Source organism: Panthera pardus, unplaced genomic scaffold, assembly GCF_024362965.1.
Source record: "Panthera pardus isolate Hobbes unplaced genomic scaffold, ASM2436296v1 HiC_scaffold_13, whole genome shotgun sequence".
Classification (NCBI taxonomy): Eukaryota; Metazoa; Chordata; class Mammalia; order Carnivora; family Felidae; genus Panthera; species Panthera pardus.
In genome coordinates, this window is record NW_026526688.1 from 193,068,838 (window position 1) to 193,139,028 (window position 70,191).

Here is a 70,191-nt window from a genome sequence, read left to right on the forward strand (position 1 = left end):
TGCCAAGTAGCTTCACGGAACAAAGCTAACTGGTATCCATACCCTAGGAAGTCTCAGAAGGTCCAAAATACTAGGTCCAAGAAAGTCATGAAGCAAAAGTGGAATTTAAAGAAAAGGGCCTGGCACAAAAACAGACACTCAGATCAATGGAACAGAATAGAGAACCCAGAAACAGACCCACAAACATATGGCCAACTAATCTTTGACAAAGCAGGAAAAGAATATCCAATGGAAAAAAGACAGTCTCTTCAGCAAGTGGTGCTGGGAAAACTGGACAGCGACATGCAGAAAAATGAACCTGGACCACTTTCTTACCCCATACACAAAAACAAACTCAAAATGGATGAAAGACCTCAATGTAAGACAGGAAGCCATCAAAATCCTAGAGAAGAAAGGAGGAAAAAATCTCTTTGACCTTGCCTGCAGCAACATCTTACTCAACACGTCTCCAGAGGCAAGGGAAACAAAAGCAAAAATGAACTACTGGGACCTCATCAAACTAAAATCTTCTGCACAGCGAAGGAAACAATCAGCAAAATTAAAAGGCAACCGACAGAATGGGAGAAGATATTTGCAAATGACATATCAGATAAAGGGTTAGTATCCAAAATCTATAAAGAACTTATCAAACTCAACACCCAAACAACAAAGAATCCAGTGAAGAAATGGGCAAAAGACATGAATAGACACCAACCAACACATGAAAAGATGCTCAACAACACTCATCATCAGGGAAATACAAATCAAAACCACAATGAGATACCACCTCACATCTGCCAGAATGGCTAACATTAACAACTCAGGCAACAACAGATGTTGGCGAGGATGCGGAGAAAGAGGATCTCTTTTGCATTGTTGGTGGGAATGCAAGCTGGTGCAGCCACTCTGGAAAACAGTATGGAGGTTCCTCAAAAAACTAAAACTAGAACTATCCTACGACCCAGCAATTGCACTACTAGGTAATTCATCCAAGGGATACAGGTATGCTGTTTCAAAGGGGCACATGCACCCCAATGTTTATAGCAGCACTATCAACAATAGCCAAAGTATGAAAAGAGCCCAAATGTCCATCAATGGATGGATGGCTGAATGGATAAAGAAGATACACACACACACACACACACACACACACACACACACACACACAATGGAGTATTACTCGGCAATCAGAGTGAAATCTTGCCATTTGCAACTACGTGGATGAAACTAGAGGGTATTATACTAGGCGAAATTAGTCAATATCATATGACTTCACTCATGAGGACTTTAAGACACAAAAACAGATGAACACAAGGGAAGGGAAGCAAAAATAATATAAAAACAGGGATGGGGGGAAAATATAAGAGACTCATATATCGAGAACAAACAGAGGGTTACTGAAAGGGGTGTGGGAGGGGGGCTGGGCTAAATGGGTAAGGGGCATTAAGGAATCTACTCCTGAAATCATTGTTGCACTATATGCTAACTATCTTGGATGTAAACTAAAAAAATAAAATAAAATCTTAAAAAAGGAGAAAAAAAAAAAGAAAGAAAAGGGTCAAGGGGCACCTGGGTAACTCAGTCAGTTAAGTGTCCAACTTCTGCTCAGGTCATGATCTCAGTTCATAGGTTTGAGCCCCACATTGGGCTGTGTGTTGACAGCTCAGAGCCTGGAGCCTGCTTTGGATTCTGTCTCCCTCTCTCTCTGTCCCTCCCCTGCTGGCACTCTGCATGTCTCTCTCTCTCTCTCTCTCAAAAATAAACATTAAAAAAAAAAAAGGTCAACAAAAGAAAACAATAACTTATTCACTGGACATCTATTAAACATCTTTTAAGTGCTAAGCCCTAGGCCAGGGGCTGAAGATACAGCCATGAGCAGAGTTATTTCATCCCTGCCATGGCTGCTGTTGGTACCCACAACATGGTGGGCCAGTTGTTAAGGCTGGTGGCTTTCCTGCTTAAGCCATTGGGTGTCTGCTCTGATTGACCAGGCTGTACCACAATGGTTAAATATTTCTTAATGCCACCTCCAATTCCCACCTTTGTTTTTAACACACGTGTAATTACAAAGTGAAATAAGTAAGAAAAAAAAAAACTCTGAACCTGACCTCGATTGGGAGGATTGGTCAAGAAAACCATCACTGAGGGAGAGGCCCTTGAACTGAGATCCAGATGATGGGCTGGAGTTATTTGGTGGACACAGAAGGTGGAACAGAAGATTAGCACATCTGAACCCATAGGGAGTCAGACCATTTCGTGGATAGAGTTTGTTTGACTCCTCTCAGGCGAAATGGTGGAGAATTGAGAGCAGTGAAGCCTCTTCTGAGTTTGTTCGGGCATCAGCCCCTGCTACGGTCTGAATGTTTGTGTCCCCCCCAAATTCCCATGTTGCAATCCTATTGCCTGAAGTAACGGCATTAGTAGATGGGGCTTCTGGGAGGCCCCCAGGAAGGTGGAGCCCTCGTGAATGCAACTGGTGCATATGTAGGAGCTCCAGAAAGCTCCTTAGCACCCCACCATGTGAAGATGTAGCAGAAAGGCCTGAGCTTGTGGATCTGGAAAGAGGGTCCTCACTAGAACGCGACCACGATGGTGCCTTGGACTTACCAAGGACTTCCCAGCCTCCAGAACAATGAAAAAGAAACTTCTGCTCGTGGTAAGCTACCCAAGCCTGTTGTATTTTGTTATAGCAGCCCAAACAGACTATGACAGCACCTCTTCTGTGGGGCAGGAGGGACTGGTAGGATTCACATAACAAGAGGTGATGGCTCAAACCGCTAACTGCCGAAGCCTCAGTACTGCTGTGCATCACGGGGCTTAGAAAGAATGTGCACAACAAAGGGCCTCACGACCAGCAGAACAAGCCCAGACAAGCAGTCCATCCAGCTCTGTGCACACGGGCAAAAACTGCCATTTCATATGGGGGATGCCCCTCTTCACCAATGAAAAACCCTATAAGCTACGAAAATGTGGAGACATGGCTGAGCCAAGTCATCTCCTCCCTTCGCCCTTGGCTGGGAGACCTTTAATTAGAATTACAAGTTGATCAGTCAGGACTTGGAACAGAATCCACTCCGGCCAGTTTAAGCAGAGAGCAAGTATAGAATCTCCAGGAGAGCCAGGGGATGAAGCTTCCAGACTGTGCAACTCGGAACCAAGCCCCAATTAACCATGTCCGACCGCCCAGCAGAGATCCTGAGCCCACCACCGGCACAGTCACCTCGGACGGAAACAGCAGCATCACCATTAGGACCCCGCCCACCACTGTCCTTTCCTCTGGACAGTCTGACTCCTTGGCCGCAAGTCCCCGGAAAGGAAGCCTCAAGCACGTGCACCCAACTGGTGAGCTTTACATCAAGTATCGGCATCCTGGCTTCAAGGGCAAAGGGGGAAGCAGACGGCTAGCTTCTTTCTTGGAGACATAGGACTTAAAGGGTGAGAAGGCCCCCAGGCGTATTAAATGTGCTCCAAAGGAGCTAGACCTCACCCTTTATGCTGGAGGTCTGTAGTCAAGCCTGGAGGCATTGTTTTCCAAGAGGGGACAGAGCCAGAGCCTCCATTGTCCTGTTTCTTATCTATGAAACAGAGCCACCTAAGACAAAATAAAACCCCCTTTGTCTGGCAATACTTTACTTCCACTCAGGCCCGGCCACATGATTTGCAGGGCCCAGTGAAAAGCGCAAATGCTAGGTTCCTTGCTCAAAAATTTAAAATTTAAAAGACAGAAACAGAAGAGCATTAGACCAAGCTGGGCCCTTCTGAGGAGGAGTCCCTGGGCCCCTGCACAGATCACATGCCTTTGAGGCTGGTTCTGCTTCCTCCCTCCTCTGTGGCCGGTAGGATTGTATTGTTTGAACCCTTGTCTAATCTAGTGTTGCTAGACATAATGGGAAGAGAGGGGAACTCAAATGATATTCTTGATAACACAGTATCTAGTAAGGTCTGGAAACCTCTTAGAGTTCATTTTGGGAGTGTCACGCTGGAATCTACACAAGGAAGAAGAAATCATGAAACTCCAAGGCCTCAATGAGAAGAAAAGTTGCTCTGGCAAGCTTGTTCATCCTGCCTGATCTTGTAACAATGCCCTACTGCCTGTCATAGGATATGGGTTGTCACGGTGCAGGAACTGGGGCAGGATTTTGAAACACTCCAGAGATTTCCTTTCTTCCTTCTTGTCTTCCTTCTTTCCTTCCTTCCTTTCTCTCCCCCCACCCCACCTTCTTATATAAACCTTGGCCAAACGTTTGGCCAACCCCCTTTGAAGCTAAAGGAAGATATCCGTGGTCTGATATTGTATGCCGAAGGCTACAAGTGGCTAACCTTTATATAAAAATAAAAAACACCCCCAAATTCAATCACCCACACCAGGTTTCTCAAAAAACCCATGGGATCTCAGCTACTAAAATAGAAATCTGGGCACTGGGAATAGCCAGGCTCATATGCATGGAAAACTCTTGTTTCCATGTAACTGTAAGTCTAATTTCCACCTGCAATGCTCAGGCGGTTTGAGTAGGGATATGACAACATCAGCCCTTGGAAGTGAGATAGAAATTATGTTACCCTGACAGGTGTCGTTAAACATGCCAAGGCAAGCAAGAGAGGTGCCAGTATGGACAGGAGAGAAGTCCAGTTTGGGAGAAAGAGAGACTGTTTTGTGTCAAAGTGCAAGGGAAAAGCAAAAGCAAAGACGATACGTGGATAGCAAGGTTGGAAATCTACTGAGAAAGGAGTCCATTCAGATGGTTCTGAAACAGAATCTAGGGATCCTTAACATTTGTGGGATCTTATTTAGTACAGCAGATGGGCAAGCACTCCAACTCTAGTTGTAAAAACTCCTTTCCACTTACTAGCCTTGTGACCTTGAGGAAGTGTCAAGCCTCAGTTTTCTTGTCTGCAAAATGAGATAGTAATGATAACTATGTGAATGATTAAATCATTTATCAGGCATTTACAACAGTGCCTGGCTGATGATAAGAACTCATGAAATGCTAGCTATGGTCATGATGATGGTGATGATCATGAAGGTAGCTGATGACAGTGGTTAAGGAAGTTAGCTGGTCTCTCCTGCCAAATCACCAGCAATGGGCCAATGAGCCGGTGGATGCCACGAGGGAGGGGTAACGGTGGGAGAGAAGGAAACAGGAGAGAAAGGGATGGGAGACAGAGGGAACTAGTCAAGAGGCTTTGATGTCATTCCCAGGGAGAGAGATGAGGCCAGCCCAGGGCAGTCTGAGATGCTCTTTAGCTATTCATGGGGTTGTTATGTGTGTCTATGTTATACACAGTGATCATGAGGCTGTTCAGTTTTCCAACTGTATAGGGACTATTTGGTCAAGCGTCCACAAAAACTGAGGAGGGCCTCACCTAGAGATGAGGGGCACTGGGGTAAGAGAGAAAGAGCCCTGTGCTCAGGGTTACACATTTGAGGAACAGCTCTACCGCCCTCGGACAATCTTTTTTTCCCCCTTACAGGCCCTGCAGGAAGTGAAAGAGCTCCCGCTGCCTGTTTCTGGGTACCGGGGCATCAGAATCAGGGAGTTCTCATGTCTGAAACCCCCACACATGCTTTAGGTAAGAAAAGGAATAAGGAGAACAGAGAAGTGTCTGTGACAAGCTTTTGGTTTTATTTTTGTCTTCTGGAAATGTTTTGTGTCAAGACAAAGTACCACACACGTATGATACGTGCGTGTGTGGATATGTGTGTGGATTTCTCCTTTTCTGATTATAAAAGTAACACATATTCATTAGAGAACATCCGAAAAACACAAAAATGCCAAAGTCAAAAATAGGAATCACTGATAAGACCACCACCCAGAGATAATTGCTCTGCCTTTGAGTTTATTACTTTTTCTTTCATTCGTTTACAATATGCATATCATAATAGAATTTGTTAAATTTGTATTATATTTTAGAAGGTTTCATATCTCGCTTCTTGTACTTATTGTTGACATTTTTCTGTATCATTAAACGTTCTTTGAAAACATTTCAGTTACACACAGTGAAATTTACTCTTTTTGATGTACGGTTCTAAGTGTTGACAAAGACATAGATTCACTACCACAATCAAGATACAGAACAGTTTCTCACTCCCCCAAAATTCCCTCACACTACCCCTTTGTAGTTACCCCCTCCCCCTAGTCCTAACCCTTTGCTACCACTGATCTATTCTCCATTCCTACAGTGTTGCCTTTTCCAGAATGTCATATAAGTAGAATAATACAGTATGTCGCCTATTGGTCTGGCTTCTTGTATTAGCACATCTGAGTGTTACTCATGTAACATTTTCTTTCTGACTATATAGAGAGTGTTGCTGAGTATTGTATAGATGTACCACAGTGAGCCCATCCATTCACCAGCTGAAGGACATTTGGATTGGTAAACATGACTTTTACCAGTTGAACGCGATTCTAACCTACAGATATACCAAACCATATGAAAACAGTTCCCTATTATTGGACATTATGAGTTTCTCCTCCCCATTATACATAACCATTAAGTGAACACCTTTATTCATAAATCTTTGCACGTCAAATATATATACATTTATAGAGTGTATATATATCTTAAGCTATCAATAAGCAAGCAGTGTGCCCCACAGGGGATACAGGAAAATTCAGAAAAAATATAAAATCTAATTCTACTAGAATTTTCTAAAAATATTTTATTATGTAACAATAGTCTGGGTCCCAATGCTTTATACAATATGACACAAGAAACTAATAACTTGCTTTCATTCTAATGCAGCAATTTTAACCTGCTAAGTAGAACTAGACTAATTTCTTGTCTCTGAAATCCCGAGCTTGTGTATCATTGAAAACATTAACATTTTTTCCCAGAAGGAAGCTTCTTTAGACAGTGGAACCACCTGGTATGCACAGAACAAGACAGAGGAATGTGCAAGGGCGGGTTTCAGGGCTGGGGGATGGTAGGGCAGCACAGCTGGGCTTCCAGTCACGGTTGAATAACTGAAGCCAGAACCACTAAGAAAGGAATGAAGAGGCTGGCACCATGTTCTGCACAGAGGGGTGGGGCTTCTCTTCGAGTGGAGGTTACTGCTCTGTAAATTAAAAAGGAAAGAGAAAATTTCAGTATTGGTGTGCAACGCCTACTGTCAAAAATACACATGCATGCTGCAAAAAAAATTGAAATAGTGCAGAAAGTTAACAAGTGACGAGTAAAAGTGCCTTCGACTCCCCCATTCTTGCTTTCCACAGAGAATCATTGCTGACGGTTTGAACTGTCTTCCCAAGAACGTAACACGTATGCATGCATTACACATGTTCCCACACACACCTTCACACACCCTTTCATCTGAGTACAAATGCAACCTGTAATTTTTTTCCCCTAACATCATATTTTGGACATACTTTCATATTGTACATATGAGTTAATTCATTCTTCCTCATGGATGAATTCTTACTGTATGGATATACCATAAACCTAGCCAACTTCCCTACTGATCGACATTACATTGTCAGAGTTTAACTGGCGTGGAAAAACGTATCTTGACTTAAAGACACCAAGAGAGGACCCGGCCAAAAAAAATGGACTCTGGTCGGGGCTCCTGAGTGGCTCAGCTGGTTGAACATCAGTCTTCAGCTCAGGTCATGATGTCACAGTTCGAGGGTTTGAGCCCTGCGTCGAGCTCTACACAGAACCTGCTTGGGTTCTCTATCCCTCTCTTTCTGCCCCTCCCTTGCTCGCTCTCTCTCTCTCTCTCTCTCTCAAAAATAAATACATAAACAAAACATGGACTTGTCATAACAAATAGAGTCTGACCACTGACTGGATTTTTTAAAACAGAAATTACTGAATTTTTAAAAACCAATTCAAAGATACATCTTTTTAAATCATGAAACCATCGAATGTTGGCTTGGAAATTTATCCCATGGTTTGGGACTCCATCTGAGTGCTGGTCACCCCTCATTCACTAATGTTTATTACAGCATTATTTATAATAGCAAGATATGGAAGCAACCTATTGATGGATGAATGGATAAGGGAGATGTGGTATTCACACACACACACACACACACACACACACACACACAGGTGCTCATGCAGACACACACAGGAATACTACACAGCCACAAAAAGGATGAAATTTTTAGCATTTGCAACAACATAGATGGACCTAGAGGGTATTATGCTAAGTGAAATAATTCAGACTATGAAAGACAAAAAGCATATGATTCAGTTATATGTAAATCTAAAAGAAAAAAAAAAAACAAATGAATAAACAAACAAAAAGTAGAATCAGACCTGTAAATAGAGAACAAACTGATGGTTGCCAGAGGGGAGGAGAGTGGGAGAATGGGAAAAACAAAATGGATGAAGCGGAGTGGAAGATACAGACTTCCAGTTATGGAATGAATAAGTCACAAAGAAAAAAAAAAAGAAAGAAAGAAAGAAAAGCATAGAGAATTTAGTTAATGATACTGCGTTATATGCTAACAGATGGTAGTTATACTTGGGATGAGTATAGCATAATGTATAAGCCTGTCTAATCACTATATTGTACACCTGAAACTAATGTAACATTGTGTGTCAACTACACTCAAATAAAAAACAAATTAATAAAAATGGAATAAAGGAACCTCAAGCAGCCACAAGTTTGTACTAGGGCTCCCCCTGCTGGACATTTACTACAATTGCACTTTTGATTCAGTTCACGTTTCAGACTTGATTTACTCAAAAATTTTTTTTTCTTTACAATAATTAATGAATCCAAGGGTATACTTATTTTTATTCTTTTAGGAAAATAAAATATTACAGAACTAAACATAGTCATAATAAGAGTCTCCACCCTTTTTCAGTTCTCACTGCCTTTTATAGAAGTAACCACTGGTAGCAATTTGGAGCTCATTTCCTTAGACCGTTTCATCACTGACATCCATTATCGCGCACACCCAGAAACACGTAGTTTTCCTTTGCTTTTCACGACTGGCTTCATGTTCTAGGCATTGATTTGTCACAACTTAAACTTTTCCTGTCCACATGAGGTTGTGCTGAAGGGCAATTTTTATGCAAAGAAAAAACACTATTTGCAATTACTTTGGTTTTAAAAATTAATTCTAGCTATTAAGCTTATAAATTCAAACACCTTATTTCTCCAAACATTTTTCTAGTTGACTTACGTGTCATATTTTTCTGTTTAAAAACCTAGGCGGGGGGCGCCTGGTGGGCTCAGTACACAACTCTGGATGTCGAGGTCACGAGTTCAAGCCTCACATTGGGCCTAAAGCTTACTTTTAAAACAAAATAAAAAAACCTAGGGACCTCTGATAATAACTTTTTTTTTTAAGTAATCTTGGGGTGCCTGGGTGGCTCAGTCAGCTGGGCGTCTGACTTCAGCTCAGGTCATGATCTCATGGTGCATGGGTTCGAGCCCTGCATCAGGCTCTGTGTGGACAGCTCAGAGCCTGGAGCCTGCTCCGATTCTATGTCTCCCTCTCTCTCTGCCCCTCCCTTGCTCATTCTCTCTCTCTCTCTCTCTCTCAAAAATAAATAAATCATTAAATTTTTTTAATAAATTAATTAAAAAATAAAAAGTGATCTCTGTGCCCAACATGGGGCTTGAACTCACTATCCCAACATCCAAAGTCACATGCTCTACAGATTAAGCCAGCCAGGTGCCTCTGACAATAAGTTTTAAGGGGATTTCATACTTAATCAAATTTCCTTGAATAGTTTTAACTCAGGTTATTTTAGACTAAATTATTTTAAACTTATCTTTTTTAAATGTTACATTTTTTTAAATACTTCAAGTGACTTTAAACGAGCCACACCTTCTCAAACACTTGATTCTAGTAAATCTAATAAAGGTATAAAATTTCATCTTAATTCTCTTAAACATTCCAATTTTGGCTAAAAAGTAAAATCTCTTATAACTTTCAACATTAAAAAACCCAAGTCTACAATCAGCTATTTAATAGTTACATACATATTTGGAATCACAGGGCTATTTTTATATGCTAAATTCTCTAAAATGCTCCAAATTTAATTAAATACCAAAAAATGCAAGTTCTTCCTAAACTTACCACAAAACTATTTTTTTTAATGTTGATTTATCTTGGAGAGAGAAAGACAGAGCTCGAAGAAGGGAGGGGCAAAGAGAGAGGGAGACAGAATCCGAAGCAAGCTCCAGGCTCTGAGCTGTCAGCGCAGACCCTGACATGGGGCTCAAACCCATGAACCATGAGATCATGACCTGAGCCATAGTCGAATGTTCAACCAACCTAGCCACCCAGGCGCCCCAACTTTCCACAAAACTATTAATAATATGAGTTGGATTTATATTAACAGCTATATATTCCGTTTTAAACCTTTGTAGATTAAAAGTCCTTTGTTCCACTATTCCAAAGCAAGTTGAGCTTGGATTTCCCACTTCTGTGTCCTAGGGTATGTGGGGGGAGGGGAGACAATGCATTTTGGACAGAGAATTCCGACCAAGATGAGACTTTTGATGTTTCTCCTTGACCTCGATTGATACAAGGAGTCCTTATTTCAATAACATAAGTATGTCTGTTTTCTCATTTCCTCACCAATCCTGTATTGTCATTGTACTGAATTTTTGGCCAATACTGGAGTCTACAAGATTGTTTTCTACATATTTTTTCATGAGAAATTGTTCATGAGAATTTCTCCATATTGCTGTATGATTATCCTATCACTGTTTCCCCCACCCAGCTTTAGGGAGATATAATCTACATACAATGTCTACATTCTATTCCAGTAAATGTAACCCTTTGATGTAACCATTCACTTCTCATTGGATATCTACCTCTGATTCAGTATTATAAAGAATGCTTTGGTGAACATCTCTGAGCATAGAGGTTGTGCCCACATTCTGAATCGTTTCTTTAGAAGAGGGTACCAGAAGTACCCTAAGGTCTGACTTAAGGTCAGAGATTATGAATATTTTTATAATGCCTGATACATATTGTCAAATTTTTCTCCCAAAGCAATTTACAAACTTATAATGGCATCAAGCATTTAATAACATCTTTAAAATATTTTTTCCACTGTATGTCAAAGACATTGTGGTGAAAATTGCACCTCATGAAATCTGTATCTCATTTGGGGCACCTGGGTGGCTCAGTCGGTTGAGCATCCAACTTCAGCTCAGGTCATAATCTTGCCATTCAGTTCGTGAGTTGGAGCCCCACATCGGGCTCACTGCTCTTAGCACAGAATCCACTTAGGATCCTCTATCCCCTTCTCCCTCTACCCCTCCCCGACTTGTGCTCTCTCAAAACAAATAAACATTAAAAAAATTATATCTCATTACTACTACAAGGAGGAACTCATTCTCCGTATTTGCCATTTGGGGATCATCTCTTGCAAATTATCCATCAATATTCTTAGTGAAGTTGTTTAAAAAAGAGATCAGTAAAATTCCTTCCAGGGCAATGAGAGTGGAGGAAAATCTGGCAACGAGTGAAAGAGGGTTTGGGTTTTTTTTATTATTATTATTTTTTTTTAATTTACATCCAAGTTAGTTAGCATCTAGTGCAACAATGTTTTCAGGAGTAGATTCCTTAGTGCCCCTTACCCATTTAGCCCCTCCCCCCTCCCACCCCTCCAGTAACCCTCTGTTTGTTCTCCATATTTAAGTGTCTCTTATGTTTTGTCGCCCTCCCTGTTTTTATATTATTTTTGCTTCCCTTCCCTTATGATCATCTGTTTTGTACCTTAAAGTCCTTATATGAGTGAAGTCATATATTTGTCTTTCTCTGACTGACTGATTTTGCATAGCATAATACCCTCCAGTTTCATCCACGTAGTTGCAAATGGCAAGATTTCATTCTTTTTGATTGCCAAGTAATACTCCATTCTACAGATATACCACATCTTCTTTATCCATTCACCCATCGATGGACATTTGGGCTCTTTCCATACTTTGGCTATTGTTGATAGTGCTGCTATAAACATGGGGGTGCATGTGCCAAGAGGGTTTTATTCTTGACATTCAATGGAACTGGGGAAGAACTGTCATAAATAAATCTATTCAACAATCACTGAAAGAATGCCCAAACAAAGTAAAGAACAGATCAGGGACTATAAGCCCCTTCCTGGCGTGCCTGTGGCTCAGTTGGTTAAGCGTCTGACTTCGGCTCAGGTCATGATCTCATACTTTTGAGAGTTCAAGCCCCACATCAGGCTCTCCACTCAGCACAGAGCTCACTTTGGATCCTGTCTCTCTCTCTGCCCCTTCCCCCTCACTCTCTCTCTTAAAAATAAACATTTTTTAAAAAAATCCTTCCTTATCTGCTGTGATGTGAACCACAGGGACATTTTGAGGTAGTGTGGTTTGGTGGGAAAAACAAGGATTTGACACACGAACTTGCATTCTGTACGTGGCTCTAGCCAGTCCTGAATGACTCTAAGAGATCACTTAGCCCCCTCAGCATCACTGATGGGGATCAAATTGCCCACCTTCCAGGAACGTGATCAGGAGGCAAGATGATGACCCCAGACTGCCGCACTGGAAGCCCGACACACCCAAAGTCCTCAGAAAGGCCTGGGAGAGGTAAGGAGAGCCACCCTCAGTCACCCGACACATCCTGCAGCAGAGGAGGTAAACTGAGGCACGGGGTGCCAGGGTGGCACCACTTGCCTCTTTCAGGAATGGCAGTGGAGGGCCCAGTGGTTTTACAAAAAGAAACTTTACGTGATCTGTATCTGTATAAAGTTGACAGTCTGCTTAAGGAAACGGAGTAAAACCGTAAAGACCCGAGTTACACTGTAACGCTAAGGAGCCTACGCGGCCAGGCCTTTTGAAGTCCCCAGCAAACTGGGTTGCCCAGGCCACTAAATCCTCCCACAACCTTATTCCCCTTTTCTCCGCCTAAGTGAACCATCGGTTTCTGTTTCTTGCAATCGAAATCTGGAACTTACACATTTGCTACCACCAGGCATGTCTCCAACTTCCCTAGGGCATCTGTCATTCCTTTTGGCTACCTGGCCGGATTGAGACATTGTCTCAAACACGAGCTTCCACAAAGAGGAAACCAATCCCTTTCTTTCTTTTTCTTTCTTTCTTTCTTTCTCTCTTTCTCTCTTTCTTTCTCTTTCTTTCTTTCTTTCTTTCTCTTCTTTTTTTCCTTTCTCTTTTATTTCTTCTCTCCTTTCTTCCTCTTTCTTTCCTCTCTTTTCTTCCTTTCTCTCTCCCTTTTTCTTTCTCCCTCTCTTTCCTTTCTTTCTCTTTTCTTTCTTTCCCTTTCTTTCTTTCTCTCTCCCTTTCTTTTTTTCTTTCTCCCTCTCTTTTCTTTCTTTTTCTTTGTCTCTCCCTTTCTCTTTTTTTCTTTCTTTCTCCCTCTCTTTTCTTTCTTTCTTTCTCTCTCTCACTTTCTTTCTCTCCCTCTCTTTCTTTTATTTCTTTTCTTTCTTTCTCTTTTTCTTCCTCTACCCCCCCCCCCCCCCCCAAGTGCCTACCAGGTTGCAGGCTCCATACTAATCTCTTGGGAAACATCCATCAGTGAACAAAACAGGTAAAAGTCTCTGTCCTTCTGGGGCTTATGTGCTAACAGGTGGCAGATAGGCAGTAAAGAATAAACTTAGGCACCTGGGTGGCTCAGACGGTTAAGCATCCAACTTTAGCTCAGGTCATGGTCTCATCATTTGTGAGTTTGCACAGACAGTGTGGAGCCTGCCTGGGATTCTCTGTCTCTGCCTCTCCCCCACTTGCATGCACACATACTCTCTCTTGCTCTCTCTCTCCCTCTCAAAATAAGTAAACTTTAAGAAAAAAGTGTGTAAAAAAAAGAATAAACTTAATGAGCAAATAAGTCAGAAGCTGATAAACATCATAAAAAAGAGAAATAGAGCCACAGGAGGGGTTTCACAGAGCCAGTCCATGGTGCAGGCTGTAATTTAAAATACCGAGGTCAGGATAACTTCCTGGAGGTGAGATACAAGCTAATACAGCAGGTGAGAGAGTTAGCCCATTGACAGCTAGGGGAAGGACTTCCAGGCAGAGGGAACAGTGCAGGCAAAGGCCCCGGGGCAGGAATTCACCTGGGATGTTCCAGGAGGCCACTCTGAGGCACAGAAAGGAGAAGGGAGTAAGGAAGAAGCTGGAGAGAACTGGGCCAGAGCAGGCTGTTTGGCTCTTACTCTGAGCGATGTGGGAGTGACTGCAGAGTTGTGAGCCGACAAGTCCCATGACTGAATAGTTACAGAACTACACTCTATACTTTGTGAACTTCTGGAAGTTTCCCTAATAAATAATTAAAATGGCAGCTGGGCCTCAAACAGGCCATGAAGGATGGGACAAGGTGAAAGCAAGAAGGCTCATTAGGGCCCTCTAAGTAATCTAGCTGACTGCTGGCCGGGCTGGTTCTGGTAGGTGACTGCATACTCCATCAATCTGTAAGTTGAACCAGTGGAATTTTCTGGTAAAGCATGAGAGAAGGGAAGGAATCAAAGACGGCTCCAAGATTTCTGGAACAGGCATTTGGGGATTTGGGGAAAGTTGGGCATTGCCATCAGTTGAGACAAGGAAGACTCTGGGTAGACCAAGTTTAGAGGTGCCTTAGTTTCCTGTTGCCACTGCAATAAGTCAATCAGTGGCTTAAAACAACGCACATTTACTCTCTTACAGTTCTGAAGGTCGGAAGTCAGAAACCAGTCTCACCACACTAAAGTCAAGGTGTCAGTGGGGCTCCTTCGTTCCGGAGAGCCTCCTGAAGGAAGAATCGGTTTCCCTGCCCTTTTAAAGTACACCCTTCCAGGGGCGCCTGGGTGACTCAGTCAGTTAAGCATCTGACTTCAGCTCGGGTCATGATCTCACGGTTTGTGAGTTCAAGCCCCGCATCGGGTGAGCTGGAGCCCTGCCCCGCTTCAGGTGAGCCCCGCTTCAGGTAAGCCCCGCTTCTCTCTCCTCTCTCTCTGCCCCTTGCTCACTTGCACTCTCAATAAATAAATAAATAAATAAATAAATAAATAAATAAGGTGCACCAGTCCAATCTCTGCTTCCATGATCACACTGCCTGCTTGTGTTGTGCATCGAATCTCCCTCTGCCTCCCTCTCATAAGGACACTTGTGATTCTATTTAGGGTCCACCTGGATAACCAAGGATAGTCTCCCCATCTCAAGATCCTCAACGTAATCACATCTGAAAAGTCCCTTTGCCATACAAGGTGATAGTCACAGATTCCAAGGATGACAACTGGGTATCGTTAGGCGCCATGATTCGGCCTACCGGAGCAGGTAAACTCAGTTCGGTTTGGGATGTGTTGAGATTGAAATACCTATTAGACCATCCAAGTGGAAACACTGAGTAGACTGTTAAATATGCAAGTGTGGCGTTCCGTACAGGACCTAGACTAGAGACATTCATTCCGGAGGCACCAGCATATAGGTGAGATTTAAAGCCACGAGGCTGGATTTAAAGCAGATACTCACTTTCCCACCCTGCCCTGCAGTTAGCGCACAGACACATGACCAAACTCTGCCAACCAGCTGTCCCCACTGGAGCACAGTGGATTGAGACAGCAGGGCCCCCCAACGTCTAGTCTAGGGGCACCTGGGTGGCTCATTTGGCTAGCGTCTAACTCTTGATTTCGGCTCGGGGCGTGATCTCATGGTTCATGAGATCAAGCCCCACACTGGGTTCTGCTGAGTGCACTGGGATTCTCTCTCCCTCTCTCTCTGCCCCTCCCCCACTCACACTCTCTCTTTCTCTCAAAATAAATAAGCTTAAAAAGTAAACTATGCTAACCATGAGGATGCCTAAGGCACCAGCGCTCTGGGGCTGCAGTGGCAGAGATTGTGGAAGCACCCAGGTGTGAGCACAGGCACTCTCTGAGCTGTGGTACCCACACAGGCTCCCCTCTGGCAGTTCTGGGTCAGACTTCGGCCTGGACTCCGGTCCCGCTTCCCCGGCTCTCACAGGAAGATTCTGTGCGGTGCCTTAAAATCTTTGAATACATCCCATTTCTGCTGAACTACCTGGAACTGATGTGTGATGCTTGTAGACAAGAATTTCGACCGATGCCCTACCTACTTGAACTTGAGGAACCTGGGCCCTGTGCCCAGACCTGGCTCTTTAAGAGTCTTTCCAGTGTCCTGTCGAGAAAGGAGGTGGGGGGCTAATACACCTGTTGCTTTCTTCAATCTCCACGACAATCCTGTGAGGTGGTTTCCATTATTTTTCGTTTGGGGCCTGAGAAAACCGCCCACCTCAGGCTATGGGACTCCAAGCGCAGTGCTCTTACCGCCGCCCAAAGGCTCAGTGTCCACAGTCTGTGGGCAGGAAAGTTCCCGGTGAGAAGTTGGGGGGTGGTGTGTGTAGAAAGAGTGTGAAGGACCCGGAAGGCCAGACTAGAAGTCTGGATCGGTCACAGGAACCTTGAAGGTCTTTGAGCAGCGTGGACGGGACGGTGGGTGTCCTTTCCACGTGAAGCAAGTGAGGACCCAGGATCATAGGACATTCTTGCTCTTTCATGAGAGGATGAGAAAACTGCGTGCCTCCTCCGAGGGGTCAGCTCCAGGGTCACATGCTGTCATGGTGGGATCTGCTCGTTACTTCCCTCCCAGGAACAGTCCGGGGCGGACACGGCAGCTCCACGGTCGGGAGCGCCCAGCCTCCCCCATTGTGCGGCTCTGCGTGCCCAGCCGAGGACGGTCCCCACCGCGTGGCCCAGGTCCATCCACGGGGCGGCAGGAACGCACACAGGGAAGACAGGTCCCTTCCTTTCACGTGGAGTCGCGCCCATCGCCCCACCGCAGCGCAAAGGGAAGCCAGGAAACACGCTCGCTGCTCTTGGCAGCCGTGAGCCCAACTGAAATGCGAGGGTTCTCGTACTAAATGAAGGAGACAAGAGCTCTGTGGGGATGGTGAGCAGTCCTTCTCTCTCTTTCTGTGTCTGTCTGTTTCTCTCTTTCTAATGGACTAGTTAGGAAACTGAACAAAATATTCTTTTTTTTTTTAATGTTTTTTAACGTTCATTCATCTTTGAGAGAGAGACAGACAGACAGACAGACCACGAGCAGGGGAGGGCCAGAGAGAGAGGGAGACACAGAACCCGAAGCCGGCTCCAGGCTCCGAGCTGTCAGCACAGAGCCCGACGCGGGGCTCGAACCCACGGGCCGCGAGATCACGACCTGAGCCCAAGTGGGACGCTCAACCGACCGAGCCACCCAGGCGCCCCAAAATGGACAAAATATTCCATGTGGCGCACACAGCACAATGTGCAGCAGCCAGGGTACTCTTTTCCCCTTACAGATGGAAGAACGGATGGTATGGACTTCAGCTCACCTGGGCAGGTGTTCATCAAACCTGCACCATCTTAGCCGCTCAGAGAGCCCGAGCCGCTCAGTGCAGAAGCACAGGACTCCCTCCGCAGCCACATGTTCTAGGGCGCGTGTGTAAAATCATACTGCAATTCATCAGTGGTCTAAAAATAGTCCCGCTTATCTTGGGGAGGCAAGGAGGTCGGGGCAGGACAGCTACTTACGAGTTTAAGGCACAGTCAGGATGAGTGCTGTGGTCCACACACATTAAGAGCTTCACTGGTCTACAGAATGAAAAGAAATAATATTTAAGGGATTATTTAAATGACTCTCACTCATCAAACATATACGGTATGCCTGGAAAGTACCGGGGATACAAAGTCTCTCACCTAAAAGAACACAAACTGTTTGTTTTTAAAAATATTAGCCAGCATTTATTAGGCACTTACTACATACCAAGAAATTTGATGATGGATTTTTTTATTTGTTTTTAATTGTTTTAATCTTTATTTATTGCTGAGAGAGAAATAGCAGACACAGAGTGCGAACAGGGGAGGAACAGAGAGACAGGGAGACACGGAATCCAAAGCAGGCTCCAGGATCTGAGCTGTCAGCGCAGAGCCCAACGCGGGGCTCGAACTCACAAACCGCGAGATCATGACCCGAGCCGACGTTTCACGCTTCACCGACTGAGCCACCAAGGCGCCCCCGATGAGATTTTCTATATAGACTTTGCCATTTAATCCTCACAAAGACCAAACAGAGCAGGTATTAATACCATCTCCAGTTTACAGGTGAGAAAGCTGATCAGAGTAACTGGCCCAAGAACACACACTGACGGCTGCGGTGCGGAATGTGAGCTGAATGCGAACCCTGCAGGCTCACTCCAGAGCCCAAGCGCGGAACCACCCAAGCAAGCATGTACAGTCTTGCCTGGAAAATCCTCTTGATAAGTTCTTTGGCCAGAAAGTTGGACTTGAAGCACACGGGTGATGGCCTTTGCCCAGGCTCCAGCAACAAAGAAAGCTGACTGGCTCTGCGAGTAGAGGGAGGAGACGTGGAGTCCCAGGAGGGCAGGGAAAACAGTAGTGAAGAGAGGAGCCGGGTAACAGGAGCACAGGGCACACTAGGTAGGAGTCAGGCCAACAGGGGCTCCCTTCCTGGCCAGGTGGCTGGAAGGGACTTTGGAGAAACAGGAAATGTGTGTACGCTCTACTGCTCCCCGAGGCTTGCCTACTTTCCAGTAAAGTCTACGATACACAGCTATTTGCTATGACCGTAGTTTATTGCTGTGGCTTCATGCCCCCCACTCCAAAGTCATTGAGTTTCACTGAGTCTGGCCCAAGACAGCGCTCACAGAAAGCAACCAGGAGGCAAGAGAGGCTATGACAAGAGAAGATGTGGCCAGAATTGGCAAGAATCTTGGGGAGAACTTCCATCTGCCACAGGACAGAGGACAACATCACCTGAATTTTATGGGGCAGGTTCTCAGTTACATCTGGGTTGGAGTTTGGTTTGTTACCCTTTGTGACTCTCCTGCAGTAAGCCTTCTGTTACCTCCCCTGTGCCCCGGGAGCAAAACAAAACCCCACCTTAACACAAGAGCCCGTGGGCAGTAAAGAAGTGGGAGAAGGGGAGCTGACCCAGGCTTGCAAAGGAAGAGCCCTGAAGGCCAGCATCAGTGGGGACAACACTAGGGCAAGTGACAGCAGGCTAAGTCCCTGAGGACAGCCATGCGCAGGGAAGGAGACCTTGGGCTCTGGCCTGGGTCACCATACGTGGCCTGACGACTTACAAAGACAACTTCCTCGAGGGAGTTCTGGGCCAAAGCAAAGTGTCTCACATATGGAACATTTGGCACAATTTTCTCCATCACTGAGCAGTTTTAGTAAAAAACAAAAACAAAAACAAAAACAAAAACAAAAACAAAAACAAAAACAAAAACAAAACAAAAAACAAAAACTGCCTTTCAAGAAAAATATACAAAAATCTGGTGCTTTCTTGTTGTGATGAGCACTGGGTGCTCTATCGAAGTGTTGAATCACTATATTGTACACCTGAAACTAAGATTACATGGTATGTTAACTGACTACAATTTGAACAAAAACATTAAAAATAAATAAAATAAAATCTGGTGCTTTAAGAAAGGAAGGGTCCTATAGTAGAGGGGCTCCTGGGTGGCTCAGTCGGTTTGGGTTTGAAAGGGCGGGACTACGCCGGCTGACTCCATCTTGTTCTGTGTCCTTCACCTTGACCACACCTCCTCCCCTTGAGTAACACCCCCCCCCCCTCACCTGCCTAACAGGACTTGGACCCTTCCCCAGCCAATCGGCTGAGGCCACAGCCATTACCTCACCAACTGCCCCTAGGCCTCAATAAAACCTTTGTCCTTTTGAAACTCACTCTCTCTCCGGTATCTCACCACTGGGTCAGTGCAGGTAGGGGATTGAGCTCGAGCTAGCTCGAATAAAGGCTCTTTTGCTTTTACATAGGACTCGGCTCCCTGGCGGTCTTTGGGGATCACGAATTCTGGGCATAACAGGTTAAGCATCCAACTCTAGATTTCAGCTCAGGTCATGATCTCACAGTTTCATGGGCTTAAGCCCCACGTCGGGCTCTGCCCTGATAGTGTGGCACTTACTTGAGATTCTACCTCTCACTCTGCCCCTCTCCTGCTTGCACTCTCTTTCTCAAGAATAAATAATAAATTAAAAAATGAAAGAAAGAAAGAATGAAAGAAAGAGTCCTCTCGTAGAAAGAAAAGAGCATACTTCAAAGCCATACGATGCTAGGTTCAAAACTCAGCTCTGCCACAGAGTAGTGACCTTGCAAAACTTATTTAATTTCTCTGACCCTTAATTTATCCCTCCATGGAAAGCAGGTATTTATATAAAGCTTAACAACAGACAAAACGAATCCACCACAAGTCTAGACAGAGGCTACTATTGTGGGCAGGTGGGGAGACTCTGGGGTGCTGGTTATATTGTTCCTCGATCCAGACAGGTGCGTGTGGAACTTGTGAAAATTCATTCAACCGTGTACTTAGGGCTTGTGCATTTTCCCGTACATAGTTTGTATTTCCCCCAAAAGAGGACATTGTTTTGTGTTTAATAGAAGATGGCAACACCTAACTTTTGAGTTTCCTGAGAGCGTTAACAATAACAGATGAGTACACTGGGACAGCTTCAAGCTGTGGGGCTCCTTCTCTGGGAAAGCGGAGGACAGCCCACATTTCCCATGGGCTCTGCTCGGTGGGGACGATTACCCAGCCCCCAAAGCCACGGAGAAGGTATGGTACAGTAGAGCCAGACGGATGGTCGTGGGGCCTGGCCAAGACCGCAGATGTAATTGCCACCCTTGCCAATTTGGGGGAAAGCCACTAAGGCCTTGCAGTGCTGGACTTCGGCCCCGAGGAACCGAGGAACCGAGCAGGGCTGCAGACTTAGGCAGTGAGGCAGAGAAAAGCAGGAAGCAGCAAGGTAAGAACTCCCAGTCCAGGGGAGGGTTTCCAACAGGTATCAGGGTTTCAGCCAAGCTTATCTAAACTTCCAAGAATCAGGAAAGCCCTCAGGCAATATGTAAATACATAAAGTGCTTAGCCTACAATGTGCTACAGTAAATGGTAGCTGTTACTATTTTCCTATGGGTCCACTGTCAAGGTCTATCTGTAAGTATCTCAAACAAACCCACCTTAGCACCTATCTTAGGCAAGGACCCATGGCATCCACAAATCCCGGGACCACAGTGCCTGTCCTCAGGCGACTCACCATTGCTGTAAGCAAGGGAGGGGAAATGGGACAAGCAGCCAGGAAACAGGACTTTACTGTCTGTCCTTGAAGCATTTTTTTTTTTTTTTTTTTTTTTTTTTTGAGAGAGAGAGAGAGAGCACGCACACATGCTGGAGACAGGAGAAGAGAGAGAACCTTAAGCAGGTCCAACACTCATCATGGAGCCCAAGCCCAACACAGGGCTTAATCCCACGACCCCAGGATCACGACCTGAGCGGAAATCAAGAGTCAGACCCTCAACTGACTCGGCCACCCAGGTATCCCCTTGAAGCATTTTTTCTTAAAGACTCTGGACAAAAGTGGGTGGGACCCAGGCAGAGGTCTGGCCAGAAGGCACCCTCAGCCCTCGCGCCCAGTGACAACCCAGAAGGCACAGTCCAGGGGCCCTCAGCTCTGATCCCAGCAGAACCCTTTCCAACGGCCCCTTGCCCTCCAAAATCACCGCTCCACCCTGGAAATTGTGCACTGATTAGGATATAGCACCTACAGGTGATCATTAATACAGCGGTACTGAAAGCCCATTTTCTCCAGTCTCTCTTCCAGGATTTTCACACTGCCTTCTCCACAGGATTCCCTAAAATACAGAAACATAGAATATAAATAAAATTAAAGGAGGAAGAAGAAAGTTGTTTCTGGGTGAATTACAATGTCCCATGACCACGTGCTTCCTGGGTTAGTCTCCACTCTGAGGGAATATGGGAAAACCCGCTGCACCCTAGAAAGCTGAACGCTGAGAACCTGTCTTGGCGGGTCTAGCTGGGGAGGGGGGGGGGGGGGGGCGGGGGGGGGGGACCTGCCCTGGCACATGGTGGTGGTCACAGGGCACCCCGCAGCCCTCCCCCCAGCAACACACCTTAGGGCAGAGCCCCAGGGCCCCAGAATGCTAGCGACTTGTGTCCCATACAGTATGTTTTAAATGAAAGCAAGAACATACAAACCAAATATTATTAAAAATGCAAATAAACCCATAGGGAAAAAAATCACCCCAATCGCACATCGCTAGAGATAACTACGGTTCACATTTTGGTGTATACCGTTCTCAATCTTTGAAATGCATTCATTCCCATGAGACTTTTTTAAATTTTTTTTAACTTTTATTTACTATTGAGAAACAGAGACAGAGCATGAGCGTGGGAAGGGCAGAGAGAAGGGGAGACACAGAATCCGAAGCAGGCTCCAGGCTCTGAGCTGTCAGCATAGAGCCTGATGTGGGGCTCGAACCCACAGACTGTGAGATCGTGACCTGAGCCGAAGTTGGACGCTTAACGGACTGAGGCACCAAGGCGCCCCAGAGACTTTTTAAGTATAACAATAGCCTTCTGCTATCCAATGCAGTTTGTAGTGTGCCTTGGCCCGTGTCTGTTGAAGTGTATATATGTACTTCCGGCATGATCACCGTCATCATCAGGACATGATTCATAAAACCAGTCCCCTCTTGTTGATCCTCAAGGCTGATGTCACACTAAAATGAACCCTGTCGAAGCTTCCTTTTCACACCCATCTTGAATTACTTATTTCCTTCGCATAAATTCCTGAAAGTAGGTTTTCTGGCACCACGGTTTTGAATGCATTTTAAGGTTCTTCCATAGCGTTAAAGAACATTCAACTGAGGAAATCTGAAAATCTAATTGGTTTCATTCAACAATTCAGGAATAGACCCTTCTAGGAAACAGCGCCCTGAGGAGTTGCACAAGGTGGAAAGCTTTTGTGTGGGCAGGAGGGTGTGACGAGGAAGTTGTCAGCAAAAGAAAAGACAGGATTATTTCAGGCCAGGTCATCATTTGCAATTTCCTTATCTCACTAAAGGCAGGTTCGAAGGGCAAGCTTTCTCTGAGAGAAACGTTAAAATAACAAGGAAGCAAAATTTCCTGACAAGAGGCAACTTCCCACAGAAGTAAGACAAATAACATGTGCTATTTTCTATGCAACATAAGTATACTTTGTCTTCTGGGAAGAGAAATGCAGATCTGGTAGAACTATAGTAAGTCATCTGCGAACCTAATCTCTTGCCTAAGACACAGGAAAAAATAATCGCTCATTATGTGGTGAGTCTTAGAGGGTCCTAGGGGCCTGAAATGGGGAGGTTGCTAAGATTCTCCCAGAACATAGTCCTTGGGGTTGTCAACGCTTTGCATCAGTGCTCTGAAGAACAAGGCCCCAACTTGCTTCTGACATTCCACTGCAGCTGCCAGATCGGCTTGTCTCTGAATCAACTGGGTTTATGTTTTGTTTTTGTTTTTGTTTTTTGATGTTTATTTATTTTGAGAGAGAGAGAAAGAAAAAGAGCAGGGGAGCAGCAAAGAGAGAGGGAAAGAGAGAATCCCAAGCAGGCTCTGCACTCAACACACAGCCGATGTGGGGCTCGAACTCACTAATCACGTGATCACCACCTGAACCTAAATCAAGAGCCAGACGTTTAATCGAGTGAGCCACCCAGACATCCCTGAGTTTATGTTTCTTATCTTTACTTTTTCCAGCAATGCCCCTCACTGACGAGAAGGATGAGTTCAGGCTTGCATTTATATAAACTCAGGTGGTTTTCTAGAAAAGATGGACCTTAACCATTTCCTTGGCCAGTGAACTAAGATCCAGTTGTAGAACTGGGTCTTTTCTGAGAATAGTTTTCATTACATACTCCTTGGGTTCATTGTGAGAACTCCTGGTGGGGGCCTTCAAACAACCAGGAGGAGAAATTGGCTTTGACCCACACGAATGCATAAGGAACTCTCCAATGCTACCCAGGTAGCTCAGAAAGGACAATCTTCCTCAGCTGAGAATAGTATCTGAATAAAGGAGGTTTTCTCTCTGGACTCGGGACTGGTTAGTGGCATTTCCAAAAAAGTCAAGCCTTTGTCTTTCTTTACCCATGACATTAGAAACAGAGAAGAGGGGTACCTGGGTGGCTCAGTCAGTTAAGCATCCGACTTCAGCTCAGTCCATGATCTCATGGTCTGTGGGTTCAAGCCCCATGTTGGGCTCTGTGCTGACAGCTCAGAGACTGGAGCCTGCTTTGGATTCTGTGTCTCCCTCTCTCTGTCCTTCCCCCACTCACACCTGTCTCTCTCTCTCTCTCTCTCTCAAAAGTAAATAAACATTAAAAAAAATTTTTTTTTAATTAAAAAGAAACAGAGAAGAGTGTTGTGTCCCCAAAAATGAAAATGTAAAACGGACTTGATCATATGAAAATCAAGAAAAGCATATTTGCACAATTACCATCATCAGAAACACCATGACTTACACCTTTGGTCTCCCGATTTCATGCATAACCCAGATCTCAATTCGTGTGATTTTATCCTTCTGGAGGTAGGGAATTTCAAAATCTGCAAAAAAACTGAGAAACAGGAAAGGCATTTCTTAAAGTCTTAAAGCAATAGGATACTCTTCCCATTTCGTTAGTTGATTTACACATCACTTTTGTTTTGAGGGGTGTTTTGGGGGGGTATTTTTAGCTTTTATTTTTAGGTGATCTATTTCATTCATGCATTCATCAGCTATTAATGGCAGAAATGTGTAGACGTGGCCCTGATCTCCAGGTCATTCGATTGTTTTGCTTTACTGGAATTTACAAAAGCAAGCATTACACTGGGAATGAAGACAATTTTCTTAAGCCTGCATTTAAAAACACAAAATGAACATTTCGGCATTCTTCGTTGTATTTGTTGATGCTGGTATTCTTACCCTTTAACAGGATAGGCTCCTTTGGGCTCTGAACCGTTCAGCATGACGTGGATCACCCCAGTACTATCCCTCGAATACTGTAAGAAGAAACAACTATTTTGAGTAAATTAACACATGTCATTTTTCAGCTACGAAATGAGCAAGTTTTTGAAACTGACAATCCTCGGGGAGCCCAGGGGGCTCAGTTGGTTAGGCGTCCAACTTCAGCTCCGGTCATGATCTTGCAGTTTACGGGTTCAAGCCCCTCGTCGGGCTCTGTGCTGACAGCTCGGAGCCTGGAGCCTGCTTTGGATTCTGTGTCTCCCTCTCTCTCTGCCCTCCCCTGTTCGTGCTCTGTCTCTCCCTCTCTCAAAAATAAATAAACGTTCAAAAAAGTAAAAAGATAAAAAATAAAACTAACGATCCTCAGTATTAGCAAGGATCAACTAAAATTTGGTATTTCAAAACAATTTTGATATTCCATATAGCTGGTAGGGATACAACTAGTGTATCTTGTAAAGCAAATTGCTCTGAAATGTCAAAACCTCATAGACTCAGTGATTCCGTGTTTGGGAATCTACTGAGGAAACAACGTGATTCCAGCATCTGTAACAGCGGAAACAGACTAAATTACACAGCCATTGCAAACAACGTCAAAATCACAGTGGCTTTAAGCAAGAAAGAGTTGTTTCGTGCTCACACTACACGTTTATCACAGGTCGACTGAGGTTTTGCTCCATAAGTCCTCGCTCTGGGACCCAAGCTGATGAAGACTCCATGTCTGTAAAGTCGCTGATTGTCAGGGAAGGGGAAGGGGACGGTGGCAGATCACAGACCAGTTCTTAAAGGTGCCCGCCCGGAAACCACGCACACTCCCTCTCACATCTCTTTGGCCATCACATGTCACACCCAAGTAACTTGAACAGTCAGGGAAATGCAAACCATGTGTGTGGAAGATGAGCCAGACATATTTTGTAAAGAACTCTACACAACCCTAGGGACCACCACAAGCACTGTGCACAGAGGTGTGTGTGGCAGTGTTGTCTGTAAGCAACCTAAAATAGGCAACAACAGAGGAATGGTAAGTAACCCAAAGTACTCACATGTCTGAAATATTAGCCAACCATTACTAAAAGTCCACACGAGATTTGCAAAAGTGTAAGAAGCGCTCACATTTAAAACGAAATGCAGGATGACGTAGACTGAGCATGAGCCCTCAATGCTCAAAATAAACGGGCAAAAGTCTGGGAACATTAGTCAACCCCCCAAAATTCCCAAGGAAGGGATAGGTCCAGAGAAGTTCCCAAATCTCCAGTTCAGAATACTACTGCCTGGCTCAGTCCGTAAAGAATACAACTCTTGGTCTTGGGGTTGTGTGTTCGAGCCCCACGTTGGGCACAGAGATGACTTAAACATAAAATCTGAAAGAAAGAAAGAAAGAAAGAAAGAAAGAAAGAAAGAAAGAAAGAAAGAAAGAAAGAAAGAAAGAAAGAAAAGAAAGAAAAGAAAGAAAGAAAAAGAATCGTACTGGAACATGCGATTTCCCTGATAAAATGTTTCCGTTAGCGAGGCGGGGGGCCGGAAAGGCAGGTGGCAATGAGATATCCAGGGCTGGACTTCTCTGACAAAGTGACACCTAACGCCAGCAGCAGCAAAGCGACAGTGCACTTCACGCTGTGTACGTTTTAGCTTGCTTCAAAATAATGTTAATGGTCACGGTTAAACCCACAAATGCCAAAGTCTGGTGACCACTATGCTGAAGGGGTCACCTTTACTTATACACGATGAATTTTTTCTTATCTATATTTTCTATAATTTGTCATTTTTAAAAATAACTTTTTAAGAATAAGTCTAGAAAGAACGTCCAGCTATTTCTTCTTCTTTTTTTAAAACATGCTTATTTGTTTATTTTTGAAAGAGAGAGAGTGTGAGAGACAGAGACAGAGAGAGAATCCCAAGCAGGCTCTGCACTGTCAGCACAGAGCCCAACTTGGGACTTGTACCCATGAGCTGGGAGATCGCGACCTGAGCCAAAACCAAGAGTCGGACAATTAATCGACTGAGCCATCCAAGCGGCCCTAATGTGTCATTTTTTTAATCCTGAGCAGCTACTACATTGATAAGAAAAAAAGGTAATAAAAAATGCATGCAGATATAATGAAGCTATATGACGCAGCGGATGTAAGTCCATGACTCCTCGACTTACGAGCTCTGTAATAAGCCTGGTTAAGTTTCCTGATCCCTTTGTGCCTCATAAGGATCCCTCCCTCATAGGATTGTTGTAAAGATTCAATCATTTAAAATAATAATTATTGGGCACCTGGGCGGCTCCATCGGTTAAGCGTCTGACTGACTTCGCCTTAGGTCATGATCTCACGGTTCATGGGTTCGAGTCCCACATGGGGCTCTGTGCTGACAGCTCAGAGCCTGGAGCCTGCTTCAGACTTTGTGTCTTTCTCTCTGCCCCTCCCCTGCTCACTCTCTCTCAAAACTGAATAAACATTAAAAAAAATTTTAAATAATTATTAACATCTATTGAATGAATACTTCTCTGCTACAATTCAGACCCTCTCCTCATCGTTATGCTAAACTCCTCTCCTTGTGCATAGATGACCCAGCTCATTCCAAGGACTCCTAAAACGTGGGTATGATTCTTGGACTCCCATTCCAGAGTTGGAGAAGGTAGAGGAGATTGGTTTGGAGCACACTCTTTGACGTGGGGCAGGTGCACTGCAAACAGTACATGGTTTGTTGTTGTTGTTGTTGTTGTTGTTGTTTTACGAGAATGTTGACATTGCCCCTGAGTCACTGTGACGACCAACCCCACATTCAGGCGATGAGGCACCCACAGCCTCCGTGAGCGCTGGCAGCCCAATGCTCACTGAGCGGAGTCTCCACTGGAAACGAAGCCTATGGGTAGTGAGCAAAAGTGGGGTGCCCCCGCTGGCGCAGCAGGAGAGTGCAGACATTAACAGTGCCTTTTGCCTGGAGCAGGCCCATTGTCCCGCTCTAAACCACAACGTGGAAGAGGGTCGAACAAAAGTCACCCTGATTAACAATGGACCCAGTGGACACCTGGGGATCCAGAATGGGACAAAAAGGGACATGGACAGCCCTGAAAGGGGGTGGGAGGTTGTAGGTGATGGGACCCTGAAGCCCACTGGCCTCCTAGTCAATACAGCCAACGGTTAATAGACTATCATGAACTGGTAGCTGTATAGACCTTCCACAAAAGACCATTTCTGGGTCTCCAGTTTACCCTCTGCTCACCTGTCACCTATCACCTCCTCTATCATTAATATCAGTCTCGGGGACATTTCTGACCCCCACATCTCGATCTCAGGTGTCCCAGGAGTTCGCATAAAACAAGGGTCACCCCATTTTACATAGCAGTCAAAACCACATTGATTTAAAATACTAGGGCAGCCGTGGTGTGGTGGTAGTAATAGTGACTAGTTAATATCCTCATCTATACCAACACTCACTGAATGTGTCCCCTGTGCTAGGCGCTGCAGTATTTGGGCTCCTACGTCCTCACACCTCTACGGAGCAGAGTGAATCAGACTGTGCCAAACATGGATGGGAAGAGAGGCTCAGAGAAGTTAAGTCATGACCCGATGGGCCCAGTCTCTGAACCCCACTGTCTCATGTTTGCAGGCCTACACCTGCTTAGCCTCTCGGCTGCCCTCCTCACGCTTACCTGCATAGATGCCATTTTCCAGTAAGAATCCACAGGGTTGTTCTCACAATCTTCTGACGTAGGGCAGGACCGATAATCGAGCCCTAAGGGGAAAACAGACAAACATGTTTCATTCCAAACATTGCATCAGAGAAGAATTAATTTAAAATATTTGCTGGCCCCACAAAATCTATTTAGCTTGTGTTTACAAGTTTGACGTTCACAGTAGTTCTGCCCACCCAATCCACAAGGAACGTGGTGAGGGATCACCCAATCCATGACAGCAGGACAGGTGTCATTTTGCTCAGCACAAACGTGAAGAAGGCAGAGAACTAAGCAGTTAGTGAATGAGTAAGGCTGCCGACCACTGAGCATCAGCATGTTAGCTGGGTTATTTCTTTACTGAAGTTCGGGTGAAATTATTTTTTAAAAAAACTCTTTGCAGGGTGCCTGGGTGGCTCAGTCAGTTAAGCATCTGACTCTTGATTTTGGCTCAGGTCATAATCCCACGCTTGTGGGATCGAGCCCCACATCAGGCTCTACACTGAGTGAGGAGCCTGCTTAGGATTCTCTCTCTCTCTCTCTCTCTCTCTCAAATAAAATTTTTTTAATTAAAAAAAAAACCTTGGCTTTGTTGGGAGAAGTGCTTTCTCCAGTTAGCCCTGGTCTTGGACATAAATAAAACAAAAATACACCAAGAAAGTGATAGTCCTTGGCCAAAAAATAGATATTTTATAAAATTTAAAATATATAACATGTCGGCACAAAAACAGACACTCAGATAAATGGAAGAGAACAGAGAAGCCAGAAATGGACCCACAAACATATGGCCAACTAATCTTTGACAAAGTAGGAAAGAATATCCAATGGAATAAAGACAGTCTCTTCAGCAAGTGGTGCTGGGAAAACTGGACAGCGACATGCAGAAGAATGAACCTGGACCACTTTCTTACCCCATACACAAAATAAACTCAAAATGGATGAAAGACCTCAATGTAAGACAGGAAGCCATCAAAATCCTCGAGAAGAAAGCAGGCAAAAACCTCTTTGATCTTGGCCACAGCAACTTCTTACTCAACACGTCTCCGGAGGCAAAGGAAACAAAAGCAAAAAGGAGCTACTGGGACCTCATCAAAATAAAAAGCTTCTGCACAATGAAGGAAACAATCAGCAAAACTAAAAGGCAACCGATGGAATGGGAGAAGATACTTGCAAACGATGTATCAGATAAAGGGTTAGTATCCAAAATCTATAAAGAACTTATCAAACTCAACACCCAAACAACAAAGAATCCAGTGAAGAAATGTGCAAAAGACATGAATAGACACTTCTCCCAGGAAGACATTCAGATGGCCAACCGACACATGAAAAAATGCTCAACATCACTCATCATCAGGGAAATACAAATCAAAACCACAATGAGATACCACCTTACACCTGTCAGAATGGCAAACATTAACAACTCAGGCAACAACAGATGTTGGTGAGGATGCGGAGAGAGAGGATCTCTTTTGCATTGTTGGTGGGAATGCAAACTGGTGCAGCCGCTCTGGAAAACAGTGTGGAGGTTCCTCAAAAAATTAATAGAACTTCCCTACGACCCAGCAATTGCACTACTAGGTAATTCATCCAAGGGATACAGGTGTGCTGTTTTGAAGGGGCACATGCACCCCAATGTTTATAGCAGCCCTTTCAACAATAGCCAAAGTGTGGAAAGAGCCCAAATGTCCATCGATGGATGGATGAGTGGATAAAGAAGATGTAGTATATGTGTACAATGGAGTATTACTCGGCAATCAAACAGAAATGAAATCTTGCCATTTGCAACTACGTGGATGGAACTAGAGGGTATTATGCTAAGTGAAATTAGCCAGTCAGAGAAAGACAAATATATGACTTCACTCATATAAGGACTTTAAGATACAAAACAGATGATCATAAGGGAAGGGAAGCAAAAATAATATAAAAACAGGGAGGGGGACAAAACATAAGAGACACTTAAATATGGAGAACAAACAGAGGGTTACTCCTGTAACCAGAGGGTTACAGGGGGTGTGGGAGGGGGAGGGGCTAAATGGGTAAGGGGCACTAAGGAATCTACTCCTGAAAACATTGTTGCACTAGATGCTAACTAACTTGGATGTAAATTTTAAAATTTTTAAAAATTAAAAAAACATAAAAAGAGTAATATTCTATAAACTTCAAAATTAAAATGTTACTAATATAATATTACATAATCTTTCAAAATTCAAATAAACATTTTTGTGCATATATATATATATATACATAAAGTGTTAAAATGTATTAATTCTTTAAAATTTTAATAACAGAATTCAGCAGCCATATAATGGGATCATGTCCACCATTTACTCTATAAAAAAGGAGAAGGTACTCAGTGACAAGTTGTCCTAGAGAGAACCAAACAGGGCAACATATGTGCTTCCGAGGGGAAGTATGGGGAGCTCCCACGCCCCCTCCAGGTCCACCACCCTCCCAGCATCTGCGTTCACCAACTCAGAAACCCTCTGAACCCCACTACACAAGGGTTTTATGAGATTTCATTACACAGACACAACTGATTAAATCGCCAGTTTGGCAGTTAACTCAACCGCCAGCCCCTCTTTCCATCCTGGAGGACAGAGACGGGGCTGAGAGCTCACAGGCTCTAATCAGGCTTTCCTTGGTCTTCCTGGTGACCAACCCCCATGTGAAGCTATTTAGGGGCCCCCAGCCATCAGTCATCTCATTACCCCACAAAAGACACTCTTCTCTCTCCTCGGATTCCCAGGGCTTTAGAAGCTGTGTGCCAGGAAATGGGGACAAACACCAAACATTTGTTTGTGATTATACCATACTCTCCTTTCCTTCACGTTCTTTCTCTCACACCCCTTCCCCATTCTCCCCACCCTGCTGCAGGATAGCCACAGACTTCCTGGTCACTGTCCATTGAACAAATGACCATGTGCATTGATCTGAGCCCTGCAATTTTCCATCTCCCCACCAGTGAAAGCCAGAGTCCTCACAGGTCCCATGCTGTCTGGCCTTCCTTTATTCCTCTAGCCTCACAGCCTGTACTTTTCTCTTTAGTCACTGTGGTTCTTGCTGTTCCTTAAATATGCCAGACACCCTTCCACAGATTATTTTACTTGCCTGTGTATTGTTTTATCTCCCATCTATAGTGTAAGGATGGGGTATAATTTGCCTGTTTTATCCTCTGCTGTGTTCCCAGTGCCTACAGGAGGAGGGCTTGGCACAGAGTAGGCTCTCTATGGCTCTGGGTTGGATGAATGGATGACTGGAGGAGAATACACAGAACTGCGCTTAGGCTACCTTTGAACGTGACTCCAATACCCAGGGAGAAGGAATCTCCAGTTTTCTCAAGGGAGCACCCCCTCCCGCCTCCACCTTTCTTGCTCACCCTTGGAGACTCACTGAGAACCAAGAACTGCTGGGAAGCTTCACGGATACCCTGGTCTAGGCTGGTGTCTGTGCTACTGCTTAGGACCTGGCTTTTCCTGCGTCAGAGCACAGCACAGAAGGGAACGTCCCTCACAAGGCTATAAGTGCCCCGAGGATGGGGGCTCTGTTATCCCCAGTTCCCAGAAGGATCTGGGAGATAAAATGCATGAGGATGCATGAGGAGAGTTTTCATTCCCACCAGGCCAGCCCTTGTGACTTTCACTGTGATTTCAGTCTCCAAATGTCTGCCGGCACTTGGCGTGGCATTTAAGAGCACAGGCTTCAGAATCCATCAGGAGAGAATTAACTCCTGGCGCTGCTTCTTCCAGTGATTTAACCTCCCTAAGCGTCCGTTTCCCTTTCTGGAAACTGAGGGTGGTGAGGCCAAGTTGTGCAGGATTGGGAGCGTATGTTCTGGAGTCAGACTGTCTGCCTCTGCTGCTTCCTGGCTGTTCACTCCTCAGCAGGTTTCTTAACCTTGCTGGGCCTCAGGGTCCTCATTTATCAAAACGGGAATTAGGAGAAGACCTATCTCTTGGGGCTGGTGCAGAGATTAAATTAGTTAATACTGTATATGTAAAGTGCTTAGAGAGTACCCAGCAAAAGATAAGTGCTTTCTACCTATTATTGTTATTATTAATTATTATTACCACCTACCTCAGAGGATCTGGGGGGAATCAAATGAGACAAATGCATATGAAAGCATTTAGCACAAATGCACAATATCTACTTAAATGAGAGCTCTTACTTTTCTTTCATTTTTAAGATTTTATGGGGCGCCTGGGTGGCCCAGTCAATTAGGCATCGACTTCAGCGCAGGTCATGATCTCACGCTTCGTGAGTTCGAGCCCCACAACGGGCTCTGTGCTGACAGCTCAGAGCCTGTTTCGGATTCTGTGTCTCCCTCTCTCTCTGTCCCTCTCCCACTCACGCTCTGTCTCTCTCTCTCAAAAATAAATAAACATTTAAAAAACAGATTTTATTTTTTTAAGTAATCCTACACCCAACACGGGGGCTCGAACTCACAAACCCGACGCCAAAATCAAGAGCTGCATGCTCCAACAACTGAGCCAGCCAGGCCCCCGGAGCTCATACTTTTCTTGTGGTTTGTGCAGGAGTCTTACCGGAGGCATTTTCCTGTCGACACCAGCTCAGAAAATCTCCAATCCTGCCATACAGAACATCACACAGAGGCATAAAGCGACGGGCATTCTCTGCATAGCTAGTGACAAGGAGGTGGTTGTTTTCCCAGAACAGGGACTAAGGAAAAAACAAACACAAAATTACCATATAAAATAAAATCAAGGCAGATTTTTTTCAGACACGTCAGGCAGTCCATTGCTCATTCAACTCCAGCTTGCCTGACAACTGAACTTTCTTGTTCTTTGTCTCTGTTTACCCAGAGAGTATCCCGATATTTACTCCCCTTATTCCTAGGGTATCAGGCAAACATTAACAAAATACTTTCCCAGCAGCGTTTATATAAACATTCCTGGATTTAAAAAAAGATCAAAGGACCTGGGTTTGAATCCTGAGTCTGTTCATACACTAGATGTGTGATCTTGACCAAAGCATGTAATCTCCCTGTGCCTCAGTTTCAACATCTGGAAAATGGGGAGCATGAGCCCTTTCTCTTCTACCACAGTTGTGTTCAGGATAATATGTAACCACAAAAAAGCACTTCCCAGAGCATAAAGTGCCTCAGAAATATGTGACTTTTATATTATGTTTTACAGTTTCCACCGTAAAGCTATGGTGTTTTCACACAACAGTAATACAAATAACGATATCCCGCTCATAATCTCATTAGATCCTTAGTAGTCCACTTGGTCTATGCCCAGACTGGAAGATTCCTGGGGGAGGGGCTGTTTTGTTCTCTGTTGCACATTGTCCACTTGTTGCCTTAGCACAATGTTCAGCAGGTGGAAGTAAATTGGGAACTATTTCCTGAGTTCATCAGCTAGCACCAAAGAAAGAACAAAATTCATCGTTCCTCTTTTTACTGGCAGGGAGCTGGCAAGGTACAAAATGCAACCTATTTTCAATCTATTATATCACTGAACCTTCCAGCTCTATCAGAAATGATGTTAAGATTTTCTCATTGGTAAACATTATTGTTACCTGATTTTACAATGAAAAATCAGGTTAAGAATTATGTTGTCAGAGAAACAATAAAGGTATCTTTCTTTAAACTCAAGGTATTGTTCTAAGCAAGCATTTTATGTAGATTTTCTCATTTATTTTGATTTTATTAGAACTCAAAACATAAAAAAAAAAAAATAACTCAGAACATAGACATGTGGTTTTCTTAATGATACTGAACAGATAGAATCTTAAGGTTCCTTAAAATGAGGGATCAGGGGGCACCTGGGTGGCTCAGTTGGTGAAGCATCTGACTTCAACTCAGGTCACAGTCTCATAGTTTGTGAGTTTGAGCCCCGCGTCAGGCTCTGTGCTGACAGCTCAGAGCCTGGAACCTGCTTTGGATTCTGTGTCTCCCTCTCTTTCTGCCCCTCCCCTGCTCACACTCTGTCTCTCCTTCTCTCTCAAAAATAAATAAACATTAAAATAATAATAATAATGATGATGATGATAATAATAATAATAATAATAATAAAAGGAGGGATCAGTCTTCTGGGAAGATATTGAGGTTAAAGCCTTTCTGAGTCCCTCAAAGTTCAGACCAAATGGGGCCAGTTGGGACACAGGTTATTCAGAATTGGCTCGGGGCAGAGGCCCAGGAAGAAGGTGTGGCAACGTCCTTATGTGGTGATTCCTGCACAGACTTGTTGACCTAGGAAAGTCCCTTCTGCCCAGACAGGCAGGAGACCCAGGATTACCAGTGAAGATGCCTTCCCATCAGAGAGCTCAGGTGAGTTTGTTGCTTGATTTTTTGGTGATACTGAAACAGGGTCCCACAGGGTCACAGATACTGGCCCAGGCACTATCTATCTCTGTAGAGACAGAGAAGAACATTTTACCTTGTCCCTGGGAATAGAGTGTCTGGAGAGGCTAATAAAAAGTTCATAGTCCGAGGGAAATACAGAACAGGGATCCTTGTCCAGAACCACTTTAAAGGCTTCCCAGATAGCTGTGCAGTTCTTGTCCCTGTACAGAAGTACAAGTTAAAAAAGAAAAGAAAAAAAAAAAAACAACGACATCATGATGTGATGTGAAATACTGTCGTTTCTCTCAAAGTTCAACAGCTTTACAAGCAATTTTGCCATTTATTAACTCTGCAGAACTAGGCATGAGAAGGGCAGCAAACTGTCATGTCTCATGCATTAACCCCAGCTCAGAAGAGGAGAAGACAAACCCATGACGGATTTAGGAATCTGATCGTGAAAGTGGTCTCAGAAGGAGTTACACACGTGTTTCAGAGCTAAGGAACCTAAGTCTTGTCTCAGGCTCCCAGAGACAAGCAGAAAAAGCACTGTGCTGGAGGATGACAATTCCAATAAGCCAATGCAGGCCCCCAATTTGAGATGCCTCTCCATTTAGACCTAAGGTCCATTGTGTCAGGGGCCAGGTGAGATCAGGCTGGTGGACAAGACCTTATAAAACCAGGCATGGGCTCTGTGTGTTGAGAAAAGCTGTTACACCTGCTGCTAATGTTAGTTAGGAATAAGGTCACATCAGGGACCTAATGTCTCATCAGTGAGAAAATAACTATCTTGTTTCTCCAGCATATTTGTTTTCAGCTTCACGAGTCCTTGAGGACCTCACTGTTTCTGGGAACCCTCCAAAGTTACTCGGGAGAGTAGATTCCTTGGGTACCTGGGTGGTGCAGTCGGTTAAGTGTCTGACTCTTTTTTTTTTTTTTTAATGTTTATTTATTTTTGAGACAGAGAGACAGAGCATGAACAGGGGAGGGGCAGAGAGAGAGGGAGACACAGAATCTGAAATGGGCTCCAGGCTCTGAGCTGTCAGCACAGAGCCCGACGCGGGGCTCAAACTCACGGACCGTGAGATCATGACCTGAGCCGAAGTCGGACGCTTAACCGACCAAGCCACCCAGGCGCCCCAAGTGTCTGACTCTTGATCTCAGCTCAGGTCACGATCTCATGGTTCGATCTCATGGTTCGTGAGTTGGGAGCCCCACATCAGACTCTGCACTGATGGTTGGGAGGCTGCTTGGGATTCTCTCTCCTCTCTGCCCCTCCCCCACGTGTGTGTGTGTGTGTGTGTGTGTGTGTGTGTGTGTCTGCACGCGCGCACGCGTGCACCCTCTACTCTCTACTCTCTCTGTCCCTTTCTCTCAAAATAAATAAATAAACTTAAAGAAATTTTTTAAAAGAGAGAGAGAGAGAGTAGATGCCTGGGAACACAGATCATAAATGTTCCTGGGAAATTGTAGTTAAGCTAACCCCTTGTAAGCCATGCTGGAAAGATTACAAAGTTTACCAAGTTCCTGTGACCAGCTACCTATTTGTAAGAATAACTGAACAAAATGGTGCGGCTGGCAGTATAAGCAGCTCTGAAGTTTGTGTTAGAGGAGACAGTGCTTTGAGAACTATCCCTGTCTCCTTCCTCGCTGAAAGTAATAAAAAACATTCGCTCAAAAAAACAATCGCTCAAGCCAAGGGATTTGGGCTGATCTATCTGCTGACAGGCCCAAGCCGTCACCCTTTGCATCAGGTGACACTGAAGCAGAAAGGATGCCCTCCAGCGACAGCCACCACTCTTGAAGTCCATTCTAGCTTTTCAAAAACATTCCCCAAGGCATTTGTAACTTTTTATGTCTTGTGGTGGGCAGTGGCTATCATGGGTGTTCTGTACACGATTGTCTGCTGTTTTTATTTGTCTGAACCTTGTCACCAAAAAAAAATCCTGGCACAAGAAAAGGACATTATGAAAACAGCAAAAGTAGGTCCAAAGAAGGTATAAAGATTAGTACAAAGCACTGTGCTGGCAAGAGAGACTCAAACTTAGAAAGTCCTCTACCTTAGGGGATCTGATAATGAATTGCCCAAGTCCCCGGACTCACCAATTCCAGCGGAAGGCCCTCTTCCTGGGTCTGACCCCTCTGGCTGAGCACATGCTGTCTGTCATCCAAACTCCCCTCTACCTAAGCCTCACCCTCTAGGCCGACCACCCACAGCCTGCCTCACACACACACACACACACACACACACACACACACACACACACCGCTAGACTCCCCACTCTCCACATTTGGCTCCCCGCACCTCTAGAACCCCCACTTTCCCCCACCCCTCTCGGGTCAAGATCCTCCCCTTCCCCCCAGGCCCCGACCTTCAGACTCCCCGCGCCCTCCTCACCTCCAGACCTCCCGCCGCCCCCGCCGCGCTCACCGCAGCTCCGGGCTCAGCAGGGAGCTGTACTCCGCGCAGCGACCCAGAAAGATGCTCCGTAGGTGCGGGCTGGTGCCCTCCCCGCGCCACCGCGCGCCCCCTGCGCCCGCAGCGGGCACCAGCAGCAGCGCCAGCAGCGACAGCAGCGAGGACGCGCGCCCCAGGGCTGCCATCCCCCGGACTTTGTCTTCTGGACTCGCTCCTCTCCCCTGCACGAAGCCGGCTCCCTCCAGCTGCGCTCCGCAGACGCGCACCCCACCCCCACCCCCTCGCTGTCCGCCCCTGCCAGCTGCTTCAGTTCCAGGACTGAGTTAGGACTTCACCGGGAACAGGACTCTGGCTCTCGGCTGATCTCCTCCCCCTCCCCTTCCCTTCCCCTCCCCTCCCCTCCCCCTCCCCCTCCTCCTCATCCTTCTTCTCCTTCTTCTCTTTTTAAAGATTTTAATTTTTAAGTAATCTCTACGCTCAAGGTGGGGCTTGGGCTCCCAACCCTGAGATCAAGAGTAGCGTGCTCTGCTCTACGGACTGAGCCAGCCAGACGCCCCTTTTGTTCTTCTGCTCTTTTGTTTGTTTGTTTTTTTAATGTTTATTTATTTTTGACAGAGACAGAGACAGAATGCGAGTGGGTGAGGGGCCGTGAGAGAGGGAGACACAGAAGCAGAAGCAGGCCCCAGGCTCTGAGCTGTCAGCACAGAGCCCTATGCGGGGCTCGAACTCACGGACCGCGAGATCGTGACCTGAGCCGAAGTCCGACGCTCAACCGACCGAGCCACCCAGGCGCCCCATCTTTTGTTTTGTTTTTAATTGAAGTGTAATTAGCATACAGTTTCAGGTGTAGGACAATTCTGTACATTACCGCATGCTCACCACACATGTAGTCAACATCTGTCATCACAGGTTATTATAATACTATTGACTACATTCCCCAGGCTATACTTTTCATCTTCCTGACTTCTTTAATTTAGGAGCCCCTTAATCCTTTTTACCTGTTTCGCCCATCCCGCCCCCACCCCCGTCCTGGCAACCGCCAGTCTGACAAACAACAAACAAACAGAAAAACAGGCTCTGGGCTAATATTGGCCAGGAGGAAAGAGCTCCCAAAGAAACAAGGTTGGGGAATAGGCCTGGGAAGTTTAGTCATTGAAAGAAAGGTATTTCTGGTCCCAAACTCTGACATCTTTGATAGAAGCCCTCTTTTCCACTGGTCAATGGTGAGTGGGTTTTGTTTTCAGGAAGTAATAACCACAAACACTAATGTTTGTTGAGCTGCTATTATGTGCCAAGCGCTCTATAAGCATAGTTTTCAATTACTTTTCACAACATCCCTCCCAGCTGGGTTTATTATCTCCATTTTATTTATTTATTTTTTTTTTAAATTTTTTTTCAACGTTTTTTATTTATTTTTGGGACAGAGAGAGACAGAGCATGAACGGGGGAGGGGCAGAAAGAGAGGGAGACACAGAATCGGAAACAGGCTCCAGGCTCCGAGCCATCAGCCCAGAGCCTGACGCGGGGCTCGAACTCACGGACCGCGAGATCGTGACCTGGCTGAAGTCGGACGCTTAACCGACTGCGCCACCCAGGCGCCCCTCCATTTTATTTATTTATTTACTTATTTATTTATTTATTTTGTTATTTATTTTCATCCCCATTTTAGAGATGAGGAAACGCCGGGAAGTTAAGGAACTTGTGGGAGGTTATAATCTCCCTTCCAGATAAATGCAAACTCCCAAAGGTAGGCAATTCAGACAGCCAGGATTGCCAGAATTGCACTTGGAATTCTGGAGGCCCTAATCCTCAATTCTCACAGTAATGATAGCTGTGAACGGAGTGCCCACAGCAAGCATCTGGTAAACATGGGGAGCTGGTGAGGGGTGGGGTTGGGGGTTCTATAACATTTTATGTGACTCTTTCTCTCTTTTTTATTTATTTTGTTAAACGTGTATTTATTTTTGAGAGAGTGTAAGTGGGGGAGGTGCAGAGAGAATGGGAGGATAGAAGCGGGGCTCCCTGCTGACAGCAGAGAGCCAGATGCGGGGCTAGAACTCAGAAACCAAACACACAAACCTGGAGATCATGACCTGAGCTGAAGTCGGACACTCAACTGACTGAGGCATCGAGGTGTCCCATCTACATTTTTTATTTATTATTTTTTAAGTTTTTTGCTTTGTTTTGTTTAAGAGAGAGGGCACAAGTGAGTCAGAGGCAGAGAGAGAGGGAAGTGGGGCTCACCCAAAGCGGGGCTCGAGCTCACTCGATTTGGGGCTCAAACTCAAAACCGTGAGATCATGACCTGAGCTGAAGTCAGATGCTTAACCGACTAAACCACCCAGGCGCCCTGACTCTCTTTTTCATTTGTAAAGTTTATAACCAAAACCCACATTCTCCTGTCCAGTCCTCCCTGACTCAATTCACTTTCCAGAAATGAGCATTTTTAATTATTTCAAAAAAAACCTTTTACTTACTTCTGCGTTTCCAAAAAACATTGCTATCTGCTGTTTCTTGATGTTTCCATCTTGGATATTATTCTTTGACTTCCTAGGATGGAAAAGGAAATTTTATCTTTAACCTCACACATCCTCAGAAGGCATCTTTCTGTGCCTTTCATCATCCCAAGTGTTTTATCTCAAGCTTGAAATCAGTAATCAGCATCTACGTTATTATGACCTGTGAGTATTATTCATGGCTGAGCTTGTGGTATTCTATGATTCTGTTTCCTTTTTTGTGAACTTTTTCCTTACCCTAGAGGAAAGAATTAATCTCTGTTATCCTCCTCCCTTCCCCCATTCTTCACCCACCATCCACACTTCTTTGTTTGCTTGCTTGGTATCCTATGGACACTTATGATTATGGTCAAATTCTGTGCAAGACGCATGAATCTCTCAATGCATTCAAAAGTGTCAGTCTGGGGGCGCCTTGGTGGCTCAGTGGGTTAAGGCTCTGACTTTGGCTCAGGTCATGATCTCACAGCTTGTGAGTGAATTCAAGCCTGCTTGGGATTCTGTGTCTCCCTCTCTCTCTGCTCCTCCCCTGCTTGTGTGTGCACGCTCTCTCTCTCTCTCTCAAAAATAAATAAACAGTAAAAAAAAAATTTTTTTTTAAGTATCAGTCTGTATTTTAGGTGGTGTGTTTGATATCTTTCTTTCCCTTCCTTTCTTTCCTTCCTTCCCTCCCTCCCTCCCTCCCTCCCTCCTTTCTTTCTTCCTCTTTCTTTCTTTCTTTCTTTCTTTCTTTTTCTTTTTCTTTTTCTTTTTCTTTCCTTAGAAACATCCTTCCCAGAGCACAATACATGGAAACTAAATAGAATACCAAGTACATAAACAAATAAGCTTGGCTGGGGGTTGAGGGGAGATAGTTATTACCTCTGGGGTGAGCAGGAAGTTTACAAGAAAGGAAACAATCATAGAATACTGTAAGTTTAACTGTGAATGATATTCACAGGTCATAATACTGTGAATGCTGATTACTGATTTAAAGCTTGTGTCTGGAAAATAGAAGGAACTCAACAACTCAGAAACAACAAGAAACGCAACACAAATTTTTAAATTGGCAAAATAATTGAACAAATACCTCACCAAAGAAGATATTTACCAAGAAAAAGATGAACACATGTCTATCTGAAGATTTACACATGAAATGTTCATTGAGCTTAGTCCATAAAACCCCCAAACTAAACAATGTAAATGTCCAACAAGAAAAGAATAAACAAATTGTGATCTAGTCATACAATGGAATACCACTCAGCAATGCAAAGGCATACACTACTGATACACTGAAGCATCTAAAAGTGTTCACACTGAGTGAAAGAAGCTACAGGAAAAAATATATGTATAATTTATTATTCCCCTTATAGGAAGTTCTAGAAAAAGGAATAGAATGCTGACATCCAGAGTTGGAGGAAAGAGATTTCAGATGGTACCAATTGCTCAAGCAAAGGCAGAATAATGGGAAAGCATGGGACTTTTTCTGGAAAAAGATCAAAAGCTAGTTTTATTGATAAATAGAGTGTAGCCTGAGACTTGACAGGAAAGCTAGGGTCACAAGTCAAAAACCTTGAACTCAGTACTAATTTGTACTTTGTTTCCTTGAACTTTAAGAGTTTTCAGTAATTCTGGACTTCCTTATTAAACATGTCTCTTTTGTTGGCTGGCATTCTTGGTTGCTAAAGGATGAAGAGAAATGAGGCTTTTAAAGGTCTTAGCACAGTGTGTTTCATAATGTTCTCTCAATGAATGTTTTGAATACTTATTCATCTTATCATCTTATTTGCTTCTTGTTTTTATTTTCCGTTGTGGCAGGCCAGAGTAACGGCTCCACAATATCCTAATCCCCAGGAAACTGTGAATACATTACCTTACACAGTTGGAGGGACTTTGCAAAAATGATTAAGTTAGGGATCTTGAGATGGAAAGATTATAATGGATTGTCTGGATGGTCCAATGTCTTTTTAAGGGTCCTTATATCACCAGCTCCAGTCCTTGGGTTCCCCAAGAAATAGAAATTGATGGGGGTCCAACAGGAACAAAGGCCAGGGAATGTTTTTAAAGAGACTGAGGAGGGAAAGGAGTGACCTAAGCATGAATGGGTGGGAAGAGATATAGGAAGTGGGGCAAGCACTTAGGGCATGTCTCATTAGCATGTTCAATCTCCACCCTCCCTCCCTCCCCCGCCCCCGCAGGATTTTTAGTATTATAATGAGGGAGAAAGTCGGTGAAAGGTCAGCACTGGGGTCCACCTTGGCGAAGGCTGGTTTGGTTAGCTCTCTGCCAGTGTACATGATGAAGTCCCTCCTTTAGGTAAGCATGCTTCATTTGCATTCCTGCAAGATAATGCTACTCAAGAGGCCTAGAGTTCCAGCTATCAAGGAATGCTGGGTTTTGGGTTAGGGTTGAGGGGGCCTGAGTCCAGTCCCCGCTCTGTCTCCCTTATAAAAGGGAGGCAGGTGGATCAGAGACACAGAGAAGGCAATGTAATGATGGAAGCAGAGAGATACTTGGGGGTGCTATGCTGCAGGATGGGGCCATGAGACAGGGTATGTAGGCAGACTCTTGAAGCTTGAAAATGTATAGAAAGATTCTTCCTGGGGCGCCTGGGTGGCTCAGTCAGTTAAGCGTCCAACTTTGGCTCAGGTCATGATCTCGCGGTTCGTGAGTTCAAGCCCCACATCTGGCTGTCTGCTGTCAGCACAGAGCCTGCTTTGGATCCTCTGTCCTCCTCTCTCTCTCTCTCTCTCTTTGCCCCTTTTCCTCTCACTCTCTCTCTTGCAAAAGTAAATATTAAAAAAGAAATGGGGGGGCACCTGATTGGCTCAATCAGTTGAGCGTCCGACTTGGGCTCAGGTCATGATCTCACGGTTTGTGGGTTTGAGCCCCGCACTGGGCTCTGTGCAGACAGCTTGGAGTCTGGAGCCTGCTTCAGATTGTGTCGCCCTCTCTCTCTGCCCTTCCCCCACTCACACTGTCTGTGTCGCTGTCTCTCAAAAATAAACATTAAAAAATTAAAAAAAAAAAAAAAAAAAAAGGAGAGATTGATTCTTCCCTAGAGCCTCCAGAAGGAACAAGCCTTGCTGACATCTTGACTTTAGTCCTGGGAGACTGTCGTTGGACTTCTGACCTCATTTCTAAACAGATACATGTTGTTTTAAGCCACTAGGTTTATGGTAGCTTGTTAGAGCAGGATCTGGAAGTATCCCTTTTCTGTTTCCCTGTTTTCTTCAGTTCCGAGACTGAGCTTGGGATGTCACCAGGGACAGTTACTCTTGGCTAATCTTGGCCAGAATCTGCAAGGAGGTGCCCCAAAGCAGAGGTGAAGTTGGAGAACAGATGAGACAGCTAGTCATCGAAACAATGAGATTTTTCTGGCTTCAAATTTTGGCAAGTCTGCTGGAACAAATACTCAAAATATGGAAGTGGTTTGCAACTTCACGGAGGCTGAAACCATTTGGGGGAACACAGTAGAAGAAATCTACATTGCCTTAAAACAGATTGTTAGTAGAAATATGGGTGTCAAAGACTCAGGTCTCTGAGGTCTCAGGAGTGAAGAGCATGGTAGAAAAAACCTATATCATCCTTTTTTTTTAAGTTTATTTATTTATTTTGAAAGAGAGAGAGAGAGTGACTGGGGGACAGGCAGAGAGAAGGAGAGAGGATCCCAAACAGGCTCCATGCTGTCAGCGTGTAGCCCCACATGAGATCATGACCTGAGCTGAAATCAAAGGAGCCATCCAGGCACCCCAAACCTATATGGTCTTAAAGAATACCTGTATCATTGGGGTGCCTTGGTGGCTCAGTAGGTTAAGCATCCTACTCTTTTTTTTTTAATTTTTTTTTAACGTTTATTCATTTTTTGATAGAGAGACAGAGTGTGAGTGGGGGAGGGGCAGAGAGAGAGAGGGAGACACAGAATCCGAAGCAGGCTCCAGGCTCTGAGCTGCCAGCACAGAGCCTAACGCACGGGGCTCACACCCACGGACCCTGAGATCATGACCTGCGCTGAAGTCGGATGCTCAACCGACTGAGCCACCCAGGTGCCCCAAGCATCCTACTCTGAATCTCAGTTCAGGTCTTGATCTCAGAGTCATGAGTTCAAGCCCCATGTTGGGCTCCCTGCTGGACGTGAAGCCTACTTAAAAAAGAAAAAGAAAAAAAAGAATACCTAAGTCATTGTAAACAAACTGTAGCATAATTGGATGTTAAAAGCACTGCTGTGAGGGCTCAGAAGCACCTCACCAACAGTTTTTGGGTTTTTTGGGGTTCTGTTATAGAATGATAGAAAGGGGAAGTTTAGGATGGATTATGTCCTATAATTATATAGAAAACAGGACTTGAGAGCAACGAACTTGGATTTTATGTGAGATTTCCAAGCGAAGTATTGGAGGTATGTCCTGGGTTTTTTTGTGGCTTTTAGTAAAATGTAAAAGAGATAAAAAGGAGGGAACTGTTACAAAAAGGAACCAGAATTTAATGTTTTTCTCCCTTTTTGAATGGGAATGGGTTGTGACTATTACCCTAGAACAGTCTGGGTATTTTGAAGCACAGAACTGGTTTCTAATTTCACAGGTCACAGATGCAAGATTTTGTCTCAGGATAGATTATACCCAGATACTGTACCCACACCTAATCTAGGTGATTTAGGTGGAAGACTTGAGCCTTTGAGCCAGTGAGACTTAGACAAGGTTTTGGACTTGAGTTGATGTAATGGGCTGAGACTTCTGGTCACATTCAAGATGGGTGAGTATCTTTCTCATGCAAGATGCGTATGAGTCTTTGGTAAGAGTGGACTGTGATAGGCTGAGTCCCCCCTTCACCACCCAACAGATGTCCAGATCCTAATCCCCGAAACCTTGAATGTGTGCCTTGCACAAAGGGATTCGGCAGAGTGTCATATACCGACAAAAAGACACACGATGTTTGAGTCAGAAACAATTTATTACTCACAGCCAAAAAAAAAGAAGCAGACACATCAGTTTTGTTTGTTAGCTCCCCATACCCCAACTCCCACAGCGTGACATGGTAAGGATCAGATGTCACCTCTCCATCATGCAGTGGGTTGCATGATATTAGACTCTAGGGTTTTGTGGGGTTGCTGGTATATCTTCCCATCCTCGTCTCCAGGGAGATTATCCATTACTCTGGAATGCAAGCAAACAACTCAGGGGAGGGAAAGAAGGCTTTATCTTTACTTCCCTGGTATGTCTCTAGCTTCATGATCCTCAACTGTCTCCCTTTACAAACATTCTTAATGTGGATGCAAATACCTTCATTCAGAGAATCCACACTGAGCAGACATGTGAGATATTCATGGGGAACTGTATTCCAACACTTTATTTCGAGTACCAAAAAGGCAAGTAAAAAAATCACCTTCAATAGAAGACAAAATCTGAAAACACAAATATTACAAGAATCCTAAGCATGGTAGCTGATGGAAAGGAATTGCTCACCTTTACAATTTTAGAGAGAGCCCTTGCCAAGAGAAACACCACCCACTGGAATCAGTGACTATATAAAGGCAGAAGTTGAAATTAATTTGAGGAACACATATTAAGCAATTTAAGTTGCTTAATTATCAGCAACAATGTGAGGAAGCCATATCAATCAATGCCATTTTTGAATGCTTATAGAGATTATCTGACCAAATCAGATTTTAAAATGTTAAAAAAAAAAAAAAATGGGGGGGGGGGGCACCTGGGTGATTCAGTCAGTTAAGCATCTGACTTCAGCTCAGGTCATGATCTCAAGGTTGGGGAGTTCAAGCCCCACATTGGACTCGCTGCTGTCCATGTAGAGCACGCTTCTGTCCCCCTCTCTCTGTCCCTCCCGTGCTCGCACATTGTCTCTTTCCCTCAAAAATAAATATTTTTAAAAATGTGAAAGAGACTTTGCCACACATTTAATAATTATTCCTGAGAGTACAACCTCAAGTTACAGATGTTAGAGATCATTATTTGTTAATAAGATGTACATTACATCCCCACTTACTGTGTATCATACAAAATGGACATGAATTCTGCTCCTATGAAGCACTCATTCCAGGGTAGCAGATTGACAGAATCAGTTATCAAATAAATAAAAATATTACAAATGATACACTACCAAGAAAAGAAACAAAGGGAATAATGGAACAAAAACTAAGGTGGGTTAGGAAAATCCTCTTTAGGGAAGTTAACGTTGAATTCCATTTATTCTCAAAATGTCAGCCAGAGTCTTCTATTTATTTCAGCTTATTTTATTTTTTTAAGTAATCTCTACACCCAATGTGGGGCACAAACTTACAACCCCAAGATCAAGAGGCACATGCTCTAGGGGCGTCTGAGTGGCTCAGTTGGTTAAGTATCCAACTTCAGCTCAGGTCATGATCTCACGGTTTGGGAGTTTGAGCCCCGCGTCGGGCTCTGGGCTGACAGCTCAGAGCCTGGAGCCCACTTCAGATTCTGTGTCTCCCTCTGTCCATCCCTCCGCTGATTGCACTCTGTCTCTCGCATTGTCTCAAAAATAAATAAATATTAAAAAAAATAAAAAATAAAAAAAAAGAGGCACATGCTCTATTGACTGAGCCAGCTGGGCACCTATGAAGTGAATCTTTTAAAACCTAATTCACATCGCATCTTTCCTCTGCATAATCCTTCAACTGCTCTCCATTTCAGGCAAAAACCCAGAGGCCCTTTGATGGTCTACAGAGCCCTTCATGATTTGGTGCCCATATAACAGTTCCCGAGCCTTCTTTCTTATTGCTCTTTCTATAGCACTTATTACCTTTAAAATATTTTAAGGGTTATTTATGGTCTGTCTGTCTCTCTCCCTGCCAGTTCCACGAAGTTCCACTACAGAATGATCTTTGCTTTCTTCATTTTGCATCCCAAATGTCTCTAGAAAACTTCCTGGCCTCTAACAGAAGTTCATTAAAGTTTTGGTCAAAGAATGGAAATTACATTATGATTTCATTAATATTTAAATATGCCAAAAATAAAAACCAAGTTAGCACATACAATGCTGTGTTAGCATCTGAATTCAGCATAGAAAAATGTCACAAAATAAGAAACACAAGAACACAAATCAGGGAAGATTCACTTAAGGTGACGGGTGCGCTTGCCTGCTGAGAAGTTCGCTCCAGTCGGGAACACAGGAGGACAGTGCCACCCGCGTATCTGCTGCACCTTTCAACCCGTTTCTTTCCTTTGCTTTTAACTGGGTCAGGACTGAAAACCCACGCTCGCACAAACTGGTCGTCGTGAATGGTAACGGAAGCGGGACACTCTTTCTGCTTAGCAGAGGGAAGTCTTCCTTTACCTTAATCCAAAATGCCGATAATGTTAATGCTTCGTAGTCAGTCTTCAATGTGTATGAGGAACTGAGCTGCAGTAATTCACTCTCTTCTTCAGGCACCAAGTTTAACTCAATTACCGATTCTGGGTTTCGAAAAGCAAAGGGATCTTTCACCCAGCTGTTTTCTCTTAACGTTTCAAACTTCTCTTCTGGAAAGAAATGGTTAAAAGTTTGAGACAGAGAAGTGAGATGCACCAATATCTCTAATTTTATTTCTTTCAAAAGGTTTTCACTAATAACGTTCTCTTCGATATGTTGCAAAAATCTCGGAAACATGTAGTAGCTCGGACGGCTGCTTTTAAGCCTCGCTTGCCATAACAATAGTGTCTTTTGGAATCCCTGGATGCGTTCGACCTGTTGGAATATATTGCTATTTTCCCCCTGTAGTTTTAAACTCAGTTCGTTAAGAATGCCAAAAATATCTGTTAAATATGCCAATTTCGTCACCCAAATGTCATCTTCCAAAATACTTGCCAAATGAGATTTTTTTTCAGTAAGAAAAAGGTGGATCTCGTTCCTGAGTTCGTAAACCCTGCTTAGTATTTTGCCATGAGACAACCAACGAACTTTGGTATGGTATAGTAAGTGGGTACGATTAGCTCCAATCTCTGAACAAAATGTTTCAAGAAGCTGGTTATTTAGTGGACTGCCTTTAATGAAGTTAACAACTTTCACTGCGTTTTTCAGCACTTCCAAGAGATTCTGTGGGATTTCTCTGGACGCTAAAGCTTCACGATGTATAAAACAGTGATTCCACACGGCGCCATTATCAGTAACTTCTAGCAATTTTTTAATTACTCTGCTGTGTCTTCCGGTTATGCTTGCTGCTCCGTCACTTGTAATCCCTTTGCAGTTCTTCCAGTTTAATTTATATCGGCCAACAATGCACTTTTCTAATTCTGTAAAAATATCTAACCCGCTTAGGTGTGAGGTTATATTTAAACAACACAAAAAATCCTCCATGAAATCTTCTTGCCACGCGTATCTGACATAAACTAAGAGTGTTGTGCCGCTCCCCAGATCGGTGCCGTCATCGAGCTGGATCGCAAAGTCTATACCAGTCTGCAACCGGGTAAGAAGCATTGTTTCTAAGTGTTCCGCAATAGTGCACATTCGAAGAGATATTATGTCATCACTAGATATCGTTTTTAATTTATCAGCCGATTTGTCATCAAAAATTGTACGCACCATATCCAAACACGCTGGAAGAATTATTTTTTCAGCAGCCGTGTGAGCCATTTTCTCTTTCGCCACTCGATATGCAACCAAATACGACGATAATAAGGCTTTCTCGCTAACAGCTGTAGGACAACCGAGAAATCGTGTAGACAACTTTACATCCTTTTTCTTTCTTTGAAAATACTCAAGAGGCTTATCAGTAAGTTCAGCATGCTGAGTTTCTAAGTGCCTTTTTAATTTAGAAGGTTTTAAGCTCTCATTTGCAAGAATATTATTACAAATAACACACTGAGGTCTGTCATTTTCAAAGGGTTTTTCACATTTGATAAAACCGTATTTTAAATAATCTTCATTATAACGTCTTGCACTTACCTTTTTCTTTTTGAAATGTGGCTCAAACGAGGTTGAAGTTTGCAGATTACAGTCAGTATTTCTCTCAACATGGTCACTATTCACATTTCCAGGTGCAGCAGCTGAACTTGAACAAGTGTCTGCACATTTCACTTCATTTTTCCTCTTTCTTTTAAAAACGATAGGATCCATTTTAAAAGTAATGCTGATTAAAATGTTTTAAATGCCACTAAAAAAATTGTATATATATATATATATATATATATATATATATATAGCCTAGATAACATCTTTCCCAAAAAATATAGTTTGCAAATGCATCTCAGTTGAACATCTCAGACTTCACATCTAGTTGTAAGTCACGGGAACACAAACTAGACTGCTCACCAACTTTATTATTATGAAAACGAAACAAGACACCAGTGGACAAATGCTTGAAAAGCCATTTCTTAGCCAGTATACATTCTGTTCATTATATGCCCTCCATTAGTTAATTTTCTTTTCAGATCTTGAAATTGACCTTAGTATTCCTGGTAGCACAATTCTGGCAGAGGAATCACACAAAACACTTGATATATTTTACTGTTTTAAAAAAACTTTCACTGTGACTCACAGAACTGATTTCATGACCCGCTAATAGGTCACACACAGAATGTGAAAAAATGTTGATAGAGAGATTTTTCCTGTGCTGTGCTGAGCTTGAGTACGTCTGCTTGATGATCAAAGCAGCTAGCTAATCTGTTAGGCTGTTGGCTGGTACAGGAGCTTTCTTGAAGTGGTAGGTATATATCCTACACTTTCCTTCTTGATACTTTATGATGGGAAGAGTTTTTAAGAATGCCAGTTATGGTCTGACCCAGTGAGGATCCAATGAGGCTTTCCATGGCTAGGTCAACTACCAAGTTGGACCTGATGATATATTTTTAGAACTTCCTTGGACTGCATCCTTGGCCTGGGAATAAGAGCAGAGAGATGACATTAAAACTTTAGAATACAGAGGTTATTATTGCCAGCTATGGCAACCTTCAGGATATCCAAGATCATGGGTCCTGAAGCAAAAGGCCTAAAGCTCTTCTCATCACTATGTCATATCAGCTTAGGTCTATTTCTGTAAGGCAAATGACCTAAACCAAGATTGGTAAATAGAAACAATGATATCAGGGGTGCCTGGGTGGCTCAGTGAAGCGTCCAACTTCAGCTCAGGTCGTGATCTTGCAGTCCGTGAGTTCGAGCCCCGCGTCGGGCTCTGTGTTGACAGCTCAGAGTCTGGAGCCTGCTTCGGATTCTGTCTCTCTCTCTCTCTCTCTCTCTCTCTGCCCCTCCCCTGTTCACGCCTGTCTCTGTCTCTCTTTCTCTCAAAAGTAAATTAAGCATTCAAAAAAAATTTTATTTAATGTTTTTATTTATTTTTGAGACAGAGAGAGACAGAGTATGAGCAGGGGAGGGGCAGAGAGAGAGGGAGACAGAATCCAAAGCAGGCTGCAAGCTCTGAGCTGTCAGCACAGAGCCCGACGTGGGGCTCGAACTCACGGACTGTGAGATCATGACCTGAGCTGAAGTCAGACGCTTAACCAACTGAGCCACCCAGGCGCCCCTAAAAAATTTTTTTAATAAAAAAAGAAAAAATGATGTCTGTAAAACCTGGAAGTTGGCATCAGAAACTGCAAAGTATACTTAATAAAGCTGAATACAGCGAGCCATGGAGGCCCATGGTTTATCTGCCACTTTAGACTTCCTCCCAGTTCAGTTTGGGTATGTCCATCGTAGAAGCACAGGTATCCCCCACTTTCTAAAAGGTTGTGTTATGCCATTTCACTTCTAGGGCAGACCTACATTGATACCTGTTTTTGCTAACTGAAAGAAATCCAAAGAGGATTTTCACTTTTGTGAAAAGAGCCGTTACCATACTAACGTAGGTCTTTGGTAAAAGCAAAGTGGCCTCACACCAACTTTCTGAAAGCAGGGGATTTCAGAGGAATGCCCTATTTTCAAAGGGGAAACCTGTGCTCACTGCACTGCCCTTTGACCTTGGTGTTATTTGGGTCTTAGTATCATACACAGCACTTTCTTACATAGCGTTCCATCAAGTTGTTCCGCCTTTCTGGGGGAGGGAGGTAAAGCCTTACACTTACTGTAGTGTTTACTAGAAATTCAACAACTTAAGGGCACCTGGGTGGCTCAGTCGGTTAAGTGTCCAACTCTTGCTTTCGAATCAGGTCATTATCTCACGGTTTGTGAGTTTGAACCCCACATCTGGTTCAGTGCTGACAGTGTGGAACCTGCTTGGGATTCTCTCTTCCTCTCTCTAGCCCTCCTCCACTCACACGCTCTCTCTCAGAATAAGTAAATAAAAAAAAAAATTCAACATCTTACAGCGTGAATAACTGTTATTAGAATCATTTGCATTAATATTTTCTTATTATCTGTATTCTTGATGCACTCTGGCTTGCGGGTTCTCACGAATCAGAGAGGGACTGGGCATCCCCCAAAACTACTCTAGAGATGGCAAACAACTCAACAGATAGCAACCAGCTCAACCAGTTAACACAACTTTCATATGCAAACTCACCATTCTAGAGCCCACCCCACCTGCACACACACCCCACCCCACCCCAATCAGGCTCTTAAACTCAGGCAATATTCCCCTCCACCCCAGTCATCTCACAGTCGGGTATCTGACAACTAGGAACAGCCCCTATGCCCTAGAGCCTGTTGAAATCAATCAAAAACCCAATTTTAAACCTGCTTAGCCAGCTCATCCTGCCTCACTGGTTCTGTCCTAGAAAATACCCAGGCTTTTCCACAATACAGGCTTTTCTGCAGTTTCCCTTCTGCTCCCTCTGCCTCCTGAAACCTCCTGTTTCCCCCTGTGGCCCTTGCATGGCTTGGCATGCTCTATGTCCTGCCTCTAGGGATCTGGGAGTATAAAAACTTCCTACTGTGTGACATTTCTGTGTCTGTGTGTCTTATCATGCCTGATTAAAATAAATCCTGAAGAGGTTTTGAATCATTTTTGTTATTGCTCTAGTTACAAAGTCATATAGTTTGGTCCTAATCCCATTGTCCCCATAAGGCCTGTTACTTTTTAGTATAAATCCTGCATTCCTTGAGTTCTTCCAGGAAGTCATAGTGTTAAAGCTGAAATACACATTATCTTAAGATTATTTATTATTTGCCTGGTGAGCAGATTTCCCCCACTCACCTGAGAGGAATATTAGAATCCCCTGATTAGGGGAACACACTAAGTATTTTCCTTTCTAACTACCACCAATTCCTCACCTGAGTGAAAGAGTAGACTTGTATACTAGTACACAAGCAAGGTATGGGTATAAGGAATATCAAGCAGCTCTCAAAAATGAGCCATACAGGGGCACCTGGGTGGCTCAGTCGGTTAAGCGTCAGACTTCGGCTCAGGTCAGGATCTCCTGGCTCACGAGTTCAAGCCTGCATCGGGTTCTGTGCTGACAGCTCAGAGCCTGGAGCCTGTTTTGGATTCTGTGTCTCCCTCTCTCTCTGCCCTTAACCCACTCACATTCTGTCTCTGTCTCTCTCAAAAATAAACATTAAAAAAAATTTTTTAAAAAAATGAGCCATACATTATCTATATGCCATCAATATTCATCAGCCTATTGCTGTTATATTTATGTGGGGACCTACCCTTTCAACTATAAAGCCAGCTTGGAAAGAGGCATCACAGAGAATGGTAAATTTGAGCAAAAAAGATGTCAGAAAAGGCTATAAAGAAAAGGCTATAATCTTGGTGATATTCTTCTGTGAGACTTCATTAATTATACCTATATGGACTTTACTATTAACAATAATTTGACAATAATTGACAAATGTATGACATGTATCCATCGCTATGATATCAGAATATGTTCACTGCTCTAAAAATCCTATGTTCTGCCTATTCATCTCTACCTCCCTCCAATCCCTGGTAATCACTGATTTTTTTTTTTTTTTAATGTCTCCAGTTTTGGGGTGCCTGGGTGGCTCAGTCGGTTGAGCGTCCGACTTCAGCTCAGGTCACGATCTCACAGTCCTTGAGTTCGAGCCCCACGTCGGGCTCTGGGCTGATGGCTCAGAGCCTGGAGCCTGCTTCCGATTCTGTGTCTCCCTCTCTCTCTGCCCCTCCCCCGTTCATGCTCTGTCTCTATCTCAAAAGTAAATAAACGTTAAAAAAAAATTAAAAAAAAAAAATAAATGTCTCCAGTTTTACCTTTTCTAGAATGTCATAAACTGGAACTTACAGTATGAAGCATTTTTACATTGGCTTCTTTCACTTAGTAATACATATTTAAGGTTCCTTAATGTCTTTTCATGGCTTGATGGTTCATTTCTTTTTACCACAGAATAATATTCCATTGTCTAAATATAAAAGTTTATTTATCCATGCACCTACTGAAAGACTTCTTGGTTGCTTCCAAGGTTTGGCAATTTTTTTTAAGTTTATTTATTTATTTTGAGAGAGAATGTACAAGTGGAGGAGGGGCCGACAGAGAGAGAGAGGAGAGAGCCAGAATCCCACGCAGGCTCCGCACTGCCTGCGTGAAGCCTGACACAGGATTCGAACTCATGAATGGTGAGATCGTGACCCAAGCCAAAGTTGGACGCTTACCTGCCTGAGCCACCTAGGCATCCCCAAATTTTGGCAATTATCAAAAAAGCAGCTATAAACATCAGTTGCAGATTTTTGTGTGAACATAACTTTTCAACTCCTGTGGATAAATACAATGGAATCTGCTGGACTGTACATATGGGTGCATTTTAAATAAGGATATCAGCAAAGGCTGTGTATCTTTTTGTTGCTGGAGCATACCATAATTGTGGGCACAGATTACACATTATAGACAAAGTGTAGTTGTTGATGCCTCTTCTTCTTCTTCTTTTTTTTTTTTTTTTTTTTTTTGGTAAAGGTGCCAATGTGAACTCATTCATACTGGCCGACTTCAAATGCCAAAGGGACTACTCAAGGATCTCATCAGTCATAACGGCCTAGCATGCTACTCAGGTACCTTGTTGGTCTCTGATATGAAATGTCAGAAAACAGAAGCAAGTTAGAACTGAAGGGTACAGATCTGGAGGTACAGGCAGGAGTAAAGATGGCTGTGAGATGGGTCACACGATGTGGCATAATTTAGTGAGAAACAGGGATGTGAAGAGCTGGTCAAGAGATATCTGTCCTGTTTGGTCAGTTTAGCATTGGACAAATGTTAAATCTCGAATTTAAGGGCTGAAACTTTACAAAAAGCTTTAATAGGCACCCTGGAGCAATGCTGGAATGCAGCTTCAGGAAGGTGCCAGGGAAGTGGCAGGAGAGGCCACTGAGGAAACGGGGATTGCTGTAGGAGTAGGATGAAGTTGTAATACGCAACAGCACAAAATGCATCACCTTGTCTCTAGGCTAGCACTCTCTTGGCATAGTTTTCTGTTTACAGTAATATAAAGGGTTGGTGCCCTCAGGAAGACCTACAGATAGGGACAGAGGTCAGGGTTTATTAGAGTGGTGGCAATTTTACATGTTGGTTGCCTTAGGAGGGGCTTGGAAATATCAGCTTGGCTAGTTATTATAAATGCTTTAACGATGGCTAAGTAGCCTAAGTAACTAGAAATCTACTGTATACAGTACCAGGCTATACTTAAAAAGATGTGCATCTGGGAGAGAATTCGGGGACTGGTAGATGCCTTGACTTAATCTTGGTTAGAGGTTTCCTTGAAAGATGGCATGTTCCAAATATTTCACCATGGTCTGAAAAAGGCAGAGCTTTTCTTATGTTCTGTCTTCCAAGATAGGTTGGTAAGGACTAGAGAGTTTATTTCTCTTGGATGTCAGAGCACGGTGTATATCATCGATGTTTAAACCAGAACTAAATTGTTGGAAACTCAACTGCATCTAGATTTCTTTTTAATGAATAAGAAGAGTTGGAGGGAAATCACAGTAGCCTTAAAAGCAATCTGACTTAGATACATAGCTGCCCTTAAAAGGTGAAAGAGAACAATTATTGACTCTTCCTCTCAGTTAAAAGTTCCAGTAAGGATGCTTTCTTGTTTTTAATACTTCTTTCCCTCCAAGAAATCTCAAATCACTAGCGGTTTTTGTTGTTGTTGTTGTTGTTGTTGTTTTTAAAGATTTTATTTTTAAGTAATCTCTACACCCAACATGGGGCTTGAACTTTAAACCCCAAGATGAAGCATAGCATGTTCTCCCAACTGAGACAGCCAGATGCTCCACAAGCCATTACAATTTTAAGGATAAAATATGCCATGTTCCCCCAGGTATTTTATAGATATTTACCTTATACAGCTAAAGAAAAAAGGGGCTAAATGTGCTACAAAGTCTTTTGTCTGCCCTCCTTTTGTTTAACTTCTCTTAATGGGAAGTCATAGGAGTTTTGGGGGATAGGCTCAAACCTGTTTTTGGTCTAACCATAAGTTGAGGAATTTTAATTTGAAGAGACATATTCATAATTAGGAGTCAATGTACATCAGAGCATACACATACCATACATAACATGGGCAAGTACATCAGTGTAAGTCTACAGCCCAAATGGGCTCTGCTGGGACAGATCCCTTCATGGCCAAAACTTAAAAGATCATAAACGTGTGCACTGATGCTTAAGATAGACATATTGAGGTTGACCGTTGTCATTTCCGAGCAATAATGCTCTTTAATCAGATGTGCATATAGCGTAGCCATCCTTTAGGATAGAATTTCAATTAAGTTGACCAACTAGTTGTAGGGGAAGTTTCCTTATATACCAAGATGCACTAACATAGTTATGTGATGTAGTTTCAGGTTACTGATTTTGCACAAATGAATCTTATCTACCTGTTCCTAGAATGTGTTTGTCATAAGGTAGGTACTCAGTAAATGTATTTGAAATAAACGAGAGAATGAATGACACTATTTTTACCAGTCAGTGAAAAATAAATTACCAAACTATATTTGAACAATTTGGTAATATGTAAGACAAAGGCTAGTAAAACATATTCTTTAAAATAGGATAATCAAAGATACCCTATTTTACAATAAACTGCTTATAATGTTAAGTAGCAGAAAGAAGGGTCCTATACAAAGATATATGTAAACTATGTTTAGATTTAGTTTATAAAGCTTAGCACCTAAATCTACCTAAAAATAACTCACGTAAAATACTAGTATCTCACTTATAAGTTTGAATTACTATTCTTTTAGACAAAACCAACTGTCATTTAAGCATTGTTTTTTTAAATATTTTTATCACTCCTATTTCAACCCAATCCTCTCAGGAGTTTATAATTGGCTATACTTCAGACTGTTGAATTAAAAAAGTATTTCTTTGAGGGGGGTGGCGCCTGGGTGGTTCAGTCAGTTAAGCGTCCGACTTCGGCTCAGGTCATGATCTCACGGTCCGTGAGTTTGAGCCCCGCACTGGGCTCTGTGCTGACAGCTCAGAGCCTGGAGCCTGCTTCGGATTCTGTGTCTCCCTCTGCCCTTCCCCTCTAGAGCTCTGTCTCTCGCTCGCTCTCAAAAAAATAAACATTAAAAAATATTTTTTTTTAAGTATTTTTTTTAAGTTTATTTATTTTTCAGAGAGCATGCTCACAGGAGTGAGGAAGGGCAGAGAGAACCCCAACCAGGCTCCACACTGCCATTACAGAGCCCAACGCAAGGCTGGACCCACAGTGAGATCATGACCTGAGCCAAAATCAAGAGGCTGATGCCCAACAGACTGAGCCACCCAGGCACCCTCAAAAAGCATTCTTAAAGAGCGTACTCCCTCTCCTAAATCAGACAATTCACCTACAATAATAGTAGAGGGAATGTATTAGGGTATAGACCTGGTACAAGTGGTAACGAAAGCCTGGGAAACCCTTTCCTTTTTTTTTTAAGTTTATTTTTTTGTTTTTTTTTAATATTTTTTTTTAATTTTTTTTATGTTTATTTATTTTTGAGAGAGAGAGCATGAACGGGGGAGGGTCAGAGAGAGAGGGAGACACAGAATCTGAAACAGGCTCCAGGCTCTGAGCTGTCAGCACAGAGCCCGATGCGGGGCTCGAACTCACGGACTGCAAGATCATGACCTGAGCCGAAGTCGGTCGCCCAACCGACTGAGCCACCCAGGCGCCCCTTAAGTTTATTTTTTTATTAAGTAATTTCTACCCCTAATGTGGGGCTCAAACTCCTGACCTCGGAGATCAAGAGTCTCCAGCTCTTCTGACTCAGCCTGCCAGGCCTCCAGGGGGGTAAGTCCTTTTTTAACTGAAACAGGACACAAGGTATCAGCAAGGTATCAGCTACGTGGAACACAGAAGTAGAAAATGTTGCAAGTTTGACAGAAGGTGTGAAACAGTTCTTCAGGAAAGTGGTGCTATGAATGAATGGTCTAGGAAAACGTTTCAGGATTTTAAGGAAGTATGCATGATTGTCTTATATGTTTAATGCAATGATCATTCTTGCTGTAAGCATAACAGGTGATCTTTAATTCCCTGACACTAATTCTTACATCTTAGACATATCTCCATGGTGTTACGAATATTATCCTCTAAAAATACAGCTTTTGGGGGCACTTGGGTGGCTCAGTTGGTTAAGTGCCCAACTTCGGCTCACATCATGATCTCACAGTTTGCGAGTTCGAGCCCAGTGTCCAGCTCTGTGCAGCCTGGAGCCTGATTCAGATTCTGTGTCTCCCTCTCTCTCTCTGCCCTACCCCCACTTGTGCTCTGCATCTCTCTCAAAAACAAACATTAAAAAAGTAATAATAAAAATAAAAGTACAGCTTTTCATTTATTTTTATTGCCAGGCACTCACAAAAATTAGTTTTGGTCAGTTTTCTCACAATTCAAAAACCTCTAATGGTTCTGAGCTAGTGCATTCTCCTCAGGACAATTTCTCTAAATCTAAGCCTCATCTTATCCTTCATACAATTCTATATTTTAAGCTCTAAGACTACCAAAGTTCTTGAAATTTGTCCTGCATTTCCACGATTCTGCTTCTGACTAGTATTCTGTTTGTATGGAATATCCTTAAGTCATTTGAGATCCTATTCATTCTTTAAATGATTTAGCTCAAATGCTACAGCATTCATTCACTTAACTAATATTTAGGAACTTACAATGTATCAGGCACTGGGCATGCAAAGCAAAAAAAAAAAAAAAAAAGGATAAATACTGAAAAATTAATATAAAGGAATACCTGTTCAGCTGTTACAATGAATGAACCAGAGTTACGTTACACTGGTAAATCTTAAAAACATAAGTTAACAAGCAAGCTACAAAAGGATATATACACTGCTGATTGTTAAAATTATGCAAAACATTACTATACATGTTGTTAAAATTAAAGCATAAAAGTGCTTGGGAGAGTGGTTACCTTGGGCAAGAGGGAACAGAATGAGACTGCGTGGGTCAGACAAAGGACTTCAATTTATATTATCAAGGAATTTATGTAATTTATTTCCGCAGTTAGGTGGCGAGTACACAATGTATGATTTATACTTTTGTCTGTATAAAATATTCTACATTTGTAAAGGATATGTAAGGCTTGATTCCCTCCTGAAGACACTGCAGATCTGTCTCATAACCCGTAACCTAAAATTACCTTCTGTCTCTTGTACTCTCGTTTACCGCATTGCCTCGATGCACTCATTAGGTAGGACACTAGATCCTAAGGGTAGCAACTTGCAGGTATCACCTTCAGGTATATTCACATGTTATCCTCTTTCCAGCGGATTCCTGACTTCTCCCCGGTCCTCTCGGGCCCAACTAGGCCTTCTAAGAATTTCAGCTTGCCTCTTCCAACCGACCCTAGAATAGCTCCGCTCAGACCCCGGATTGCTGTCCCTCTCGCCCCGGGAGGCCTCAATTCGTCCCCTGTGCGAAACCAGAAGGTGCCTCCCCCAATGAAACCCGGGATATCTCCCGTTAGCAGACTCTGGTCCATCCCTATCAGAGGCTGCCTTTCTTCTCACCTCCAGCCCAGCGCCACAAGCCTCCCGCTTCGCCCGACGAGCGGCGGTTCAGCTGGTCCCCCCTCCCCCCATTCCCTACGCAACACCACTTCCGGCCTAACCTCACCACTCACTAACATCTCACTTCCAGCCGGGAAAAAAAAAACAAAAAACAAAAAACAACACTGGCTCGACCCTTTGCGCACGCGCAACACGGCGGACAGGGCCGAAATTTTCGCCTCCCGGCAGTGTCGCGGTAGTCTCGCGGTATTTGCTTGTCCCGCGGGAGTTCTTTTGAACGCTCTGGCGGTAACCCCGCCCTGGGTGCTCAGCCGCGGGCGGACCGGAGCCGGAGGCGGATTTGGAGTCTGGTCCCGCAGTCTGTCGGGGCCGCAGTACCCCTGTGCGGACGAAGCTCGTCCCAGCGGAGTCACGGCGCCATGGGGGCGGAGAAGAAGCTGCTGTCGGTTAAAGAGGCCTTTCAGCTGGCGCAGCAGCCGCACCAGAACCAGGCGAAGTTCGAGGTGGCGCTGAGCCGCACCTACTGCAAGGTCAGCGCGGCCCCAGCCTCGGCTGCCGTCCCCCCGCGCTCCCGGGACCCCCGAGTGGCCCTTGAGCGCACGCTACCCCTGACGGTCTTCGTAAGACGATTGTAGGGAATTTTGAATTTTAGTACCGTTTTACCTGGTTTACTTGTTTAGAGACCCATGTTGTATTTAATGATCATAGTCTTGTGTCTCTTTAGGTTAACAGCTCACGGACTTTTAACATACATCTTCATTTCATTAAACTAGGTTTAAAATACATATATAAGTACATATTTATGTTTCTGCCCTGTAATGATTTTAACAAAACACACTTTTAAATTCTTGACAAAAATCAGTGCAAATAAGTGCATCTTTGTTACAAACCAGAGACTTTAAAGGTTGATATATTTATCGCCTTTTTTTTTTTTTTTTTTGGTAGACTATACCCAGTACTGGTGGTGGGGGTGGTGGGGAGGTTAGGGGGATGGGGGGGTGGAGGGTGGTGGTGGTGGTGACTCAGCTCTGGGCTTGAACTCACAACCCTGAGATCAAGACCCGAGCTGAGATCAAGAATCTGCCGCTTAACCAACGAGCCACCCAGGCGCCCGTATATTTATTGCCTTTTATTATGATTTTAAGAAATAGAAAAAAATGTTAGGTGCAGGAGTTTTTATTTTAACTCAGACTTCACACGACATGAATCAGTAAATATTTTACAAGCACTAACTACACAGAAGAAATGCTCCTTCCTAGTCCCCACCAGTACTGTCCCTCATAGTCTTCTACAGGTAACCATTTTTAAATTTTTTTTTTAAATGTTTCTTTATTTTTGAGAGAGACAGAGACAATGCGAGTGGGTTAGGGGCAGAGAGAGAGGGAGACACAGACGCAGAAGCAGGCTCCAGGCTCTGAGCTGTCAGCACAGAGTCCGACGCAGGGCTTGAACTCGCAAGCTGTGTAGATCATGACCTGAGCGGAAGTCGGTGGCTCAACCGACTGAGCCACCCAGGCGCCCCTAAAGGTAACCATTTTTAATCAGTTTCTTGTTTATCCTTCCAGTCTTCATGCAAATACAAGCAAATATGACTATGCATGCTTATTTCCCTCCATTCTTTCTTCAATATTTTCTGCATTGTTTTGTACTTTGCTTTTTCACTTAATAGTATATTCTGATATTCCTTATCACTGTCTAGTTACATTTCCTCTCTTTTTTTTTTTTCTTTTTTTAGCTGTGACATATTCCATTTTGTGGACATACTCCAATTTATAGCCAATCCACTATATGTACACAGTTTCCAGCCTTTACATATTCAAAACAATTTTTTTTAATCTTTACACCCAAGGTGGGGCTCAAACTCACAACCCTGAGATCAAGAGCCCGTGCTCTGCGGACTGAGCCAGCCAGGTCCCCTAGAAACAATATTTTAATGAATACATGTCATATCCTACATTTGCACAGGTAACTGTCAGATTGTCTGAAGAGAACTGGGTCAAGTAGGAAATGCATTTTTTTTTTAAGTTTATTTATTTTGAGAGAGACAGAAGCAGCATAAGTGGGGTAAGGGCAGAGAGAGAGGAGAACGAGAGAATCCCAAGCAGGCTCCTCCTTGCCAGTGCAGAGCCCAACTGGTGGCTGGAGCTCAGGAAGCCTTGAGATCCCGACGTGAGCTGAAATCGAGAGACAGAAGCTTAACTGACCGAGCCACCCACGCGCCCCTTATAGGAAAGGGATTTGTAAATGTGATAAGTACTGATAGCTGCCCTTCATAGAGTGGTCCATTCTACACTCCCAGCAGCCAAGGATGAGAGGTATTGCTTTTTTTTGTTTGTTTGTTTTGAGGAGGAGAAGGAGGTTTGGGAACCACTGGAATATAACCGAGAGGATGTTTTATGATAGAAAAGAAAATTGTAAGTGAAATCCTGAACAGTGTGGGAATATGAGTTACAATGATAAACAATTCATCAAAAAGAAAAGAAATTGCTGTATTATAGGAAAGCGTAATTGTAAAAGGCAGTGTTGAATTGACACCAGTGTGTTTTTTCTTTCCTTTTCTTTTTTAATTTTTTTTTTTAACATTTATTTATTTTTGATAGACAGAGCATGAACAGGGGAGGGTCAGAGAGAGGGAGACACGGAATCTGAAACAGGCTCCAGGCTCTGAGCTGTCAGCACAGAGCCCGACGCGGGGCTCGAACTCACGGACCAAGAGGTCATGACCTGAGCCGACGTCGGCAGCTTAACCGACTGAGCCACCCAGGTGCCCCATGTCCAGCTCTTGATTTCAGCTCAGGTTCATGAGTTCGGCCCCGTGTTGGGCTCCTCCCTGACGACGCTGAGCCTACCTGGGATTTTTCTCTCTCTCTGTCTGCCCGTCCATGGATTGCTCTCTCTCAAAAGAAAAAAACTTAAAAAAATTAATGGGTTTAAAGCTTTAAAAGCTTATAACATTTATTTATTTTTCGGTGTTTATTCTATTGTTGAGAGAGAGGACAAACCGCGGAGGGGCAGAGAGAGAGGGAGACAGAGGATCCAAAGCAGGTTCCGCAATGACAGCAGCAAGCCCGATGTGGGGCTCAAACTTATGAAACCACGAGATCATGACCTGAGCCAAAGTGGGACACTTAACTGACTGAGACACCCAGGCACCCCAAGAGCTTGCATAATTTAGAGAAAAGACAGCTCCCAGGGGTCTAAATTTATATGTGATGATAAGTAAGTTCATGGTATATGTATATACACACACATATTTATGTCCTATGAAAGTTACCTTATAAATATTTTCTATGATAAAATATTATAACCAAAAGCCAATTTATTGTATAATACTAGGTTTAATTTATTTTGTTTACTTTTCTAATGCTACCTTATTTTTTTAAGTTTATTTATTTTGAGAGAGAGAAAGTGTGAGTGTGGGAGGAGTAGGGGTCACTCAGTCTCATAGAGCACAGAGCCTGATTCATGAACCATGAGATCATGTGCTGACAGCAAGAGTCGGCTGCTCAATGCACAACCGACTGAGCCACCCAAGCACCCCTGTAATGCTAGCTTTAATTTAAAAAACTTAGGAACCAGTTTGAGGCAAATATATTTAAATGAGTACTTAAGAAGATCAAAGACTTTTTTTTGATCCAAAAATTATTGCATTCTTGTTATTTGGCAAATATTTCAGGTAAAGGTTATTTTGAGACTCTATTAAATATATATTTAGTAAACCTATGCATGAAATTAACATAACTTTTTTTGCATGAATTATGGCTTCCTTATGAATTATTATTAAATTCTGGAATTCTGAACCTGGGGAAAATCAAATGGTTGTCATTATAATGCCACCTGGGAATAATTTGATTTATGTATTTTTTTTCAGGACTGAGGCAAATAGCAATGAAGTTGGGTTTTTAGTGTGCCAGATTCTAAGTAAATTCTTGGGAAATAAGCTGGAAAAAGGACAGATTGGTAATGTTTTGTGCATAAAAAGAATGAAGCTCTTATTAGGCTAAAAGATTAGATGTGAGGATACAGGCAATCCCAGCTCTTTCAAGACTTAGAACATTTGGGTAACGATTGCCCCATGGTTAAAGGTATGTGCTACTTCACGGTGTCTTATTGATTTTAAATGCACGTAGTTGAATTTTTCCTTATTAAATATATAATATATAAGTGAGAGAAGAGAGTGTGTGATACATGCATATACCTCATTTAAAGATACATTGTTTCAGGGGCACCTGGGTGGCTCAGTCAGTTAAGCATCTGACTTCGGCTCAGGTCATGATCTCATGGTTCCTGAGTTTGAGACCCTCATTGGGCTCTGTGTTGACAGTTCAGAGCCTGGAGCCTGTTTTGGATTCTGTGTCTCCTTCTCTCTCTCTCTCTCTGCCCCACCCTGGCTTGCACTGTCTGTCTGTCTCTCTCTGTCTCAAAAATAAATAAACATTAAAAAAATAAAGATACAGGGGCACCTGGGTGGCTTAGTCGGTTAAGTGTCTGACTTCAGCTCAGGTCATGATCTCAAGGTCTGTGAGTTCAAGCCCTGCATCGGGCTCTGTGCTGACAGCTCAGAGCCTGGAGCCTGCTTCAGATTCTGTGTCTCCCTCTCTCTCTGCCTCTCCCCAACTCATGCTCTCTCTCTCAAAAATAAATAAAAAACTTGAAAAAAAATTAAAAAAAAATAAAGATACATTATTTCAATAGCAATATTGAAAATTTTTTTTAACGTGTATTTATTTAATCTCTACACCCAACATGGGGCTCAAACTCACTACCCCAAGATCAAGGCGTCCCCTCTCCTTTATTTTTAAAGTCAATTGCAATCCTTTGATACCAACTTGGTATCCTATAATGTAAATCTAACTAGAGCAGAGCCACAGGTCAAGCAAGGGCTCAATCCCACAAGACTGCCCTGACTTAGGACACCAGCCACAAATCTCTGGTATCCCCAAACTGCTTCCACTTCTGTGTAGCTAACTGCAAATTTTGGGGATGCCCATGACCACCACACCCCTTCCCCAGGTATGAAAATTCTCTAGAATGACTGACAGAATTTGGGAAAGTGATGTACTTACTATTACAGTTTTATTGTAAAGGATGCAGTGAAACAGCCAAATGGAAGAGATCTATAGGGCAAAGTAAGGGAGGCATGGGGGTGCAGAACTCCCATGACCTGTCTGGGTATGCCACTGTCCCGGCCTGTCTCTGTATCCACCAACCTGGAAGCTTGAGCCTAGTTGTTTCAGGGTTTTTTATGAGATTTCATTGAGTAGATATGTTTGATTAAGTAATTGACTATTTGAACTCAATCTCTAGTTCCTCTCCCCTACTTGGAAAAAGGGTGATGGGCCTGAAAGTTCCTGCCCTGTAATCACCTGATTGTTTTTCAGCTGACCAGTTTCCATCCTGAATCTAAGGTCCTCATATGCCCAACCCCTGCTCGAGTCCCCTCATTACCATAAACTCACATAAAGTTGAAAGGGACTCCAGAATAACAAGACATTCCTATCTCTCAGGAAATGCCAAGGTTTTTTGAGCTCCAAACCAGGAATTAAGATCAGATACATTTTTTATTACTCCATGAAAGAATAATAAAATGAACACATATACCTAACATCTAAGTTAAATGGAATGCTGAGGTACCTTTGTAAGTTTCTTATGCCTTTTTCTGAATGTATTCCCCCTTCTTTCCTTCCCAGAGGAAACCCTATCGTGAATTTTGTGTTACTAATTACCTTTCTTTTCTTTTCTTTCTTTTTTTTTTTTTTTGTGGGAGTTTCTCTTTATTTTAATTTTTATTTATTTTTTTAATTTACATCCCAGTTAGCATATAGTGCAACAATGATTTTAGAAGTAGATTCCTTACTACCCCTTACCCATTTAGCCCCTCCCTCTCCCACAACCCCTCCAGTAACCCTCTGTTTGTTCTCCATATTTAAGAGTCTCTTATTTCCCCCCACCCCCGTTTTTATATTATTTTTGCTTCCCTTCCCTTATGGTCATCTGTTTTGTATCTTAAAGTCGTCATATGAGTGAAGTCATATATTTGTCTTTCTCTAATTTTGCTTAACATAATACCCTCTAGTGCCATCCATGTAGTTGCAAATGGCAAGATTTCATTCTTTTTGATTGCTGAGTAATACTCCATTGTATGTATACCACATTTTTATCCATCCATCCATTGATGGACATCTGGGCTCTTTCCATACTTTGGCTATTGTTGATTGGCTTTCTTTTCTTTAGAGTTTACTTTATTTTAGTTTTAAGGCTACGTAGATGTATCCCCCAAATAAGTACTTATCTTTGCCTTTTTTCACCTTAATATAAATGGAGTTATATTACATATACACTTTTGTAACTGCTTTTTTTTCCACTTAATACTCTTTGTAAGAATCTGAAGTGCAAATTTATGCATGTAGCTATAGCTCCTTCTTGTTCACTACTAGATGGTACAGCATTTCGTTTTAGAAAGAGGGCACACTTGGGGCACCTGGGTGGCTCAGTCAGTTAAGTGTCTGACTTCGGCTCTGGTCATGATCTCGTGGTTCGTGGGTTCAAGTCCCACATCGGGCTCTGTGCTGACAGCTCAAAGCCTGGAGCCTGCTTCAGATTGTGTGTCTCTCTCTGCCCCTCCCCCACTCACACTCTGTCTCTCTGTCTCTCTCTCTAAAAAATAAATAAACATTAAAAGAAAATTTAGAAAGACAGCACACTTGAATTATCCAGTCTGTTTAGTATTATGAACTAAACTGCCATCAGCATGCTCAAACATGTGCTAAAATTTCTCTGGCTGATAATGCCTAGAGGTAGTGTTAGGGACTGAACTGTGTGTCTCCCAAATTCATATGTTGAAGCCCTAACTCCCGATATCTAAGAATGGGACTGTATGTGGAGATAGGGTCTTTAAAGAAATAATTAAGTTCAAATAAGGCCTTTGAGACGGGGCCCTAATCCAGTCTGACTTGTGTTTTGATAACAGAAGGCAGTTAGAACATACAGAGAACTCATGGAGAGAGGAAAGGCCGTTTGAGGACACTGGAAGAAGGCACGTACAAGCCAAGGAAAGGGCCCTCAGGAGGACCCGGACCTGCTGAAGTTTGATCCTCAGATGTCCAGCCTCCAAAACCAAGAAAATAACTGTCTGTTGTTTAAGCCATCTCGTCTGTAGTATTTTTGTTATGGCAATTCTGGTAAACAAATACAGGTACAAATGCTAGATGGCAGTGTGTCGCTGTGCAGCTTACCTAGTGGTGCTCACGTGTTTTGCTAAAGTAATTGGACCAATTTGCAATCCTACTGTCAGAATTCTGTTTTTCTTTTTAAGTTTGTTTATTTTGAGGGAAAGAGAGCGCAAGTTGGGGAAAGGCAGATAGGGGGGGGGAGAGAGAGAGAGAGAGAGAGAGAGAGAGAGAGAGAGAGAGAGAGAGAGAGAGAGAGAGAATCCCAAGAAGGCTCTGCACTGGCAGCACAGAGCCCAATGAGGGGCTCAAACTCAAGAACCGTGAGATCATGACCTGAGCCGAAATCGAGTTGAACCCTTAACCGACTGAGCCACTCAGGTGTCCCTCCTCTTATTTCTTTTTGTACTAGTATGGTTTGTTTCCCATTTTACTTTCTTTGTCCTATAAATATTAGGTGTAGTTAATACTAATTTGAAGAAAATGAGTTATGTAACAAAATATAAGAAAACTAGAGGGAAGTCACATTCTTCTACAGCTTATATAACTGAACAGATGCTTTGAAGTCAGTGATGTGAAAAAATCTTCTATAAGCCTAGTTACACTTCACTGAACTATCTTAGAGTTGCTTCATCTGTCTGATATGTAAAAGTAGCCTGCAGTGGCAGACTCACTGTTTTCTTTTTTAGTAACTCCCAGTGAACTCATGGAATTTGCAAAAACAATGGTTGTAGGTATATGACAAATTAATTCATCATTAAGCGCCATTACCTTGATTATTTCCTAACACAATAGAAATATGTAAGCTGATAGGGAGAACAGAAGGTTATATCACTGAAAAGTTTCATGCAATGATCCCTTTGTAAGAAAAAAATGTCCCATGCAATTTCACTAATGTGTAAATACAACAGAGAAATAATCCCAAATAAACACAATGCAAATAAAAACTGGGCGACATTTTATTTAATGTGATGAGTGTGCTGTCTTTAGGAGTCCGTTCCAGTCGGATACACAAGGGTAATTCTCACATGCCTGATACACTATTAACCCTGTTTCTTTTGTTTTTAATTGGATTAACTATTTAAAACCATTAATAAGTAGTGCTATAGTAATTCTGTTTTTTTAATGGGCAGTCTTCATTCAAAAGAATGATAAAGCTAATGTCTCATAATCATTGTTCAGTGTTTATGAAAAGTGTTAATGTTTTATGTTCTTCTCGAGTATAATTGATTTTCTGATTCAGAGTTTTAGAAAGCAAGTGAATCTATCCAGATATTTTTCTTGAATGTATCAAAGGTTTGTTTGTGTGTGTGTTTGTTTGTTTGTTTCTGAGGCATGATGGTTAAAAGTTTGAGACAGGACACTAACAATAAAAAATAGACAAAATATTTGAAACACTGTTTTTCAAGATATGAGGCAACGAAGGATGTGAGCCCTCGTGGAGAGGAAGCAAGGTGAGTTCTATGATTGCCCCAGCTTACTGCCTTGGGAGAGTTTCTAGGCCACTGCACAGGGAGGGGGGAAACAGAGACAGCCTGGTGAAATCTTAGGAGACAGAGCTGAGAGTCCTTGTAGAGTTTGCAGCAGAGACCATTAGAGGGAAGAGAGCTGCACAGAAACAGCTCTAGAAATCTGGAAGGACTCTTGAGTTTTTAGGTGAGTACTAATCAGCATATGCAGCTGAGGAAAAAACCACCCTAAAGTAATAGAGCAGCTCAAAGGTCTGGGAATAATGTCTGTTCCTACAAGACAGACTGGAAAAGAAAACCTCATCATTCTCAGGGCATTGGGTAGAGTACACAGAAAGGTTTCACCTCCGTTGTGGGGAGTAATTAGTCCTAGGCTGAGCACTGTTCTGTCTTGCCTTGCGTTTAAAGCAGGACCTGAAAGCATCAAATTATTTCCAAGGAACTGTACCAGAGCAAAGATTTGTAGAAATAAAAAAATATCTAGTACCCAGAAAGATAAAATTCCTAATGTTTAGCATCCAGTCAAAAACTACCAAAGATGTAAATAAGTAGGAAAATAGGACCCATGATGAGTCAAATCAGTTGAAACTGACAAGTTGGTTAGAATTTGCAGACATTATATTGTAACTATTCCATTTGTTCAAAAATCAAGTAGAGACATGGAAGATGGAAAGACACCAACCAAACTTCTAGAAAGAAAGTATAATATGTGAAATATAAAACACCGGTTGGAATAAATGGCAGATTTGATATTGCAGCAGAAAAAAATTAATGAGTTTGAAGACCTGCCAATGGAAACAATGCAAGATAACAAATTTTTAAAAGCATCCAATATGTTGTATAGACTAAGGTGTGGGGAAGGAATTTGAAGAACCTATTTGAAGAAATGATAGCTAAAAAGTATTTAAATTTTGATGAAAACCATAAACCCACAGATTCAAGAACAATGAATCCCAAGGACAAGAAGTATGCAAAAAAGTTCACCAAGGCACATCATAATTGTTTAATACCAATGAGAGATTAAAAAAAAAAAGAGAGACAAGAGGATAAAGGCACTATTTGCAAGTAACTTGGAAACAGTTAAAAGACGAGGATGAAATAAGATTTCTTTCAGGAAACAAATTGTAAAAGTCAGTATACATGATGTATTAGGAAAAGCCCTGTCAACCTACAATTCTATGCCCAGAGAAAGAATATTTAAAGATAAGTATTTAAGTGTTTAGGTAAAACATAAGATTTATTTAAAATATCTTTAAAACAGGGGCGCCTGGGTGGCTGAGTTGGTTAAGCGTCCGACTTTGGCTCAGGTCACGATCTCATGGTCCATGAGTTCAAGCCCCATGTTGGGCCCTGTGCGGACAACTCAGAGCCTGGAGCCTGCTTTGGATTCTGTGTCTCCCTCTCTCTCTGTCCCTACCCTGCTCGTGCTCTGTCTCTCTCTGTCTCAAAGATAAATAAACATTTAAAAATAAATAAAATAAATAAATAAATAAATAAATAAAAATAAAATATCTTTAAAACAAAGGCAAAATACTTTTCCAGACTAAAGCTGAAAGAATTCATCACTAGCAGATCTATTAGACAAGAAATGTTAAAGGAAGTCAAGTCTTTCAGGCAGATGGATATACACTGGAGACCAAAAAACTAGTCTGCGGCTTGTTATTTAAGCTTTAAGCTTAGAATGGATTGCACATTTTTTAAGCGCCCCAGTATGGTGACAATTATTGGAGCCTGGTATTAGGTACATGAGGGTGTTCATTATACTATTGTCTATTCTTACGTTGGATTTTCCACAAGTTTTTTTTTTTTTAATTTACATTACCCAACAATATATTATCTCCTGTAAATAAATCCAATTAAGTTTTGTACAGTGGTTTATTTATTTATTTATTTATTTATTTATTTAGTGCCTTTGTTCCTCATTTTATTTGGCATTTTTAAAATTTATTTTTTTAATTTGCATCCAAGTTAGTTAGCATATAGTACAATGTTTTCAAGAGTAGATTCCTTAATGGCCCTTACCCATTTAGCCCCTCCCTCTCCCACAACCCTTCCAGTAACCCTCTGTTCTCCTTTAAGAGTCTCTTATGTTTTGTCCCCCTCCCTGTTTTTATGTTCTTTTTGCTTCCCTTCCCTTATGTTCATCTGTTTTGTATCTTAAAGTCTTCATATGAGTGAAGTCATATGATATTTGTTTTTCTCTGACTAATTTGACTTAGCATAATACCCTCTAGTTCCATCCACGTAGTTGCAAATGGCGAGATTTCACCCTTTTTGATTGCTGAGTTATACTCCATTGTACATATATACCACATCTTTATCCATTCATCCATGGATGGACATTTGGGCTCCTTGCATACTTTGGCTATTGTCGATAGTGCTGCTATAAACATGGGGGTGCATGTGTCCCTTCGAAACGGCACACCTGTATCCCTTGGATAAATGCCTAGTAGTGCAATTGCTGGGTGGTAGGGTAGATCTATTTTTAGTTTTTTGAGGAACCACCATACTGTTTTCCGGAGTGGCTGTACCAGTTTGCATTCCCACCAGCAATGCAAGAGAGATCCTCTTTCTCCGCATCCTCGCCAACATCTGTTGTTGCCTGAGTTGTTAATATTAGCCATTCTGACAAGTGTGAGGTGGTATTGTGCAATGTAATATTTAAACGACATAGATCTGTACTAACTGATCTTGCTACATATATCAAAGTGTTATGCAATTTGTTCTCATCAAATTGGATTTTGAAATCTACAGACTACAGTAAGAACTATTGCTTCTAATTGTTATAAGATAGTAAATAAGCTGTGCTGTCTGCAGAGATTTTAATTAATTAGCTGAGACTTAAAGGTATACATACTGTATCCAAATATGATCAAAGAAAGCATGTGAGTCTCTCTTGTCTCACAATATGCTTTCATGACAATAGTAAAGTTTCATCAGTAACAATGGTGGACTAAGAAATTAGACTGGGGACTTGAATGTATTTTTCTCCTTTTCTTCATCAATAATTTTAGCTTGTTTCCAAGTAGCTTTTTTTTTTTTTTTTTTTTTTTTTTTATTTATTTTTGGGACAGAGAGAGACAGAGCATGAACGGGGGAGGGTTAGAGAGAGAGGGAGACACAGAATCGGAAACAG

At 43.0% G+C, this 70,191-nt stretch overlaps 2 protein-coding genes across 11 annotated transcripts; both read right to left on the reverse strand.

Annotated features, from left to right (window-relative positions):
• Window positions 1-5,797: 5,797 nt before the first annotated feature.
• On the reverse strand, window positions 5,798-37,330 carry BST1 (bone marrow stromal cell antigen 1). Of its 3 annotated transcripts, none has more exons than XM_019453660.2 (9): window positions 37,117-37,326; window positions 34,783-34,909; window positions 32,926-33,061; window positions 28,364-28,446; window positions 24,685-24,761; window positions 24,245-24,337; window positions 21,494-21,580; window positions 17,443-17,502; window positions 5,798-7,036 (listed from the first exon to the last, which is right to left on the reverse strand). In XM_019453660.2, exons 1-9 carry the CDS (start codon window positions 37,287-37,289, stop codon window positions 6,931-6,933), a joined length of 942 nt encoding a protein of 313 aa, XP_019309205.2. In that variant the 5' UTR covers window positions 37,290-37,326; the 3' UTR covers window positions 5,798-6,930. The 3 variants fall into 3 exon arrangements, with proteins under 3 accessions (XP_019309205.2, XP_019309206.2, XP_019309207.2); XM_019453661.2 differs by lacking the exon at window positions 5,798-7,036 and adding an exon at window positions 16,947-17,364 and having other exon boundaries at window positions 37,117-37,330; XM_019453662.2 differs by lacking the exon at window positions 5,798-7,036 and adding an exon at window positions 16,948-17,340 and having other exon boundaries at window positions 37,117-37,330.
• A 7,194-nt stretch (window positions 37,331-44,524) lies between these two features.
• Window positions 44,525-58,541, reverse strand: FAM200B (family with sequence similarity 200 member B). 8 transcript variants are annotated; one of them, XR_008421841.1, is made up of 5 exons: window positions 58,418-58,531; window positions 48,489-49,419; window positions 48,126-48,238; window positions 44,873-44,994; window positions 44,525-44,746 (listed from the first exon to the last, which is right to left on the reverse strand). XR_008421841.1 is itself a non-coding variant. In XM_053901674.1 (5 exons), the coding sequence occupies exons 3-4, from the start codon at window positions 48,174-48,176 to the stop codon at window positions 44,914-44,916; spliced, it is 1,356 nt and encodes a 451-aa protein (XP_053757649.1). In that variant the 5' UTR covers window positions 48,177-48,238; window positions 48,489-49,419; window positions 58,418-58,531; the 3' UTR covers window positions 44,525-44,746; window positions 44,873-44,913. The 8 variants fall into 8 exon arrangements, 2 of the variants coding, with proteins under 2 accessions (XP_053757649.1, XP_053757648.1); XR_008421838.1 differs by having other exon boundaries at window positions 44,873-47,999; XM_053901674.1 differs by having other exon boundaries at window positions 46,902-48,238.
• Window positions 58,542-70,191: the final 11,650 nt, after the last annotated feature.

Bases quoted from the DNA above. Each gene is read 5' to 3' on its own strand.
- BST1 (XM_019453660.2), bottom strand. From the start codon at position 37,289: ATGGCAGCCCTGGGGCGCGCGTCCTCGCTGCTGTCGCTGCTGGCGCTG. The intron at 28,447-32,925 runs GTAAGACTCCTG...TTTTCCCCTTAG, and splicing joins TCGACAGGAAAATGCCTCCG to GGCTCGATTATCGGTCCTGC. The intron at 21,581-24,244 runs GTAAGTCATGGT...TCTGTATTTTAG, and splicing joins GAAATCGGGAGACCAAAGGT to GGAATCCTGTGGAGAAGGCA.
- FAM200B (XM_053901673.1), bottom strand. From the start codon at position 48,176: ATGGCTCACACGGCTGCTGAAAAAATAATTCTTCCAGCGTGTTTGGAT.